At 33.9% G+C, this 72,089-nt stretch overlaps 4 protein-coding genes, 1 long non-coding RNA gene and 1 other non-coding gene across 7 annotated transcripts in view; 5 read left to right on the top strand and 1 right to left on the bottom strand.

The window, feature by feature from the left end:
• The window catches only part of LOC128286842 (uncharacterized), a 4,449-nt gene extending 760 nt beyond the window's left edge, over nt 1-3,689 (top strand). Inside the window, exons 3-4 of the mRNA XM_053024588.1 lie at nt 1-208; nt 529-3,689. The exon at nt 1-208 is cut by the window's left edge and continues 38 nt beyond it. Of these exons, the coding sequence (XP_052880548.1) occupies nt 1-208; nt 529-963 (643 nt within the window). The 3' untranslated portion in view covers nt 964-3,689. The remainder of the gene's footprint in view (nt 209-528) is intronic.
• Nucleotides 3,690-12,773: 9,084 nt separating this feature from the next.
• On the top strand, nt 12,774-18,992 carry LOC128286723 (uncharacterized). Of its 2 annotated transcripts, none has more exons than XR_008277363.1 (5): nt 12,774-13,484; nt 13,759-13,875; nt 13,952-14,075; nt 14,191-14,291; nt 18,506-18,992. It is a non-coding gene; the product is annotated as an uncharacterized LOC128286723 (long non-coding RNA). The 2 variants fall into 2 exon arrangements; XR_008277362.1 differs by having other exon boundaries at nt 14,191-14,300.
• LOC108462655 (agamous-like MADS-box protein AGL80) lies at nt 17,006-17,572 on the top strand. The gene has a single exon (XM_017762579.2). It carries the CDS (start codon nt 17,006-17,008, stop codon nt 17,504-17,506), a length of 501 nt encoding a protein of 166 aa, XP_017618068.2. The 3' UTR covers nt 17,507-17,572.
• A 4,460-nt stretch (nt 18,993-23,452) lies between the features above and the next one.
• LOC108461993 (uncharacterized) lies at nt 23,453-32,543 on the top strand. The gene is made up of 5 exons (XM_053023841.1): nt 23,453-23,683; nt 23,870-23,995; nt 24,101-24,138; nt 31,414-31,502; nt 32,255-32,543. The coding sequence occupies exons 1-4, from the start codon at nt 23,569-23,571 to the stop codon at nt 31,459-31,461; spliced, it is 327 nt and encodes a 108-aa protein (XP_052879801.1). The 5' UTR covers nt 23,453-23,568; the 3' UTR covers nt 31,462-31,502; nt 32,255-32,543.
• Nucleotides 32,544-38,639: 6,096 nt separating this feature from the next.
• Nucleotides 38,640-38,746, bottom strand: LOC128287015 (small nucleolar RNA R71). The gene has a single exon (XR_008277715.1). It is a non-coding gene; the product is annotated as a small nucleolar RNA R71 (small nucleolar RNA).
• A 31,239-nt stretch (nt 38,747-69,985) lies between these two features.
• LOC108462656 (heavy metal-associated isoprenylated plant protein 32) lies at nt 69,986-70,453 on the top strand. Its single transcript, XM_017762580.1, has one exon. The coding sequence runs from the start codon at nt 69,986-69,988 to the stop codon at nt 70,451-70,453; it is 468 nt and encodes a 155-aa protein (XP_017618069.1).
• The last annotated feature ends 1,636 nt before the right edge of the window (nt 70,454-72,089 follow it).

Below are 72,089 nucleotides of genomic sequence, written 5' to 3'. Positions count from 1 at the left end.
TAAAAAGGAGTCCTATTACCAGTTAATTGGATTTCTACCAGATTTTAAGTTCAATCATAAGAAAGCTCCTCCGTCTGCTCTTGCTGTTTCCTCTGATGGCTCTTCCCTTCCTCCTCAGAGCGCTCCTACCTTCACTCCTCAACAATATTCACAGATCCTGGAGTTGCTGAATAAGAGTCAAGTTCCTGTTGCACCTGCTGTGAATTGTGTAGGTATACCTTCTATGTCTTGTTCAATTGATCGTAATTTTTTCTGGATTTTGAACACTAATGCAACTAATCATATATGTTTTGATTCTAAGAGTTTGATTTTGCCTATTGCTTACCCTCCTAACTCCCGTTTTGTTCAGCTTCCAAATGGTAAACGTTCTCCTATTACTCATTCTAGTTCTTTTATTTTATCTCATCATATTACCCTTACTGATGTTCTTTGTGTTCCACCTTTCATTACAATCTTATTTCTGTTTCCAAATTGGCTCACGATTTGCATTGTGCAGTCGTTTTTTACCCTGATTTCTGCTTTCTGCAGGATCTCTCCAATGGCAGGATGAAGGAGATTGGTAGACACTCGAATGGCCTTTACTTATTTGAGTCTTCTTCTTCTCTGGTTAGGTCATTTGGCTCTCCTTTGTCTTTGTCCACCTCATTTTTACCTGCTTCTACTTCTTGTATGACATCTATTGTACCTAAAATTCTATTATGGCATGCAAGATTAGGGCATATGCCCATGCACAAGTTACATCGTTTGCCTTTCTTTAATACTTTGACACTTAATAAACGCTTTACTTGTTCTATATGTCCCATGGCGAGATTATCTAAACTGTCTTTTCCTATTAGTACTTCTAGGGCAGAGACTTCGTTTAGTCTGATCCATCTTGATGTTTGGGGCCCTTATAGGATGCCTACTCATAGTGGTCATCATTTTTTCTTAACCATTGTTGATGATCACACTAGAATGACCTAAGTGTACTTACTGAAGCTTAAATCTGATGTTATTTTAGCTCTTAAACAGTTTTTTTAATGATCAAAACATAATTTTTTGCTGTTATTAAAATCGTCAGGAGTGATAATGGTTCCAAATTTTTTAACTCCACTTGTTCGTCTTATTTTCAGTCCTTAAGGATAATTCATCAAAGTTCATATATTGATACCCCTCAGCAAAATGGCATTACTGAGCGTCAGCATAAGCATCTCTTAGAAATTGCTCTCGCTTTACGTTTTCAATCGAATGTTCCAACCAAATTTTGAGGTGATTGTATTTTGGCTGCTTGTTACATCATCAATCGCCTTACTTCCTCTATTTTATCTTGACAAACACCATTTTAACTGCTTTATAAAAAACTCCAGATTTTTCTCACTTTCGTGTTTTTGGCTGCCTTTATTTTGCAGTAAAACCTTATTATTCTAATAAATTTTCTTCCAAATCACTTCTTTCAGTTTTTATGGGTTATTCTTCTTCTCAAAAGGGTTATATTTTGTTTTGTTTAGAGTCTAAAAAGTTTTTTGTCAGCCGTAATGTTAAATTTGTTGAAGATGTTTTTCCTTTTCGGTCCCCTCCTGATGAATTTCCTGTTTTGTTTCCCCGTACTCCTGAAATATTAGATTTCGATTTTCTCATTATTCCTTTTCCTACTTCTATTCATTCCTCTCCCATCAATCATTCTCTAAGTACCCCTTCCACTATTCCAACTTCAGTTTCGGCTTCGGTAAGTACATCTCCCCCTTCAAACTCTCCTGCTCTGCCCGTTGTTGAACCTAGGCGATCTAGCCGAACCATTAGGCCTCCTTCTTGGTTACAAGGTTACATTCATCCCTACTAATCTACTTCATCCGTATGTGTTTTTTCTACTTATACTTCTTATTCGCGTTTTCCTTTACATACTCATGCTTTTGTTTCTTCTCTTGCCAACATCACTGAGCCTATTTCCTATTTTGAGGCTCGAAAGTCTCCCCACTGGATTCAAGCCATGCGAGAGGAAATTCAGGCCTTAGAATCTAATCATACATGGATTGTTGTTCCTTTGCCTCCGGGAAAAATTCCTATCGGCTGTAAATGGGTGTTTAAGGTTAAACTTCGAGCTTCTGGTGAAATTGAGAGATATAAAGCTCGTTTGGTTGCAAAAGGGTATAATCAAAAAGCGGGGATTGATTACTTGGAAACTTTTTCTCCTATTGCTAAAATGGTCATTGTTCGAACCATTTTAGCGCTTGATGCTTCTTTCAGTTGGCCGCTTTATCAAATGGATGTCTCTAATGCCTTTCTTCAAGGCGATCTTTCTGAGGAGATCTATATGACTTTACCTGAAGGTTTTCGCAGCCAGTGGGAGCATATGGTGTGTCGGCTGTAAAAATCATTATATGGATTGAAACAGGCATCTAGGCAATGGAATGCCAAGCCTACTGATGCTCTTATTTTGGCTGGTTTTGAGCAAAGTAAGCATGACTATTCTTTTTTCATTAAAAAGAAAGAGGGCAAGATGGTTATTTTACTGGTGTATGTTGATGATCTTCTTATCACTGGAAATAACATGGACATGATTGCTGACTTGAAAGGGATTCTGAACCGGAATTTTAAGATGAAGGATTTAGGAGAATTAAGATACTTTCTTGGGATTGAAATTTTAAGGTCTCCAGAAGGCATTTTGCTAAATCAGCTAAAGTATGCACAAGAACTCATCCAAGACACTGGTCTAAGTGACGCAAAGGTTGCTCTTACACCACTTGAGCAGAATCAAAAACTAACAACAGTAGAATTTGATGAAGTCACTCAGCAGCATTAAAAAGATAAGTTGTTAGAAGATAAAACAGTTTATCAGAAACTCATTGGAAGATTGATCTATTTAACCTATACAAGACCAGACATCACATTTGCTGTTACTCATCTTAGTCAGTTTATGCAAAATCCAAAACAATCGCATATAGAAACAACATTGAGAGTAGTGAGATATATAAAGAGGGATCCAGGGCTTGGAATTTTTTTGAAGGCTAACAATAAACACCAATTGGTGGCATATTGTGATTCAGATTGGGCTTCTTTTCCAATGTCAAGACGATCCGTTTCAGGTTTTTGTGTGCAGTTAGGAGACTCACTTATCCCCTGGAAATCGAAGAAACAGTGTACTGTATCTAAGTCTTCTGCTGAAGCAGAATACTGAAGTATGGCAGCTATAACATCAGAACTGGTTTGGATTTCAGATTTGTTTAGAGAACTGGATATAGGTGTAACTGAACCAGTGAGATTGTTTTGTGACAATAAAGCAGCCTTTCAAATAACAGCAAACCCTGTGTATCATGAGAGGACTAAGCACATAGAGATTGATTGTCATTTTGTAAGAGAAAAAAATACAAGGAGGGCTTATAGCTACTGAATATGAATCAACAGCAGAACAATTAGCCGATGCTATGACGAAAACCTTGGGGTCACAATAGCATAGTCATTTGATTTCCAAGTTGGGGTTAAAAAGTATTTTTATACCTCCAACTTAAGGGGGAGTGTAGAAAGAGTTGTAGGTTGTTGAAGCAGTTAGAGTAGTTAGTTTCTTTTATTATGAATCAGTTATACATGAGTTGTATAAATTCATTAGTAATTGTAATTTTATATGAGATATACAGATGAATTTTACAAAACCATATTAATGTTTGTTTTATGAGTTCAGATTAGTACTGAAGTATTTGGTTTTCTATTACAAAGAGACTGTTGCTACCTATACCTCCTTTTTACCCAGAGTTTGATTGTGCTTAAATCAACATTCTATAATAACAACAATTTCAATTGAGTTAAAGTTTAATCAACATAATTGAAGAAATTTATAAAATGGTTTTGTTAATATATTGATAAAAAAACAAGATAGATTGTTTAGTAATTAAAAGATAAGATAAAGATAGTAACAATGTATTTAAATGTTTCTGTTACAGTTCAAATTTGTTAATCGATTCACTAAGCTATTTATCGAAAAATCTATTACAATTGACCCTTTTTTTTTATCTTTTATGATTCTTGTTGCTAGAATAATTTATAATAAATGAGCGAAACTCATCAAATAAAATCTCTTACCTTAGACTTAATGTGAGTGAGTTTGAAATTAAATGCCAACCAACAAGAACATGTTTAGATTGACCATATTGTTAGAGAATGTATGGTTGCAAAGGAGAGTTGGCTTTTTCCTCGTCAAACTTTCATAATTAACTTGAGAATAATTGTAAGTCTAATGCAAGTTGAACTCGAAGTTTCCATGAGGGTTTTTTTTTTTTTTGGTAATAAGGTATTCATAGTTAATAGTATTGATTAATCCTCTCATTATATATGTTCTCCAAAATTATTATACAATTGATTGTGCTACGTGATTTATTCTCATAAATGTATTTTATTCTATATATTTCTGTATTATGGGATTTGTGAATGTGTAGAAATAATAAGATTTTATGTGGCTTCGATATGTCAGCAGTATAGGTGCCTGTTCAGGTTAAAAATATTGCACTTGTTATTTGTAGGGCCTTGCATAGTGTCGTCAACCAAATAGTCAGAGGGCCAAGGTTGGGCAATTGGTCTAAGTCAAACATTGGAACTTAGGGATGACAATTTGGATTGTGAATTGGATATTTGACTTGAATTTGTGGATTCAGATAATGTTAAGATATTTCAGATGTTTAAATTACTATTCGTTTTAGATATGGAGTAGTGCAAATAGACTCTTTCGTATATCCATTATCAGAATCCACATTCGTATATCCATTATCGGAATCCACATTCCTACACTTTATATTTAGATTCAGATATATGCGAACATTGGATCCGAATCTACTAATTACAAAATCAATGCTTCCAACAAGGTTTGAATACAAAAACCATGTTTTTAAGTATCAATATTTACCTTAAACATTGGTTATACTTTACACAAATTAATAAATTTCATATAAAATATAATAAATTAAATTTTAAAATTAAATTTTAAAAGAAAATTATTAGAAAAAATTCTTCTTTAACATATTATTCTCTAAAATCAAATTTAGTTTATCTTGAATTATATCCTTTTGCATGCCTAACCAAACAATAAGATGGAATCATAAAATCCCTATATTTGTGTTATCCCTTTATTATTTGATCAATTAAATTATTTTAAACAAAAAATTAATTAATATTTATATAATTAAAATAAATATGAATTTACTTTATAGTGTGAGATATAACTATAGTTAGTACATATCATATTAAAAAATAATATACATACACATTTAACTTCATATAATATATCAATTGTTATATATAAGTAAATTACGAATAGTGAATGGTTCATTGATTCCTGCATACGCTTTTGTTTCATCTTCCCTAGCTAAAATCGAACTGTCGATCCATTTTGATTTCTTCACATTCAACAAGACAAATTCATCACAACAGGCCTTTTTGGTTCTTGGCTTCTTAGGTGCAACACCTTCCTTTTCGCAACTTATTCGAAATAGCTTGAAAATGGGTTTAGACATGTCGACCAATCTTATTTCTCTTGTTTCAGTTTTGAAAAGGTGGAATAAAAAAGTGTATAGGCATATTGCTACAAGGAAGCACTCGCTTCCTCGTCGTATTAAGAATGTCCAAGCTGCTCTGGATCATAAGTGCTCAAAGTTTCTCTTGGAACTTGAGATGGATCTGGGTTTTGAATATGACAAAGTTCTTGATTAAGAGGAGTTATCTTAGCTACAAAAATTTAGGATGGATTGGATTCATCAAGGAGACAAATACTAAGTTCTTTCATAAAAAAACTCTCTCAAGGCGTAAATTTAACAGAATCTCTACTTTAAAGATCGATGGTGCTTGGTGCTATAATGATAAGGTCCTCCAAAGAGAAACTATTAATTTTTTAGTATTCTTTGATGAACCAAAATCGGATCAGAATTGGACCAAACTTACTGTTTTGATTGCCCCAAACTCAACTATCTTAAATTTTATTTTGACATTTGTGACACAAATGGTATATATCACTGAAAATGAAATATGTAACTGAAAGCCAAATATATTAACCCTAATCATGCTTATGCATTTAATGTCTACATTAAAATTACACCTATTATGGTAATGAATTTGGTATCTTTACTCTATTTTAAACATATGTATTCTCCTTTCCTTTTTAGGTCAACATTAATATATGTCCAGCGAGGACAAGTGGGGCATCCCTTCTTCTCTACAAGCCTCTAATATCCAAGTTTGGCGCATTTGCCAAGGTATTCTGGGCCAATTCCTTTTGGCTGTGATGTTGGGTCTGCAGGTGGTTCACTTCGTGGACTTGGGCTGGTTACTAAAGAGAACTATGTAGTAAGGCCGGATGCTCCAAGTGGCCCTATCACAAATCATGTACAAGTCAGTCTGCCGTGGAAGCTTGGACCGAATGTTGGACCGAGTGGTGCCTCGGTTCCTTGGCTCACAAAACCTCGGGTTCGGGTTTACTCTGGTTCTGATCCGTGTATTGGTCTTCCTCGGGTTGGTGATATTAATGCTTCTGATTATTCTGATGCATCTGGGTCTAATGTTAATACTACTCAAGTAGGTTCCAATTATGTTGGTGGTGATTCGTATCTTCCGATGCCGATTGGTACCTCGTCTTGGTACCCTGACTCAGGTGCTAGTCATCATGTCTGTCGTGACCCGATGGCTCTCCGTGATACTACTCCGTATTCAGGTACGTCTTCTCTCTTAATGGGGGATAGAACTCTTGCTAAAATTGTTTCGATTGGTTCTAGAAATTTCTCTACTCTGCTTAAGCTACTCCGTTTATCTAACGTGCTGTGTGTGCCAAGTATACGAAAGAATCTGTTATTAGTGTCCCAATTTGCTAAGGATAACGAGGTGTTTTTTTAATTTCATCCAACATATTGTGTAATAAAGGACATCAAGACCAAGGAAACTTTGCTGAAGGGATACATTCGTGATGGCTTGTATCATTTTCCGGTGTCTGCTGTGGATCCGTTTGTTGCTCATACAAAGCTGCAAAATAAACCTGTGGACTGCCCTGTGTTTACTCTGTGGCATAGTCGACTTGGTCACCCTTCTGGTACTGTTGTTCGTAGTGTTTTACAAAATTGTAATATTACTTTCAATAAGTCTTGTGTTGATGGTATATGCCCTGCTTGTCAAAAAGGAAAGTCACATAAGTTGCCCTTTTCTGTTTCAACTACTGTGTATCAACCTTTTGAGTTAGTGGTTTCTGATCTGTGGGGACCAGGGGCAGTTGCCTGTGAGAATAAGTGGTACTATGTGACATTTGTTGATGTTTGCACTAGATTTACATGGTTATATTTTCTTACTCAAAAGTCTCAGGCTCTAGAGTGTTTTACACGGTTTTAGCAGTTGATTAAAACACAGTTTGGTAAGACCGTTAAACAATTTCAGAGTGACTGGGGTAGGAAGTACCGAGCCTTCACTCGTGTTTTAGCGTCTCAAAGAATTGTTCATCGGTTGACGTGCCCCTATACCTCCTAGCAGAATGGCGTTGCTGAGCGCAAGCATCGCCATATTGTTGAAATGGGCCTTACCCTTTTAGCTCAAGTAGATCTATCTATGAGATATTGGGGGTATGCTTTTTATTGTGCGGTTCATTTAATCAATCGTCTTCCTACTCCGGTACTACAAGGAAAGTCTCCTTTTCAAGCTCTATATGGCCAGGATCCTACCTATGACCATTTACGTGTTTTTGGGTGTTGTTGTTATCCTTATTTACGACCGTTTGCGTCACATAAATTGGAGTTTCGGTCTCAACCATCCATATTTTTAGGCTATAGTACTCAGCATAAGGGCTATCAGTGTCTTCTGCCTAATGGTAAGATAGTTGTTTCTCGCCATGTCGTGTTTGATGAAACTAAGTTTTTGTCCTCCAAGGATCCTTGCACAACCCTCGGTCTGAATCCTAGCGTGACTGTTTCCACCACTGTTCCTCTTGTTCGAGGGATCTTGTCTCACCCAATGGTACCTATTGCTGATTCCCCGACTCTGCCGTCTGCGTCATCACCAGCGGTTCTCAGTAACGATTCTGAGTCACTTTTTATGCCTCTTATTCCTGCTGAGCCTATTGCTCCTGGGGATGGTTCTATTGAGTCTCAAGCTCCTAGTGATGGCTCTACTGCATTTTGTGGTTCACATGATGTCTTGAATAGCACCAATACTCATCCAATGGTAACTAGGGCTAAGGCAAGTATCTTTAAACCTCAAGCTTTATTAGTCGAGGCTATGGAACCATCCACAATTGAGGAAGCCCTGTCGTCCGCTGAGTGGCGCGCTGCTGCCCAGGCAGAGTATGAGGCCCTTATACGGAATTCCACTTAGGATCTGATTCCTTTTCCTCCGGGTCACAAAGTCATTGGATGCAAATGGCTTTTCAAGATTAAGCGAAATCCTGATGGTACTATTGCCAGACGGAAGGATAGATTGGTAGCTAAGGGGTGCTCTCAGGTTCTTGGTTTTGATTTCAAAGAAACATTTAGCCCCATCGTTAAACCGGCAACTATTCGTGTTATTCTATCTGTTGCGGTTTCAAGAGGATGGCCCTTACGTCAGGTAGATGTGAACAATGCCTTCTTGAATGGAGATATAGACACTGAGGTGTTTATGCATCAACCTCTAGGATATGTTCAAACTGACTTGGATTGCAAGCAGCTAGTGTGTCGCCTGAAGAAAGCACTTTATGGCCTTCGGCAGGCCCCTCGCGCCTGGTTTGACAAACTGAAGTGTTTTATTGTGTCCATTGGGTTTGTTTCTTCCCGATCTGATGCTTCGCTGTTTGTTCGGGCCCAGTCTGAGTCCATCCTTTATGTTCTAGTTTATGTCGATGGCATCATTATCACTGGCAGCTCATCTACTACTATTGATTGGTTTGTTCGATTACTGCATGAGGAGTTCTCGCTCAAAGATATAGGTGATCTCCATTTTTTTCTTGGGATTGAAGTCACCCGGTCTTCCACTGGAAGTTTACATCTTTGTCAAGTAAAATACATTCGTGATATCCTTGCGCGTGCATCTATGGCAACAGTAAAGAGTGTCACCACTCCCATGGTCAACTCCTTAGCCATGTCTAAAGCCGATGGAGAGTGTTTAGTGGATCCAACTGAATTTCGGAGTCTTGCAGGAGCTCTGCAATATGTTGTCCTTACTCGTCCTGATATAGCATACGCTGTGAACAGGATCTGTCAATTTATGCACAACCCTACTAGTCTGCACATAACTGCTTTGAAACGAATTTTACGGTATCTATGCGGTACTATTAATTTTGGAATCGTCATTCAGCCGACTGATCGTTTATCCCTGATTGCCTATGCGGATGCAAACTGGGGGTTGGACTTCGATGATCGTCGTTCCACTTCAGGATTCTATGTTTATTTTGGGCTGCTCCTGTGTCTTGGGGATCTAAAAATCAGCAAGTGGTTTCCCGTTCTACGGCCGAAGCAGAATACAGGAGTCTTGCCACCGCCAACAGTGAAGTTATGTGGTTGCTTTCACTACTTCAGGAACTATATCTCAAGTCCACTGATACTCCTACTATTTGGTGTGACATTCAGGTCTTTATTCTTTATTACGGCCAATCCTGTGCTCCATTCCAAGTTTAAGCATGTTGAGCTTGACTTATTTTTTGTCCGTGAGAAAGTTGCGGATGGGTCCATTTTTGTGAGTGAAGTTCCCGCTTGTGACCAAGCTGCCGATATTTTCACGAAACCGTTATCTGCAACGTTGTTTTCGCGGTTTCGCAAGTTTCTCCGGGTCTTCTCAGTTGGAGAGTTGGATGAATGTAAAGGACCAGTTAGTTAGATTATTAGCTGTTAGTCTGTTGATTAGCTGTTTAGCTGTTGAATATTGTTAAGCTGTTAAGAGCAGTTGAGGAAGTCTATATAAAAGGATTTCAAGTGAGCATGTAATCAAGCAAGTTTCATAAATCAAAGAAGAGCAGTTTCTTTTATTTTTTACCTGGTTTCTAATATGGACCAAATATTTACAATCAGTTACCCTTTGAATTCGAATATTTTATGTGGTTATCTTCTTTGTAATAATCGAAATATATCATTTCCCCCATTTCAGATTTCTGTGGAGAGATTGTTGATGCAGACTTATTTGCAGAAAAATAACTTTTTTTTTGAACTAGAAAGAAAAAATATAGTACTGTTTTGTTTTATGAGTTTAGACTAGTACTGAACTATTTGGTTTTCTGATACAAAGAGACTGTTTTTACGCATACTTTCTTTTCCACCTAGACTTTAACTTAGTGTGAAATATAATTTAAATAGATATTATAATTAATATGAATTCACGTAGAGATATAATTATAGTTAGTAAATGTCATACTAAAAATAATATACATACACATTTAATTTCATATAATATATCAATTGTTATATATAAGTAAATTACGAATGTATAATAATTATTATACAATTATGATGTTATAATGTACTTTCTTTTATTAAAGATATACAACCTAGATTTTAAATATGTAATTAATTTTATGGTAAATTGTAATATATATAATTAACATTATCTAATTTTAATTAAGGCTTAATTAACATAATTGAAGAAATTTAAAAACGATTTTGTTAATATATTGATAAAAAAACAAGATAGACGGTTACATAAAAATTCAAACTAATAATTAAAAGATTAGATAAAGAAAATATCAATGTATTTAAATGTTTTTGTTACGGTTTGATTTATGGATCAATTCATTGAACAATTTATTGAAAAATCTTATTGAAAAATCTATTAAGATTAAAGGTTTTTTTCTTCTTTTGTGATTCTTGTTGTGAGAATAACCTATAATAAATGAGCAAAACTCGTCAAATGAAATATCTTACCTTAAATTTAATAGAGTGAGTTTGAAATTAAATTAAATTATTATTTTATTTTATTATGGCAATCAACCTCTTGATAGATTGAATACAAATCAAATAGGAGTTAACAAGAACATCTTTTTATGCATCTTGTAGTTTTGGAGGTAATCTACTTTAGTGGATTGACCATGTTGTTAGAGAATGCATGGTTGCAAAAAAGATTTGGCTTTCTTCTCATCAAACTTCCATGAATGTTTTTAGAATAATCGTAAGTCTAATAGCATATTGAACTCCAGGTTGCCATGAGGATTCTATTATTATTATTTTGGTAATACGGTATTCATTGTTGATAATAGTGATTAATTCACTTATTGCATATACTCTCCGAAAAAGTAAACAATTGATCGTGAAATGTGATTTTTTCTCATAAATGGTTCTATCCTATTTACTTCTTTATTATGGGGTTTGTGAAAGTATAGAACTAAAAAAATTTTTCGTGACTCTAGTATGTCAGCAGCACACATGCTATTCATGTTAAAAATTTTGCACTTGATATTTGTAAAGCCTTATATAGTGGGGTCAACCAAATAGTCAGAGGGCCAAGGTTGGTCAGTTGGTCTAAGTCAAATACTGAAACTTAGGGATGTGAATTTGGATTGTGGGTGGTATATTTGACTTGAATTTTATGGATTCAGATATTGCAATTTCAGATAATATTTAGATATTTTAGACACAAAAATTACTATTTGTTTCAAATTTGGGGCAGATGCATATAAACTCCTTCATCAATCCATTATAGGTATCTACATTCCTATACTTGCAAATTTAGATTCAGATATCCACGAATATTTGATTTGAATCTACTAGTTGCAAAATAAATGCTTCCAACAAAGTTTGAACACAAAAGTCATGTTTTAACTATCAATATTTACCTTAAACATTGGTTATACTTTACACAAATTAATAAATGTCATGAAAAATATAATAAATTATAATTTTAAAATTAAATATAATAATTAAATATAAAAATATTATAAAAATCTCTTCTTTAACATATTATTCTCTAAAATCAAATTTAATTTATCTTGCATTATATTCTTTTGCATCACTAAATCGACCAAATAATGAGATTGGAATCATAAAATCCCTATATTTTCGTTTATTCCTTTATTTTTTGGTCAATTCAATTTGTTAAATTACTTTAAAAAATAATTTATATAATTATATTAATATTATAATTAATATGAATTTACTTTATAGTGTGAGATATAATTATAGTTCATATACATATACATTTAACTTCATATAATATATCAATAGTTATATATAAGTAAATTACGAATAGTGAGTGGTTCTGTTCATTCCTAAACACAACTTTATTTCATCTTCTCCGGTTGAAATCGAACCATCGACCCATTTTGATTTCTTCACATTCGACAAGGCAAATTTGTCACAACAGTCCTTTTGGTTCTTGGCTTCTTGAGTGCAACACCTTCCTTTTCCCAACTTATTCGAGATAGCTTGAAAATGAGTTTAGTCTATTCTGAAAAAGTGGAATAAGGGCATATTGCTACAAGGAAGCATTCACACTCATATCCACTATATATAAGAGTTGTTTTGAAATATAAAGGTTGATCCCACCTCTAACTATCGAAATACCATTTAGACAATACATTGAAATTCAATGGATCAGTAAAGCATATAGGTTTGATGGTCTGGAAGCTTGAGGGTAACCCACATGAATCTTGATGCCTTTGTAGAGGCTACTTTTACCTAATAGCTTGTATCTCTTTGTAAATATTATTATTTTTAAATAATCACTGGATATATTCAATACAGAGCCAAAAACAAAGCCAAAAAAACAAATAAAACAAAACTCAAAGAAACAAACCCGAAAAAACAAAAATAGAAAAACCAAAATAACGAAAGTCCAAATGAAAACAACAAAAGCCAAAACAAATAAAAAAAAGGCCCAATATCAGATCTAGCAAAACGTCAAAAGGGAGCTCTAGAGTCTTCCAACTCCAGCTGTACACCAATAAAAGAACCCCTCTTGAAAACAACGAAAACACCTGGGAAAAACAACATAGTAGAAACTTTAATTAGCCATCAAATCCAACCCCTTTCAGAAACCTTTTCATTTACCCCAATGCACTTTAGAGATAATATCCAATTTGAATGCTACCAGCAAATTCAAAAAACACTCCCACCAACCTCTTCATTTCCTCTCCCTCTTGACTCTCTCGCCTCCTCCGTCCACCTCCAATCTTCAGCCATTTCCTCCGCAACACCAGAAGGGACCATATTCAACAGATAAGTAGTTTCCCCTTTCTTAATTCCTTCAGATGCTAGTAAATGGGCTACCTTGTTTGGCTTCTTGTTGGTAAAAAGAAAACCACATAAACTGAATCTTAAACTCAGTTTCAGAGAATTGTTGATATACGCTAAAATCTCAGATCTGTCCTTGCAGCTTCCGAATTACTGACCGAGAATCGCCTTCAATCTCTACCTCTCTCAAACCTAGTTGAAAACCAAGATTCAGTGCCTGGAAACACGCCACTGTTTTCGCTGCAAGACAGACGGTATGTTCTTGTTCATTACAGTTTTTGAACAAATGATCCCAGCTTTATCGTTTCAAATCACTAACCCACCGGAGCAACCCATCTGTACACACACACCCTTCTTCAGGTACAGAACTATGTAAACCATTAAGTTCCTTTAAATAGTTTTTCACAAAAACAGTAACTTGTGCACCTGATTTTAATTTCCCTTCGAGATGTCCAAATTGCCCACAATGCACATGCTATCATTCTACAGTTTGCCATAGATTTGGTCTCAAAAGAATTGTTTAACCAATCTCTGAAATTTGAGTTTTCATCTGAAATAGACCAAAAAATATTTAACTGCTCTTATGTCTCCTTTGTAAAAGGGCAATCACGAAATAGATATTCCCTTGTCTCAGCTCCAGTTTGACACCGCCGACAAGTAGGAGAAGCTAGCATTCTTCGATAGTGAAGATTACTAAAAGTAGGCAGATAGTTACACAAGAGTCACCAAACTGAAATTTTAATTTTAGAAGGTAGATCCAGCTTCTACAATTTCTTGTAAATTTGTTTATAATCTGCATGTATTTGATTATGTCTGTCATGTAAAAGAATTTTGTGACCACTACGAACCGGGTACTCCCCTGACAACTCACCTCGCCAAATGAGAGAATCTTCATGCATGAACAAAGAAAGAGGAATACAAAGAATCCTTTCTGCAACTTGCTCCAGAAAGGTACTAAAAACCAAATTAGATTTCCATTTTCTAGAATTAGCATCAATTAGATCTGCAACTTTTATGAACTGTGGATTACTATTCATATTTTAGACTTTGACCTCGTCATTTCCAGGAATCCAAACATCGTTCCAAATAGAAACATTCTGACCATCCCCGAGCCTCCAGCCCAGTCCCTTCAAAAGGAGGCCTGTCGCACCCCAAAGGCTCTGCCAGGTAAAAGAGGTAAATTTTCCAGTCTAGAGTTTAAGAAATCAGAATCTTTAAAATATTTGGCTTTCAAAGTACGCTTTAGTAAAGAAGTAGGATTACATAACAAATGCCAACCCTGTTTGGCCAATAAAGCAATATTAAAAGAACTCAGATGACACAAACCCATACCACCTTCTTCCTTAAGCGCACATAAGGACTTCCAATTACACTAATACATTCCTCGCTTGCCATGATTATTCTTCCACCAAAAATGAACCCAATATGTTTTCCAACTCTAAGCAAAGAGATTTTGGTGAAAGGAAACAAGCCATCGTATAAGTGGGGATAGCTTGTAAAATCGCCTTAATAAAGACTTCTCGACCTTTTTGTGAAATATGCCTGATACTCTAGTTATTGATTTTCTACTTCAGTCGATCTTTCAAAGCCATTTTTTTTTACGACCCATCCAATTTGGAAGCCCAAGATATCTTTCTAGGTTTGTCGAACAATGAACATTGAGAGCCTGAAAAACATGATTCTTGTCATCATCCTTCACATTAGTACTGAAAAACAGTGAATTTTTCATAATTAACATATTGCCTTGAGCAAGACTCTTACTCCATGAGAATATTCTTCAGCACATTTATTTCTTGATTCGATACTTTTCCAAACAAAATACAATCGTCAACAAACATTAGGTGGGTAAGAGGTGGGGTAGACCTACAAACTTTAGCACCCTAAATTCTCTTTTCTTGACCTGTCAATCTTATTAGCGCAGACAGTCCTTTACAAAACAAAAAAAAGATATGGGCTTAAAGGATACCCTTGGCACAAACCCCTAGAGGGCTTAAAACTTGATCCCTCTTCCCCATTAATCAAAATGGAATATTGGACAAAATTCACACAGCGGATAATAAGTTTAATAAAATGTTCATCAAAACCCATTTTTGACATCTTTCCTTTTATAAAAGGCCACTCCACTCTATCGTAGGCCTTAATCATATCAAGTTTTAAAGCCATGAGGCTCTTTCTCCCAGATCTTTTATTCTTAAACAAGTGAAGTACCTCATATGCTAAAAGTACATTGTTAGTAATGAGTCTACCAGATATGAAAGCGCTCTGTGAATCATCAATACATTCATGCAAAGCTTTTTGAAGTCGATTAGCAATAGTTTTTGCAATTGTCTTATAAATAACTGTGCATAAACTGATAAGGCGAAAATTTTTTAAATTAATAGGATTAGCCATTTTGGGGATCATCACCAATTGGGTTTTGTTAATATCCTCCAAAGGTTTGCCATTATTAAGAATATCTAAAAAAAAACCACTAACATCCTTATCAAAAATATGCCAGTACTTTTGGTAAAAGATAGCCGAAAAACCATCAACACTCGAGGCTTTTGTAGGCTCGATTCCTTTCAGTGCCTTAATAATTTCATCCTCCTTGTAAGTGGCCATCAAGCTTTGATTCATATTGTCTGATACACACGAATGGACTCCAGAAAGAATGTGCTCCAAGTCGCCAATTCCTTTAGATTTAAAAAGACCAGAAAAATACTAATGAGCAATGCTCTTCACCTCCTTGCCATTCGTAGCAAGAGATCCATCACTTCTTTGTAAACTCCGGATTCGATTGACTTGCCTTCTTTAAGAAATAAATTTATGGAAAAACGAAGTATTCTTGTCCCCTATTTTCAACCAATTCTCTTCCTTGTCCAACTCCATATTTAAGTGAAGTTTGACTTTGACAATCTCACCCAAATTCTTCTCCGATTTTTCATCACAATTCAACTCCTCTAGTCTCCTAGTCAAATGTTACACTTCCCTCCTTATTTTATTTTTAATTTTGTTCCCCTAAACTTGCAATCCATTAGCAAGAATTCTCATGCGAATTAGAAAGAAACCAAAACTACATTTCCATAACTTTCTTATCTCATCCTCACACGTTTCCTCCAAAACCCACCAGGCTTCAAATCGAAACCTAAAAGATCTTCTACCCCTCCTTTCATCCTCTGTTTCCATGAGTAATGGACAATGATCCAAGAAAGAATTAGAAGATGCTTTAAAGAATACTTTTGGAAAAGTTGAGACCAAGAATCAGTGGCCACCCCTATATCAATTCTTTCCCTAATATTCTGGTACATAGTTCTGCCTCTTTCCCACGTGAACCAAGCTCCTGAAAAATCAATATCCTCTTATTGACAATCTTTCAAAGTTTTACGGAAAGCCTCTATCTGAGCCTCCTCCCTTAATAAGCCACTCCGTTTTTCATGAGCATAAAGAATATCATTGAAGTCCCCACTCACCAACCATGGAAGTGAATATTTTCTCTCTAAACTACTAAGTAACTCCTGAGTCTCCGATTTATTCTTGACTTCCGGAGCCCTCAAAAACCCGGTAAAACGCCAACGAGAAATTTATTTCGACCTTTGTGACACAAATGGTATATATTTTTGAATTATGAAATATATAACTGAAAGCGAAATATATGAACCCTAAACATACTTATGCATTTAATGTCTACATTAAAATTGCAGCTATTATGGTAATGAATTTGGTATCATAACTAGAATTTGAACACCTATCTTCTCATTTCCTTTTTAGGTCAACGTTAATGTGTCCAGCGAAGACAAGTGGGGCATCCCTTCTTCATTACAAGCCTCTAATATCTAGATATAAGCACACATTGTGAAGGTAATATGTAATCAAATACATAGAAAATAAGCCTTCAATTCTCCATGTCTAGAAAGAAAATAAAGCTTGCTTACATTACCAATGATTTAGCAAGGAAAACTACCTACAAGAAAAGAACCAAGGGTCTAGTGAAGAAGGTGCCTGAACTCACTACCCTTTGTGGGATTGAAGCTTGTGCTATTATCTACGCTCCTGATTTCGACTCTCAACTAGAGGTGGTTGTCCCACGCGAGTGTATGACGCTTGCTGTGCCAAGTTCAAGAAGTTGCCCTGTTGAAACAAAACAATTGATGGTTAACCAAGAGAGTTTCCTTGAGCAAAGCTTAGCCAAAGCTACTCAACATCTTAGGAAATTGTGTAAGGAAAATCGACAGAAGGAGTTGAAAACTACCATGTTCCAAAGCCTGAAAGGAAAATGGATATTACATAGTTTGAATTTGATAGATTTGAAAGAGCTGGGTCTGTTGGTTAAGCAAAACTTGAAGGAAATTGACAATAGGGTTCGTGTGCTTACTAAAGCGCGTTGTTCCTCAGGATGTTATTGACAGCGCTATCTGGTTTTAGCGCCATCTTTGTCTTGGGATATATAAGATTATCAACTTCAATCGAAACTTAACAGATTTTTTACCCCTCTTTTCATCTTCTGTTTCCATAAGTAATGGACAATGGTCCAAGAAAGAATGTGGAAGATGCGCTAAAGAATACTTTTGAAAAAGTTGAAACCAAGAATCAGTGGCCACCCCTCTATCAATTCTTTTCCTAATATTCTAGTCCATAGTTCTGCCTCTTTCTCACGTGAACCAAGCACCAAAAAAACCAATATTCTCCAACTGACAATCTTCCAAAGTTCTACGAAAAGCCTTCATCCGAGCCTCTTCCCTTAGCAAGCCGCCCTATTTTTCATGAGCATAAAGAATATCGTTGAAGTCCCCACCCACCAACTAGGGAAGTGAATTATTTCTCCCTAAACTATTAACTCCTAAGTCTCCAATTTATTCCTAACCTCTGGAGCCCCAAAAACCCGGTAAAATGCCAACGAGAAGTTTATTTCGACCTTTGTGACACAAATGGTATATATCACTGAAATATGAAATATATAACTGAAAGCCAGATATATGAACTTTAAACATACTTATGCATTTAATGTTGACATTAAAATTGCAGCTATTATGGTAATGAATTTGGTATCATAACTGGAATTTGAACACCTATCTTCTCATTTCATTTTTAGGCCAACATTAATATGTGTTTAGTAAGGATAAGTGGGGCATCCCTTCTTCTCTACAAGCCTCTAATATCCATACATAAGCACACACACTGTGAGGGTAACATGTAATCAAATGCATAGAAAATAAATCTTCAATTATCCATGTCTAGAAAGAAAATAAAGCTTGCCTACATTACCAATGATTTAGCAAGGAAAACTACTTGCAAGAAAAGAACCAAGGGTCTAGTGAAGAAGGTGCATGAACTCACTACCCTTTATGGGATTGAAGCTTGTACTATTATGTAGTCTCCTGATTTCAACTCCCAACCTGAGGTAGGGTCGTCCCACGTGAGTGCCCGACGCTTGCTGTCCAAGTTCAAGAAGCTGCCCCTGTCGAAACAAAACAATTGATGGTTAACCAAGAGAGTTTCTTTGAGCAAAGCTTTAGCCAAAGCTACTCAACATCTTAGGAAACTGCGTAAGGAAAATTGACAGAAGGAGTTGAAAACTGCCATGTTCCAAAGCCTCAATGGAAAAGAGATATTGCAGAGTTTGAATTCGATGGATTTGAAAGAGCTGGGTTTGTTGATTAAGCAAAACTTAAAGGAAATTGACGAGAGGGTTCGTGTGCCTACTAAAGTGTCTTGTTCTTAAGGATGTTATTGACAGTGCTCTCTGGTTTTAGTGTCATATTTGTAATAATCGAAAAATATCATTTCCCCCATTTTAGATTTCTATGGAGTCATTTTTTTATGAAGGCTTATCTGCAGAAAAATCACATTTTTTTTGAACTAGAAAGAAAAAACATATTAATGTTTGTTTTATGAGTTTAGATTAGTACTGAACTATTCAATTTTCTGATACAAAGAGACCCATACATACTTTCTTTCCACTGAGAGTTTAAATACGCTTAAATCAACATTTTCTTAGTTATTATAATAACAACAATTTCAATTAAGTTAAAAGTTTAATCAACATGAAGATATTTAAAAAATAGTTTTGTTAATATATTGATAAAAAAATAAGATTTTTTTTCATTCCTTATGACTGAAAATTGTGATGGCTCTTGCTTGTCGAAAGCAGATCGAAATACTAAAAACTTACGTTTTAAAGAAATTGAAGGAAATGAAGGTATGGATATGGTCGTTGACCTATTCCCTGTACCAACATTTTCTTGGAAGGACAAATTTTAAGGGATCTCTTGAGCATAACAATGTTTTTACTGATTCATATAGGGTGTTTAAGGAGGATTTTGACCTCTTAGATAGAGACATTACGAGATCCATGGTTAATGGAGTCCCGTCGTGTAATGACTCAAAATTCACGGGCATCGAAAAAGTACATTAACAGGCCTCCGTCTTAGTAAATTGAGTTTGAAATAATTACTAGAAATATTTATGAGTTTAGCGATGTGTTTAGTTAAGTTTAAATTAGGTGAATTTAGCTTAATTAAGAGTAATTAGAAAAAATGACTAAATTGAATAAAGGATGAAAGTTAAATTGTAGATTAAAAGAAAAGGAAGAGGACCAAAATGGAAATTATGCCATTTGTCTTAAGTGAGGCGGCATAAGCATAAAAATTTGAGATTTTTATGTGTTAAAATATATATTAAATTATTATTATTAAAAGTAAAGTAAATAAAAAGAAAATAAAGGAAAGAAATAAAAGAATAAAAAGAAGGAAGGAAACAGAATAGCAGGAAATGAAACAGAAAGGAAACAGAGGAGAAAGAAAGAAAGAAAAGAAAAAGGAAAAATAGGGTTTAAAGGTTCCAAATTAATTTGGTAAGTTAATTTAGTTCATTTTCTTATGATTTTTGAGTTTTTGGAATCTTAGAGAAAAATAGTACTTGTTTTAAATAAAAATTTTAAAAGTCATTAGATTTCTAAGTTTGGTTCATGTTGAATAAAATGATGGAATTGAGGGTTTATTTGATAAAAATTTTGATAGGAATTGAATAAATGATTGAATCGTAAACTAAGTTATAAGTTTTGAGTTTTAGGGATTAAATGGAAATAAATTTGAAATTATGAAAATATGCTGAAAATTTAATAGTTAAGTATGAGTTTGGACAAAATTTAAATAGAAATAAAGTATGAATTAAGATAAAAAGTAAGTGAATTTAGTTAGGATAAAATTGAAATTAAAGTAAATCAACATTTTGTACTAAGACTATTTTGGACAGCAGCAGTAGTCTTAGTTTGAAAAATCACCAAAAATTATATAAATTAAATTATAGGATGAATAAAATATGAAATTAAATCTTATTGAGTCTAGTTTCTTATAGAAGAAATGATATAAGCAATTGAATTGTAAATTAAGAGATATAATGAATTTTGTGAGACAAGGTCAGAATAAATTCGGATTCCCCTATTCTGAATTTGAAAAATCACAAAAAATTGAAGAAAAATAATTAGAGGCTTAAAGTTATATGTTTAAAATCTTTAATGGGTCTATTTTCAGGAGAAATCAACGGGAATAATATCCGAGTTCTGTACTGTGATATAATTAATTTCTAGTGAAGAATGGTCGGAATTATTTGACAGCAGAATAGGGGCAACTTTAAAGAATAAATTGTACTTATTGGCTTAACTAAAAATTTTAAAAATTTTATGGTAAGAAGATATGTGAGTCTAGTTTCAGGGAAAATTAGTGGATCTTAATTTGGAGTTTCCTAGCTTAAGATATAAATGATTTAGTAATGACTCAAGTAGACAGCTTTGAATGAACATATAAGTAAATAGTGGAATTATGTGTATAAAAATGGTTAATTTTGCATGTTTAGGCTCATGGATTAAATTGAATTGTGTTATATTGATGATTATAAATTATTATTATTTTCGTAATTAACAAAGAATCCAAGACATCGGCGCACAAAGGAGAAAGCTATCGTGGATTAAAACGAGAAATTTACGGTTTGTATTACTATAATTCAAATTTCTTTTTATTAAATGTTTTATATCAATTCTATATTTAATAAGTGAATTATAAGGTAAGTATTGATATTTGAGTTGAATGAGAATTGAATTGAATGGTGAATGTGTATGTATAATTGAATTGTAAATTGATTTGAATGTGAAAATTTTAATTGAAAAGTAATCTTGGAATGGAAATGAAAGTGAATTGAGAATTGAGAATTGAAATACCCTATTAAACTAGTCGGATATAATTGGCATGCCATAGGATCTGGAAGTGTACAGGAATTTGCCGGCTTTACTGATCAGGCACTTTGTGTCGTATTTCAGGCACCTCGTGTGTCGTTTTAGGCACTTTATGTGTCGTATATTGATCAGGTACTACATACCGTTTTAGATATAATGTGCTGTACTGGTTTATTGGGTTGGAATTCGTGTATCCGTCAAAGTCCGAATTTGTCAATAAGGTGAATATCTAAGATGATAAATTTAAAATAAATTGATTGATTATATTATTGAAATATTGAAAGAAACGAAAAAATTGAATAGTGGATTGAAATTGAGATTGAAAATGAAAAGCATGAACTTAATGTTCATGTAGTGATTGAAATTGTTACATGTAATATGTGATGGAAACTGAAGAATAGATAAAAATTGTATCGTTATTATTAATTAATGAAAGTTTAAGAATGAATTGATATTTGTGAAATTAGATAGTTACATGTTTGGTAATTAAAATTATTTATTGCTATTATAATTTAAATTATGGCAATACCACTGAGTACGGAATACTCAATAATGCGGTTGTTTCGTCTTGCAGTTAATAGGAGTCTAGTATCTCGGTCCAGCATTTGAACGATCCCGACTCTAGCAAATTTTGGGTGATGTTTTCTTTCTTAATTGAAAGTGGCATGTACTAGGTGTATAAGTTATATAGTTATACGTGTAAAGTTGGTTATAAGAATGGTATACCATATTTTGTTATTCGTTTGATAAAATGGTAAATATTATACTATATAATTTGGATTAATATTATGAATGTTTAGTTATTAAATGACTATGTTAATGAATTGATTATGATTTAGATATATGTAGGTTTAAATTGTTTTTGATTGTGCCATTAGTTTTGAATTAGTTGGTTTTTGGTTTGAATTTGCAGGGGGTTTTATGTAAAAATTAAGAAGAGATGCTGTCGAAAGTTTTGTAAAAATAAAAAAAAATAAATAAAAAAAATCTCTGAATACTCGAACAAGTCCCGTTCCATTCCACTATAGGGACATAATTCTTCAATTATACTATGAATGTTATAATAATTGTAAAATATTCATAAGTTGTCCGATATATCTGGTAATGCCTCGTAGCCCTATTTCGGTGACGGTTTGGGGTTAGGGAGTGTTACACGTTGATTGTATTCTTTGACTGAGTTCAATAGCTTTTGGTTAAAGAGATGGTTACCATGGTGGTTGTTAAGCTTTTTGGGAGAAATATTAGCTACACCACCCTACACAACAAGATTTAAAATTTATGGTGACCGTCCATACCATGGTTGCTTTTTATTGAAATACATAAGTAACGATGACATTGAAAAAGTTCTTACCCAAGGGCCATGGGTCATATTCGAACAATATTTAATTGTCTAGCCGTGGACAGTGGACTTTAGTTCCTTCTAACCTTTTCAAAATATTGTCATTACATGGATTAGACTACTTGGTTTATTGGGGTTCCTATGTAAGAAGATCTTAGAAGAGATTGGTGGTTTAATTGATCAAGTGACAAAGACAGATTACAACATAGACAGTAGATTGAGGGGGCAATTTGCTCGAATGACGGTTTTCCTTAACCTTGACAAACTTTTGCTTCCGCATATTCTGGTAAATGAAACAATACGAGTTAAATATGAGGCTTTGCCTTTGGTTTGTTTTGGTTGCAACAGGTATGGTCACTTGAAGACCCTGTACCCTTACTCAGAGAGTTTGGGGGTTCAACTAATGGAGAAGGAGGTGACACTGGTCGAAAGTGCCAAAGGGAAAGAAGAAGAGACATTCGGGCCATGGATGGTGGTTGATAGAAAATCACAAAGACTTCAATGATAAATGGTTTAAGAAAAAAATTTTGATTTTAATACTTTAAGTAGTGTGGGGAGTGGGTCGACTAAGAAAGACAAGATGCCGAAACCAACAGCAGGCGCAATTGGTGGGTAACACAATAAAGTAATAGGTAAAGCTGGAAACGCTAAATAGGGATATGGGCTAAATTGTGTTGTTGTATTATTGGGCTTGGGTAACCCTCTTGTGGGAGCATCGTCTAGATTACATACAAGAAATTTTGGGTCGCGTAAGATAGCCCAAAGTTGAAGCTAAAAAGGGTCACGATTTTAAGGCTGCTGCAGCCACTCCACGCTTGAGGGGTCCATCGATTGGCGTTAGTGTTGGACCTGATTTGAGCAACGTTGTGCCTTATCTAAATGGTCTTCTAATTAATAAAATGGGATCCAAAATTCCTACTGGTTCGAATCAAAATGGAAAAATTCATTTAGCAGCCGAATCAACAGCTATCAATTTTGATAATTCCAACAATGTTGTTCCATCCATGGAAGTTGGTAAGGTTTCGAATTGCCTTTTTAGCAACCTGTTTGTCACAAACTCACATATAAATCCTAATTTTGAGGGTTCGTTAAGCTCGAGGTGCCTATTAATAATGGTTTGCTAGACACAGTTAAACACTCTGCCATCACTCTTAAGGATTATTCGGATCTGAATATTATTAATTGCGATGGTGGTAGTAGTCTTGGAGAATTGGGAGAAAGAGGTCCAGGTTTTAAGGGGATCGGGGTCCAAAGGAATGTCTATCAAAAGCGAAAGAAATCTCAACAGAACCATCAAGGGTCATGGTGGTCATTTCAAAGTTGCTGGTAATTCTCAAGTCCCTCTAGCAGATGCGATTATCATCCATGGTTGAATTGATTAATGACCAAATTGGGACGAATTGCGATACTGATGCAATGTGTGTTATTAAGGATATCCAGAAGGAACCAAAAATCCCAAAGTAGTGGAGGTATGGTTTTCTAATCTCTTTTCATATAAATTTATGAATTTAACTATTTTTCATGGAATTGTCAAGGGTGCGAATAGAAAATTTCCTTGTATTTTTCATGAATACAACCATGAGCACAACCAGATATTCTGAGGTTATTAGAAACTAGAGTTAGTCAAAGTAAAGTAGACTTGGTCATTGTTAAATTGGGTTTTGAGTTTTCTCATTGTGTAGAAGTTATTGGATTTTTTGGAGGCATTTGTATTGGTTGAAAGAATTCAGTAAAAGTTGAAATTGTTTGAACTCATCCTTAATTTGTCTTGGTTCAAGTCTATACTCTTCAAGTGGCTTACCTTATTTTTTATCACCTTTGTCTATGGGAATCCTAATAGATATAAGAGAAGAAATCTTTGGGATGATTTAAATACGGCTATTCTTAATATGTTTACCCTTTAAATGGCAATCAGAGACTTTAACGCTATTCTTTTCCCTAGTGAAAAGAAAGGTGGGCGACATACTAGGAAGAAGTGTTCTTTTTTAGGGGGATTTTATGGATTCTAATGATTTGAATGATTTGGGTTTTCGTGGTCCCTCTTTCACTTGGCTTAGAGGCAAGATCCATGAATGTCTCGATAGGGTTATTGGTAATAATGTGTAGCTTATTGCATTTCCTCATGGTTTGGTAAGTCATCTCTCGCTAATCAAGTCTGACCATAGGCCTTTACTCCTTATTCTGATACTTGAGGCCAACTTACCCAAAGGTAGATCATTCAGATTTGTTGCTAGACGGGTTGAACACCCAAACTTTTTGGAGTTTGTTAAGGATAATTGGGGATTTAAGGGAAACATGACTACTTCCTTTGATCAATTTACCTCCAATATTAATCATTGGAACAAATCAGTAAATGGTCATATTAGAAATCGTAAAAGACATCTAGTACAAAAATTATCTTATATTTAGAGGCAGATGGACCGAACAAATTTTGATTTGTTGAAACAATTAGAAATAGAGGTTCGTGAAGACTTGGAGAATGTTTTATATCATGAAGAGCTCATTTGGTGACAAAAAACAAGGTTTGATTGGCATTTTTTTGGAGACCAAAATACAAAATTCTTCTACAAGCATACACTCTAGAGGAGAAAACAGATCACTACTCTAAAAAATGATAATGGAGAGTAGGTTTTGGATGAGGAGTCCCTTTGGTCTGAAGTTATTTCATTTTTTCAAAAACTTTATAATAAGATATTAAGTATTACAGGGAGACTTTCTTCTAGTTTTTTTTCCTATTTTGGGGTTTGATGATGCTCAACTCTTGCGAAAAGAGGTCACTAATGAGGAGATTAAAAAATACCTATTTGATATGGCTTCTTTAAGGGCACCTGGTAATGATAGGTTCCATGTCTTATTCTTCCAGAATCAATAGGACCAAATTGGTAGTACAGTTTGTAACTAGGTTAAGATGGTTTTTGTTGGGAAAGCTATTGATCCGAATTTGAATGATACTTTAATTGTTTTCATACCAAAGGTTCATAATCTTGAAAATTTTTCCCAGTTTAGGCCCATAAGTTTATGCAGTGTTCTTTATAAACTGGTGATGAAAGTTATCGCCAACCGATTTAAAGTTGTCTTTCCAAGGATAATTTTACAAGAGCAAGCTGGTTTTGTAACAAGTAGGAATGTCACAAATAATGTTCTTATAGCTCAAGAGATAATACATTCCATGAAAAGCAAGCAAAAGAACATGAACTAGATGGCCATAAAGAACGATCTCGAGAAGGCATATGACTAATCGCCTCTGGACGTACCAACGTCCAGAGTAAAAATATTACACAAAAGATATGTGAAAGGTCAAAAAGAGAAGAGTTTAATAAACTATCCTAAAAACATAAAAGGAAATTAAACAAACGGAAGGTAAGAAATTAAATAAGGATATATATATATATATATATATATATATATATATCAAATCTGGGCATGTGTGATCAGCTCGTTTTGGTAATTCTAATCGTCTGCCGTCTCGAGCTTTTCTTGTTCAATCAACTAGTCAATATCTCAGCAAGATCTTTCGATACATCCACTGAAATACTGAGTCAATAGGGACTACTTATCTTCCGACCTCACAATCTAAACTGGTTCATTGTTAAGATGTTCAAGGATAGGTCATACCAATTTTGGATTAATTCCACCTTGATCACTTCTTAGGGTTGTCAAGCTTAGGGTTTAGGTTCTTCCTCTCCTGAACAGCTAATTCGTTATGAAATCCCTACAAAACAGTTAATTATTCATACCTCCACTCACTAATCTCCCACAGGAAGATTAGTTTCTCATGGATCTAATAAACAATATTAACTTGAATAATAAACATAAAGAACAATTTCGAGAATAAAGTTTAGAATAAACATGATTATATTAAATTAAAGCATAGAATGCTCACAGAGTTTGAGCATAGTTTCAAAATATGATTTCTTCTTGAAAATAAATAACAAGAATGGAAATAATTTTTAAACCCTAGAAGAAAAGAAAACTAAAATCTAAAACTAAAGAGAAAATTATCCAAAGGGAAAGGTGTCCATAACATGTGTTAGTTGAGCCTATTCACAGACTTGGGATAGTCATCGTCCTTAACCATAGGTCAGTTGACCTTCCCGAGTTTAAAGTTGAATTGTGCGGGCTAAAACGCCCCTGGCTTGTATTAATTTCTTGTACAGAGGCGACGTCGCGACATACCAGGTCTTGTGTCGCGACATCGAGGGCAGTATGCTGAACTTTTGGGTGTCTTCAGGGGTATGTTGCTACATCCTCAGGCTAGATCTAATCATTTAATTCTACTAACCCAATTTTCAGGATGTGAAAACTTTCATTCTCTAAAAAGAATTTCATTCTCATAAGTTACTTGAACCAAACAGCTAAGGATTGTGACGTTTCATCACATCCTCGAATTCCCAAGTAGACTCCTTCGTTTTTTGGTTACGCCACAAAACTTTAACAATTCATTTTTCAATGATACTAGAAACGGTGATTTCGGAATTTAGTATTTCAATGATCAAGTCAGTAAATATTATTTAATAATTTTAAATAATATTTACTAGTTATTATAGTTTTTTTATTGAATTTTAATCAGATAATTTTTGTTAATTGGTCCGTTAGTCAAGGTACAAGTGGTGCGTATCGAAAATTAGTGGATTTAGAAAATGAGGTATTGGGGCATCGTTTTCATAAACCAAGCTCATAAATATTAGTGTTGAATTTTCTAAAAAGCTATTATATAAGTGAATTAAAATTTGGTTCAAGACCTTTGACGTTTAGGTGGTTAATTAAAGAAAATGACTAAATTGTAAAAGATGTAAAACTTGATCACTATTAAATTTTATTAATTAAATGACTTATTTAGTACATGTGAGAGGACTTATATAGTAATTAGACCATAAAGGATTGACATGGACAATTAATGCTTTATTTTTACTTTAATTATATGATAATATTATAATAAATTAAAATTAAAAGTTAATAATACATGAAAATAAGGTAAACCCCACCATCATCTTTATTCTCTTTCACTTTCAAACTAAAAACTCCATAGATGAAAGCTTGGAGCATGCGGTTAATTTGGATGCTTGCATGTAAGTCCTTAGGCTATCCGTTTTTCATAAGTTTTATGTTTTTGAAATTGTTGCAACTAGGTCGAACTAACATGTATCTCTATTTTCAAAACTGTAAAAACTTTTTAAAATTACCATTGATAATTTTTGCATGTTCTTTGTAACGACATGTTTTCAGTTATGTCGAGAGTAAAGGCTCCAAGACCACAATTCCGGCTAATGAGTTAATATTTTTAATTAATTAGTATTTATATAGTATTATATATGTCGTATAAAAGTTTGGTGGTACAATTTTAAGGTTTAAGTAGCTAATTAAGTAAAAAGGGCTAAAGTGTAAAAATACAAAAGTTGAAGTTTATTAGTAAATAAATTAATAATTATAAAAAGAAAGTTCAATGGACTTGGGAGATAATAAAACCAATTCCCAAGATAGTGGAGGTGTATGAGTGGTTTTGTTGTAAATTTAGTATTTTTAAATTGTTAAAATAGTAATTAAGTTAAACTAAAAGAAAGAAAATAAAAATAAAATAAAGGATTATCATTCTTTTCTTTTGTTCCTTCACCGTAAGAAAGAAGAAAGACACCATTGTAGAAGGATTAAAGCTTTAGGGTTGCTATTTGTGCATGCATATTAGTGAATTAGGCCCCGTTGTTTATAAATTTGGTATTTTTGTAATTATTGAAGCCTAACCAACTTAATCTAGAGATTTATTTGTTAAATCACGGAATGTACCACCCTCTACCCTATCTGTCATCGGAACAGGGTACGAGGCATTACCGGAACTTATCGAATCATTATTAATTAGGGGAAGAAGTAAAACAAAGTAAACATGTAATATTTAATAAATTCGTATGACATGGTAATTAACTTATCGCTTCTCTATATTTAACATAATAATGCAAAACATAATTATTCGAATTGATCATGAGCCCTAATTCCTATTTTCATCACATTGTTAGTCATATAATTCATATAAATATAAAGAAATATATATGGGCTGAACTTTCATTAAATTTCTCATATGCATATAATTTTACACATCATTTATTCATATAACTTATAACAATCATATCTATGTATTTTAAATACGCTTTCATAACAATTTGTCTTGATTTCAAACTATCTTACATTAGAGCTTTACTCATCAAATCATTTGAAATACTATCTTTATACAAATAGTACACTTGAGTTGCACAATTCTATAATTATGAACGAACACATTTATAAAATATATTTCATGTTCATATATCATAGTCTCATGTCTCCATATATCAAATATATAACCATCATTTTCTTGTGTTTTAGATAAATACATGTAACCATACATAAGCATGCCATTCACTATTTCTTCCTATCTATCACAATTTCAAATGACAGATTCATGTGAATGAGTTCAATAATAACCATGAAAATACTTACCACATTCTTTCACACATGTTCCACTTATAACATATTTTTTTTTATATTTGGCTTGACATTTACTAAGTAATATCGGATATTCATTTATTATGCAATATCAAATATTCAAATTATTCTTTAACATTTATAACTTTTAATTCAAACATGAATTTATAACATTTTTTATTTTAATAAAGTTTAACATTTACCAAATATAATGGAGCATGTGATCAATTTATGCATAAGTCACTCACATATTTTCCTCCTCCTACTCTCCATTCGACATCCTTAATGTATATAACACACTTATAAGTAACATTATCTATAATTTCACTATTTACTTATATTTATATTCGAAAGCTGTCCATCCGTGTCATAGTCACAAAATTATTTTTAACTTGAGCCATGGAGCTCTAAATTAAGATCCGCTAATTGTCCCAGAAACTAGACTTACATATCTTCTTACCATAAAATTTTCAGAATTTTTGGTTTAGCCAATAAGTACAGATTATTCTTTAAAGTCACCCCTATTCTGCTGTTCTGACCCTTCTTCACTAAAAACTAATTATCTCCTCGTACGAGATTCGAATAATGTTCCTGTTTGTTTCTCTTGAAAATAGTTTCATTCAGGATTCGAAACATATAAATTTAAGCCCTTAATTATTTTTTTCAATTTTTTATTATTTTTCAAATTTAGAACAGTGGGAACCTGAAATCATTATGACCTTATCTTACAAAATTTATTATATCTTATGATTTACAATTCCATTGTTTACATCGTTTTTTCTATAAGAAACTAGACTCAATAAGCTTTAATTTCATATTTTATTCATCCTCTCATTCGATTTCTACAATTTTGGTGATTTTTCAAAGTTAGACTACTACTGCTGTCAAAAACAGTTTTAATGCAAAATGTTGATTTCCATTTTACCCCAAATTTCACATTCATACAATTCAGTCCTTACTCAATCAACCCCTCAATTGAGCTAATTTTTCTCAATTAATACATTATTCTATCATTTTAAACTACTTCATAACCCCTGAAAGTCAGAACTTTAGCACTAGACCTTAATTCCAAATTCTTTCATAATTAGGTCCTAAAATCAATTTCCATCAATTTCACTTGATAAAATCATCATATATCAAAATTAAAGCTTCAATTATATTCATTCATCATATGCTTCTAGTACTCATCCATAGAAACTTTAAAAATTAGCCATGGAATCAAAAAATAATGACATAGTAAATTGGACCCAATTGCAAAAGTCCAAAATTTTAGAAATTTCAAGGAGAAAGCAAGAATTAAACTTACATGAAGCTAGAGTGTGAAAACCAGCTTGAACCCTCGTCCATGGCTATTTTTAAGCTGATGAAAATGAAGAAAAAATGAAGAGAATTCTAGATATTCCAATTTGGTCCCATTTTTATTTAGCTAATTTTGGTAATTTTCTAATTTTGCCCTTATTTCACCCATTTCCTGATTTTTTCTTAGCCATTGCCGCCCAAAATATCTCCTTTGGGTTTATTTTCACTTTAGGTCCTTCCTCATTTGATAATTGAGCTATTTAATCCTTCTAGTAACTTTTACATCTTTTTCAATTTAGTCCTTTTTATTTAATTAATCACCCAAACGGTAAAATTTTTTAACGAAATTTTAATACAAACTTATTGAAACTCTTTAAATATTTATAAAAATATTTATGGCTCGGTTTGTAACACCGAGATCTCAATACTTTTTTTTCTAAATTTTTTGACCAAACAAATCTTTATAAAACACAATTTACTATTTCAAAAACTTCTAAAAGCTATATTTGGTTCATAAGTATTAAATAATATAATCTACGAGTTTATTTTTTGGATTTGGTGGTTTCAAACCACTATTTCTGACATCGCTGAAATTTGGGCTATTACATGGAAAGTTAGGGACTTTTTTTTTTTAATGTAATAGCCTTTGAATTGGAGGGGGATGAGTTCACAAGTTTTATGGTTTAAATTAGTTATTTTGTATGGGAATTCTTGCTAGTTCTAAATTTTAGGATTTGAATGTTATAAAGTTGAAAAATGTAAGGGCTAAATTGTAAATTTTAGTTGTTTTGGAGTTATATAAAGCTCTTGAAGTGTTCGGCTGATAGAATTAAAAATTTATAGTATATAATTTGATATTTTTGATAATGAAGATTAAATTGTACTCAAGATAAAAGTTTTTAGGTAATTATGTAATTATTGTTGAAGAGATGATTATATGATTTTAGAGGTTAAAATATTTAATTGGGAATGATTGAATTTGTTGAATTCAGATCAAGAAAAGAACCAATCAGGAACTAACCGAGGAAAAACCAAAGTAACGGAGTAATCGTTGGTCTCGTGTGGAATTGATTTTATCAAGGTAAGTTCGTAGTCCTTGAACTTGAACTCTATTTTATTTATTCTAACTAATTTAATTGTTACATTGTTATTTAATTATAATCTTATACGTAATTTGGTTATTCCAATTGAATTGGGAATTATGGAATTGTATATATATATATGATCTTGGAATACAATCAAATATTTATTTATAGTTATTTGTTGCAAATGATTGAATTATGAAACAAGGAATTATGTATTTTGTAATTATGTATGTGACTGTCAGTTTATTCGATTAACGATGGGCTTAAATCTTTGTTGATTTATTCGATTAGTACAAGGCACATCTACTGTCGGTTTATCCGACTAGCACTGGGCATAAATCTTTGTCAGTTTATTCGACTAGTGCTGGGCACACATTTGACATTGTCAGTTTATCCGACTAGCGTTGGGCACAAAACATTTTTGGTTTATCCAGCTAGTGCAAGGCACACCTATCGTCGGTTTATCCAACTAGCACTAGGTGAAAAACTTGGTTACGGTTTATCCCTCAAGTACCAGGTGCCAATAACAGGTTGGTCGATATTGATGATATTAAATCAATCCCTTGAAGATGGTTGGTAAATGAGAGATAGCTTGAATTGTATATGAAATATTCATGATGAACTTATGGCGCACTATATGGTATAACTATTACATGTTAGATATTTTGAATTGATGGATTATTAAAAACATATGTATTTCTTTGAATTAATGAAATTATTCATTATTTGATTATCTTTTTGTGTGCAGGTTAGGTATCTATATTTTTTACTATCGACTCAACATCCAATGACAATCCCAAACTCAATGTTGGTGGCATATTTCTTTTTGTGTCTTGGCATGTACCTAGGATGATAATGTTTTTAGTTATATTTTTTTGGTTTATAGATTAATCTAGTGAATGCTACATATATGGAAAGTGTCATGTAAACTTTGAATGATGTTTATTTTAAGGTAAATTCTTGTATATAAGTGCTTTTTGTTGCATATGTAATTATTATCTATAATAGTGATCCTAATGAAATGGTTGATTTTTGTATGCATGTTTTTGAATTGTTTGAGTTGAAATCTTAATGCTAGGTTTAGATTATGATGTGTGTAGTGGTAACTTGATATGATTCAATATGAGTTTCTTGAGCTTAAATAAAAAACATTTGGTATAATACTTGTGACATGAGAACATAGCCTTGCTTTAGATTGATTTGGTGTTTGAATTGAGGTGCCATTCGAGGCACATTGGTTAGATATTTGGATGTTTTCATAGGTGAAATTATAGCCTCTTTCTTCATGGATGAACTTAGCATGAAATGAATTTGTTAAGGATGAGTTTTACAACTTTTGAAAAAAAGTATAGAGATTTGGCATTTGCTATCGATACTTGACCATATGAACAGTTTTTAAAACAGACAGAATGTCAAAATGATATCAATTTTTATTTGAGTATCAATATTTTGTTAAAAATATCGATACCATGAAATAAATATCGATACCCTTGTTTTCCCAAGATAACAGAATTAAATTTTGGTGTCGATTTTCAATAAGGTATCGATACCAACTGTAGATTTGAAAATAAATCTTTTAACTCTAAAATTTTTCACTTCAGTCCTTTTCCATGAATAAATCTCCCAAACAAGTACTTATAGATTTTAAATTTTCATTATGCTTTGATTTGATGATTAATGATTGAGAACTTATTTTGTAAAGTGTAATTATAATTATAAAATAATTATGGAGTTTGTTGTAGCACTCTATTACTCAGGTCCGACGATCGGGCCGGGTAAAGGGTGTTACATTTTTTTTATTAAATTTAAGATTTTGAAGATTGGAAATGTTTTAGGACTATTTTGTTAAGTGAATTTTGTTAATTTTGAGTGTGGGGACTAAAATGTGAATATGTTAAAATTGATATGAAATTTCTATAATGAATGTAGAGGGCTTTAAATGAATGAAGATAAATTCAGATAACATGTTTTTGGCTAAATTGTGATAAATGTCTAAGAATGGATAATTGAGTTAAATTATTATATAGATCAAGAAATGGATTAATCGGTCAATAAACGTGGAAAAAGGAAAATTTGCTTAAAATTTCATGGTGTCGTATTCGTTGTTGATTTTATTAGGTAAGTTTCGTATGAGATTTAAATTGTTAATGACTTGTTTGATAGTTAATTGTTGTAATATAATAATTGTTGGCATCGAAAGAACTATAGTGTAAAATACAATGTACATGGTTAATACGAATAGTGATATGATATGAAATGGTTATGAAATATTAATCGGTTAAAGTTACAAATATATGGTTATTTGATATATGTACAAAAATTCCCAAAAGAATGGAAAGATTAAATACGTGATACAAGGCCCTTGTGAACTTAGTGAATAACTAGGATACAATGACATATTATTAGGGTTTTTAATAGTAGGTACTGTGTACCAGTGGTGGATATCTTACTGATGGATAAGATCTTGCATATATTGCGGATTTTGCACAGCTAGTGTGAGTAATATCATGTACCGGTTAATGTCCCGATTTACTAGATACCTTATCAATGGCTAAGATCCTGCATATATTGTGGATTCTTCATAACTAGTGTGAGCAGCATCGGATAACGGTTAATGTATCGATTTATTGGATATCTTGCCGATGGATAAGATTCTGCTTGTGTTGCATATTCTTCACAGCTCCTGTCAGTAGCATCGTGTAACGGTTAATGTCTCGATTTACTGGATACCTTAAATGCTCGAGTAATGGCTTTAAGTCCAACTCAGGGGGTTTGATGATGGATGGTACCATTTTTACCAAATTTGGTGTAATTTGATCCATTTTTTCCTACTTTGTCTCCACCAATCCAGTTGGGTTACCATATGATTATTCTCTTGTTTTGCATTATCTCCTTCTTCCTCTGTTTTGTAGCCTATTAATTCTTGCATGCTAGACTCTAATTGGTTACATTCTTATTTTTTACTTCTTACGGCTTCCAATTCTAGGTTTTTTATTTCATGAATTTCCTTCCAGACAAATTCATTAATGTTGGATTTTTCCAAGATTTCCATTACCTTCTCCTGAGTTTCAGTCCAAATACTTCCCCCAGTCATAATATCAAATTTTCATTTATTTTGACTATCCAAGCTGTAATAGAAATGTTGAATCTGAACTGCAAAATGTATGCCTCCGCTACTTAATACCTTAGTCATCAACAACGCTCGACAAAGAAATAGTTGCACAATATCGACCCAGGTAGTAATAGTGTTCGAAGGGAGTGTTTCTAACCATATTTTTGCCCTTCCCTCTAACGCAAATGGAATCAGCAACAATTTCATAGTTTCTGATGGAATTCTTGCATAGCTAACAGTGTTGCATATATAGTTAAATTTCCTCAAAAATGTTATGGGATCTTCATTAGTGTAATAAAAAAATCTGACATTACAAGTAATTCAGGTTAATAAAGTCAAGTTTAGTTCAAAATGTGTACTATGAATAATAGGTTGAGATATGCTAGGTTGCAACCAAGTTGTATCGAATAAAGCCCCTAGGGCCTACATATTGTTAAAGTGATATACTATTAGAACAAACTGTATCTACAATGTAACAATTTCCTAATTACTCTTTAAAATGCAAAAATTAAAATCAATCTAGTGACATTGCCTCCCTAGCAATGGTGCTAACAAATTGACCACCTCTGAATCTACCAATGTCTAGAGTGTAAATACTACAATAAAATAAAGAAATACGAAATGGTTTCCGTAAGTATACGGGTCGAGTTGTAATACATATTTTACAACAAAGTAAGTGAATACTTCGAGAATAGTACCCAAGGAGGCGAGTACTAAATCAATCTTAACCTGAACACTTAAAGGTCTAATTAATACTTTAAATCAGTTATAATGTGATAGTAAAATAAAAGTTACTTTTTAGGGTTTTTAAATTAATAAAATAAAATAACATAAAAGAATTAAAATTGCAAGAGATATAGAGAAATAAAGTGAATTAAACCTAAAGATAAGTGATTAGCTCGCTTCAGCAATCTCAATCAATTTTCGTCTCGGGTTCTTTATCAATCAACTAGTTGCTTGAAAGAAACAACAATGAATTAAACCTAAATGGTAGAATTAATCATAGGGAATAGACTGAAATAGAGAGTTTAAGAAAATCCTGATTGATATTAACTATAAGAGCGAATCCACAACAATTGATCTCTTTTATGAATCAGAACTCTTGAAAGAAACAAAGAGAAAATAAACTAAAACAATGAAAGTCTAAAGAAAGCAAGAAAACAAAACTTAAACCTAAAAAGAGAATTTAAGGTAATAGGATGATCCCCATAATGTGTGCCAAAAGGGTCTATTTATAGCCTTCAGGTAGCCGTCGTCCTTAACCCTAGGTTAGCTGACGTTCTCGAAATTTAAGCTCAATGTGATGACCAAAATACCTTTGCTTCCTATTTTATTCTCTTCACAGAGTTGATGTCGCGACACACCAAGACCTGTGTCGCTACATAGCAACTAGTCTACTCCTCTCCAACCGTCTTCAAGGTTATGTCGCGACATTAAAGGCTATGTCACGACATTCAAGGCAGTTTCCTACTTTCTCCATTATGTTTTCTATGTTGCAACATCGTATCTCCCATGTTGAGACGTAGCATCCAGTATAGGTCTAAAATGTATTTTAATGGTCTCCTGTACACTCACAAAGTACGTTAGTTCTCCTTTAGGTCTCATTCGGCCCTTAAGATCAATAAAAGACTCAATGTGCACATTTTATTGGATGTAAGTAAAACAAAAGAAACTTACTTAAAACATAATGAAAATGCTTGTATTCGATATCCTTAAATGTGAAGGCTAGTTGAATCTATTACACGAATTACAGTAAATCAGTTTTTCTCGAAGTAAGTATGACAGCTGTGTTTACCTACAATGTCTTGATGATGGTTTTTTTTTATATATTTCATGTTAATGATATGTTGATTGCGACTAAGAATCCATTTAAAATTAATCATCTTAAAACCATGCTTAACTCTAAGTTCGAGATAAAGAATTTAGGTGCAGTAAAGAAAATTTTGGGGATGCAAATTTTGAGAGATAGACATTCCGAGAAATTATTTTTATCGTAACAAAGGTACATCATGAAAATACTTGAGCAATTTAGGATGTAAAATTCAAAGCCGATAAGTATTCATTTATCTACTGATAAACCATAAAAGAAACACATTTTAATCCCATATTTAGCATTTTTTTTGGATGGTTTATCATATAATTTAGTGAATTAGATACTCCTAATCCCTTAATTTCATGTTTTATACTCAGGAGAGCATAGAGGAATAAAAGGAGCATAAAACGGGCTAAAAATAGACAAAACGAGCTATTTGAAGGACCCACACGGCCAAGACAAATTCCACACAGGTGTAGCACTCACACGGGTTGGCCACCTGCCCATGTAGCAGCCCGTGTTGATATCGCTCCCTGTTTCTTAAATTCGCAAAAAAGCCAAATTTGAGGGTTTCTGAGCAGTCTAAAGTCTTTATAAACACACTAAAAGAGGACCTAAGAGGACACACAGGGCAGAGAGAAGAAAATACTCGAAGAGACACCATTGAAGTCATCTCGGAAGCAGGATCTCCTCCAAGACTGAAGTTCTCCCTTCAATTTCTTCCAAAGTTTTTGGGTTTTCTTTATGCTTTGTGGTTTTTCTATTTTTGAGATGTTTCCCCCCATTAGTATGAACTAAATTCCCTAGATACCTAGGGAAGATGAAACCTAAGATGGATCTTATTATTTAATATTCTAAATTTAATGATAAATACTTGTTCTTGTTCTTTATTATGTGTTATTAATTCTTGCTTTAATATTTTTAGGATATTATTCCAAGTTTGATGTGCTTATTCAATGGAGCAAAAGTCCTGTTAAGAGAAGATCTAGCAAAATTAAGCGGAGTTGCATGCAATCCTAGAAATAGGACAACATAAATCTGCATGATTATAGTCAAATCTAATAGGGGAATCCAAATCGAGTAATGCAACAATAGGGGCTTTAATTAGAAAGAGATTTCAGTTAATCAACCTAGAGTCATTGTTCTTAATCTCGAAAGAGATATTAACATAATTTAGGGATTCCTACGGATCAATACAAGTGAATAAATCGTTTAATTCAGAGTAAAAATATTAAGTGAAGTCTAGGTGGATTCTTCCTTGGGTATTGCCCTCATTATTGGTTTATTCGTTTATTTCCTTCACTCTTTGTCGCGTTAAGTAGTTAATTAGTTAGTTAATTTTAGATTAAAATAAATCCCTTATATTTTAGGTTAAATAATAGAAAGGAAGTTAATACTAGTACTTTTAGTCCTTGTGGATATGATACTCGGACTCACTATAACTAATACGACCATTCGATAGGTGCGCTTGCCTTAGTCGTGATCGTAGTCTAGTTTAGTGGTTCATAAAATGATCATCAAGTTTTTGACGTGTTGCGGATATTTAGATATTAGGAACGCTTGATTTTATTACTTTAGCCATTTTATTTTTATTGCAATTTATTTTTGTTTTTATTTTAATTTACTAATTTTTCTTTTATTTGCTTCTCGTAGGTTTCTATAGTTTATGACTAGAAGGAATCCATCGGACCATTATTATTCGATAGTGAAATTGAAAGTACAACTCGTAGAAATCGTAGAGAAATAAGGCACTCGATACCAATACTACGAGGAGATGGATAAAAATCGAATAATCTGCTACCTCCGTGGTTGTCGCAATTCACGTAAATCGAATCCTGCTACTCGTACTATGTACGATTATGCTAAGCCCAATCTTACTGAGGCTGAATCGAGTATTGTTCGACCTATCATCACTGCAAACAATTTTGAACTAAAGCCAAATACAATTCAGACGATCCAACAGTTTATTCAGTTCGATGGTTTGCAAGATGAGGATCCAAAACTCATTTGGCCAACTTTCTAGAATATTGCGACACTTTCATGATCAATGGCATTTCTGACGACGCCATTCGCCTAAGGCTATTTCCCTTCTCGCTAGGAAATAAGGCTAAGTAGTGGTTGAACTACCTACCGCGAGGTTCAATCACTACTTGGGAACAGATGACCGAGAAGTTTCTACTAAAGTACTTTCCATCGGCTAAGATAACCAAATTGAGGAACAATATCTCTTCCTTTGTGCAGATGGATTTAGAGACTTTATACGATGCATGGGAGAGGTATAAGGAATTACAATGAAGGTGTCCTCACTATGGGTTACCTTTATGGATGCAGGTTCAAACTTTCCACAACGGTTTGAACCCCTCAACTAGAAAAATGGTTGATGCAGCTGCCAGTGGAACAATAAATAACAAAACATCTGATGAGGCTTATGAGTTTATAGAGGAGATGTCACTGAATAACTATCAGTGGCAAGTTATGAGAACAAAGCCAACGAAATCAGCTGGTGTTTTCAACCTAGATGCAGTCACCATGCTATCAAACCAGGTAGAAATCTTGAATAAAAAGATTGACGATCTATGTGGTTCTACGCAGGTACATCCAGTGATGCAGTGTGACACGAGTGGATGTGGAATGGCCAATTCAGAATATTTACCCTCCGACCCTAGCATGGAGAATGAGCAAATAAATTATATGGGTAATAATCCTCGACCTCAAAATAATCATTACAGTAACACTTACAATGAAGGTTGGAGGAACCATCCAAATTTCTATAGGAAGGCCAAGGAAATCAGAGACCACCACCCCCTCCAAGCTTCTAACAACAACCTTACTACCAAGAGAAAAATCCAAACCTTGAAGAGATGATGACGAAGTTTATTTCAGTGGTGAAAACCTATTTCCAAAACACTGAAGCTGCACTTTAAAATCAACAAGCATCAATTCAAGGGCTTGAGAATCAAATAGGACACCTGGCTAAGATGATTTCAGAGAGACCACAAGGGAGCCTGCCTAGTAACACCGAACCCAACCCAAAATAGCACGTGAAAGCAGTTACCCTAAGGAGTGAGAAAGTGTTAACTGAATCTGAAAAGAAGCTGCCACAAGAAGCTGCTAGGAAAGAGGATGTTGAGGTAAAACTCGAAATAAGTGAAAAACCGATGCTGAGGGAATATAAACCACCAATCCCTTATCCAGCAAAGTTGAAGAAAGACCGCATGGATGCACAATTCAGTAAATTTCTTGAACTTTTTAAAAAGTTACATATTAACTTACCTTTGTTGAAGCTATTTCGTAGATACCTACATATGAAAAATTTTTGAAGGAGCTTCTAACAAATAAAAGGAAGTTTGAAGAGTTATCTACAGTAGAACTCAACGATGAGTGCTCAGCCATACTCCAAAATAAACTACCAACCAAACTGAAAGATCTAGGAAGTTTTACTATTCCCTGCTTAATTGGTAGTTTAAATGTTGAGAAGGCACTAGCTGATTTAGGCGCTAGTATTAATTTGATGCCTTACAAAATGTTCAAGCAACTTGGCCTTGGGGAACCAAAACCTTCTAGGATGAGTATCCAACTAGCTGATAGATCTGTTAAGTATCCTAAGGGCATTATTGAAGATATACTCGTAAAAGTAGATAAATTCATATTCCCTATTGATTTTGTTATGCTTGACATGGATGAGGATGCTGAAGTGCCTTTAATTTTAGGTCGTCCATTTTTAGCCACTACTAGGGCTGTTATTGACGTGGGTGACGGTAAACTTATGCTTAGGGTAGGTGACGAAGAAATTATCTTTAAGATTTATGATGCCATGAGATTTTCTAGAGAACAAGATGACTCCTGCTATTTTATTGATTCTATTGATCATGTTACTCAAGATTCTTTATAGGAAATCGTTCATAAAGACACGTTGGAACTATGTCTTGCCCAAGAAGAGGAGGTAAATGACGATGATGTTGCGTTAGGTAAGACAAAAACTGAATTAAACCCTAATGAGTCTTCACTGAGACAGAAGAGCTATGAAGGTATTGAGGTAAACAATGAATTAAAATTAAAACCCTCTGTTGAAAAACCTCCTAAATTGGAATTGAAGCAATTACCAAATCACCTAGAATATGCATTTTTTGGAAATAATTTCATATTACCAGTGATTATTATTTCAGATTTATAGCTAACCAAAAATGACGAGTTACTGCAAGTGTTGAAGGAGCATCAAAGGGCTATAGCTTGGAAGATTTCTGACATAAGAGGGATTAGTCCTTCTTTTTGCACACATGAAATTTTAATGAAAGACGAATATAAACCTTGTGTGCAAGCTCAAAGACTACTGAATCCTAACATGAAAGAAGTCATAAAAGCTGAGGTAATTAAATTTTAGATGCTGGAGTTAGTTATCCTATTTCTGGCAGTTCTTGGGTGAGTCCTGTGTAGGTTGTCCCTAAGAAATGAGGCATGACTATTGTGGCTAATAAGAAGAAGGAATTGATCCCAACATGAACAGTCATGGGATGGAGAGTTTGCATTGACTATAGGAAGTTGAACGATGCCACGAGAAAAGATCACTTTCCCTTACCATTCATTGATCAGTTGTTGGAAAGATTATCTGGGCATATGTATTATTGCTTTCTAGATGGACTCTCTGGTTACTTCCAAATCCAAATAGCTCCTGAGGACCAAGAGAAAACGACATTTACATGTCCATACGGTATCTTTGCTTATCGACGAATGCCTTTTGGATTGAGTAATGCTCTTGTTACTTTTCAGCAATGCATGTTGGTCATTTTTTATGAACTTGTAGAAGACATTATGGAGGTATTTATGGATGAATTCTCGGTATTTGGTAACTCTTTCCATATTTGACTTAAAAATTTAAAACGAGTTCTAATGAGATGTGAGGAAACGAACCTTGTACTGAATTGGGAAAAATGTCACTTCATGGTTCGTGAAGGGATTGCGTTAGGCCGCAAAATTTCTAGTAAAGGGATCGAGGTTGACAAGGCAAAAATTGAAACTATTGAGAAATTACCTTTCCCTAGTTCAGTTAAGGTTATTCGAAGCTTTTTAGGACATGCTGGATTTTATAAAAGATTTATTAAGGATTTTTCTAAAATAGATAAGCCTTTAACGAATTTACTATAAAAAGATGTGCCTTTCGATTTCAATCAGGAATGTTTAGAAGCATTTAATACTCTGAAAGATAAATTAATTAATGCTCCGATTGTAGTTGCACCTGATTGGAATTTACCCTTTGAACTAATGTGTGATGCGAGTGATTTTGCAGTAGGTGCAGTTCTTGGATAGTGAAGAGACAAGCATTTTCAACTGATCTATTATGCTGGCAAGGCATTGACAGCCGCACAAGAAAATTATATAACGACTGAGAAAGAATTATTGGCTGTGGTTTTTGCATTCGATAAATTTAGACCATATTTAATATTATCTAAAGTTGTCGTATTCACTGACCATTCAGCTCTTCTATATCTCCTTACTAAATTAGATGCAAAACCTCGACTAATAAGACGGATTTTATTATTACAGGAATTTGATTTAGAAATTCAAGATAAAAAGGGAGCAGAAAATCTTGCAGCAGATCATCTGTCCAGATTAGAAAACCCACATCTTAAGGAGCTTGATGAACATGAGATAAATGTCTCGTTTCCTGAAGAACAACTCCTGGTTATAACTGACTCTGAAAGCCCTTGGTTTGCAGATATTGCAAATTATCTAGTTGCTAACATCATTCCAAAAAGGTTGACACATCATCAAAAGAAGCAATTCTTCACCGATGTGAAAATTTATTTTTGGGAGGATCATTTTCTTTTTTGTGTATGTGCAGATCAAGTAATTCGAAGTTGTGTTACAAAATCAAAAGCGAGTAAGATCTTGGAACACTGACACTCAGGCCCAACAGGAGAACATTACAGTGGAACAAGGACAGCCCATAAAGCGCTCGAATCAGGTTTTTATTGGCCCACACTATTCAAAGATGCTAATAGGTATGCTACTTCTTGTGATAAATGCCAGAGAACAGGTAATATCTCTAAGCGTGATGAAATGCCTCAAACATATATGCTCTCATGTGAAATATTTGATATTTGGGGTATCAATTTTATGGGCCCATTCCCTAGTTCGTATGGCAATAAATACATCCTAGTAGCAGTCGATTATATGTCGAAATGGGTAAAAGCTCAAGCTTTCCTACTAATGATGCTAGAGTGGTAGTCAGATTTCGCAAGAAGCACTTTTCTCGATTCGGAACAACTAGAGCAATTATTAGTGATAGGGGTACACTTTTTTGTAATTCTCAATTTGATAAAGTACTTAAGAAATATGGAGTGCATCATAGGATAGCTACCCCTTATCACCCTCAAACCAGTGGACAAGTCGAAGTCGCCAATCGAGAACTTAAACAAATCCTAGAGAAAATCGTAGAATCAAACAGGAAGAATAGGGCAACAAAAGTAGATGACGCTTTCTGGGCCTATAGGACCGCTTTTAAAACTCCTACAGGAACCTCTCCTTACAAACTTGTTTATGGGAAAAGTTGTCATCTACCATTCGAATTAGAGCATAGAGCATTTTGGGCTATAAAATTCCTAAACTTTGATCTCCAACTCGTAGGTGAGAAGAGATTGATGCAGCTAAACGAGTTAGATGAATGGCGAGCAAACACTTATGAGAAGTCGCGATTATACAAAGAAGTGACAAAGCGACGCCACGATGCTCGTTTAAAGCAGCCCAAATAATTCGAAGTTGGAGATCTTATCCTCTTGTATAATTCAAGGCTAAAATTGTTTCTCGAAAAACTGAAGTCAAGATGGTCAGGTCCATTCGTAGTGCAAACTGTTTTCCTATATAGTACGATAGAGGTAACTCACCCAGAATTTGGCACAATCAAGGTAAACGGTCATCAACTTAAAATTTATAATGGTGAGGGTTTCAAAAACGATAGAAAGGAGCTTCAGCTCCTCGAAGCTTTGTAACCATGAGCACAAGGTAAGGCTAGCTTAGACTTTAAATAAGTGCTTCTCGGGAGGCAATCCGAGTACTAACCCTATTAATTTTCTTATTTTTACTTCATATTATGCAGGTTTTTTTATCCACACAGCATGGACACACGGGCGTGTCCTAGGTTGTGTGGCTTAACATGGGGCAACAATGACATACACGACCGTGCGATATGGCCATGTGACCCACATGACCTGGACACATGGGCCTGTCTATGGCCGTGTGGACTTTGGGACATAGTTTTTAAATTACAAGAAAATTGACAGAGAGGTACATGGCCTGGTGACATGGTCGTGTAACCCACACAACATAGACACACGGACATGTCCTAGGCCGTGTAAGCCCTGAAGCTTAAATCCCCAAAAATCAACAGAGACACATGCTTAAAAGAGGCCACACGGGCGTGCGACATGGACGTGTATATCACACTACCTAGGCACACGGGCGTGTCCTAGGCTGTATGAAAACTGGAGCCAAATTTTTTGAATTAAAAACAAGTCAGAGGCCTCCACGGGATAGGCACACAGCCGTGTGTTCGGACACATGGGTGTGTGGGAGACCACACGGGCATGGAAGAAGCGAATAACGTAGAACACGGTCGTGCGATATGGCTGTGTGAGACACACGGCCTGGACACACGGACGTGTTCAAAGTCGTGTGACGAATGGGCTATCATTTTCCTTAACGAACACGAGTTGGGTGTTGAGCCACACGGCCACGACCGTGTCCAATTTAGACCCCCCAAATCCTAACCTTTTCACACACAAACCCTCATCTTTCCCTCCTTTCCAAACCCTAACAAACCCCAACCCCACGCGCCCCCTCACCCTGAATTCCCTTCCCCTCTCCCTAGATGGACCGTCCGTCCGACCAACATCCTCAATACTTTAGGTGACCGCTCGACGATATTTGGTTTCGTCCATCTTCTTTACTTTCCTGACGTTATTTTATTCTCTTATATTTTGTTTTATTTTTTTTTAATTTTCTTTTATTCTTGTCATGCCTCTGTTGATTATTATTCTTAATTTATTAGTTTTGGATTAAATTACTATATTTCATTGGTACTTTTTTGTTTCTTATTTTCACTATTATTTTCCTTTATTAGGACTATTATTGAATTTTTCTTCAGTAGTCATTTTGCCATGATGCTTCTAGTCATTCATTCTTTCCATTGCTGATTATAGTTTCTTTTGGTAGTTTTATGGAGTCGGAGCGTTTTCTTTATTTCCTTATTAGGTACATTGGGTTGTCTTGTTAGTTTGGTTGCTATTTTCTTTTCCTATTTTTTTGGCTACTTAGATTCATATGTTTTTAGTTTAGATTCACATACTATTAATTTTTGCATTTTTGGGTATTAGTGCATTTAGGACTGAATTATTCATCTCAGTTATCATACTAGTCTTTCACCTCATATTCCCACATTATTCACATGTTTACTCATAGGTTTCTCGATATTTTCTATTTGTGATATTGGTGTTCCTATTTTACTGATATTGGAATGTTTTACTTTTGCAGATACACTATAACAAACACACGTGGCAAGACAAAAGTCGCTGTCCCTGCTTTGAAAAAGCGGAAAGGACTCAGTGGGACCTCCTCATCGAGCTTATCTACCGAGGCTTGCTACCCTTATCTTCAATTTTCAGCAGGCCCTCAAGAAGAATTGTACCAGCTTTATCGAGTACGAACCATCGGTGTGGATCGTTGCATTGATTGGGAAGCGCTAGAGCAAGTCCGTTTGGCTGATGATGTGCGCGCGATTATTGTTACAGCTCTGTGAGGTAGGCTCTTCACCATCATCAAGCCCACCTACTCGGAACTGACCCTAGAATTTGGCACCACATTCTTGGTCTAGCAGATCATGTCCGTCCATGACGAGCCCGGCACCATCACCTTTCGCCTTAGCGGGCTGGTGCGACACATGAGTGTCCTAGAGTTCGGTGCTGCTTTGGGACTTTACACAGAGGAGTTCATGAGCGCCGAGGACTTTTTCCACCTTCATCGACATATTCATTACTCGTCCTCACGATGTTGGGTTGAGCTCACAGGTAGCCTGACTAACTATGATGCGAGTCGCTCGCATGCGACGGACCTCTCTCCGGTCCTACGGTATATTCACGCCCTCCTAGCTCACACTTTGGCAGGTCGGTGAGAGAGCACCAGAGTGGTTAGTACTTATGGCGCCTATTTCCTGTGGAGCATAACTACTGGACATGTGTTTGATTTAGCATATTTCATTGCACTTGTGTGCCGTAATCAGACTGAACACCATAAGAAGGGCCCCATCTTTCCCGGCCCTTACGTGACTCGTCTCACTCGACACTTCGTTTTACTCAACATACTGTAGCAATCCTCAACACTTACTCTAGTCGGTCAGATGTCCCCTCAAGGCATTTCGAGCATGATACATATGAGGATGATAGAGCGGAGACCTGGAATAGACCCTCCTCAGTACAGACTAGTCCAATCTGACATTCAGCATGACTTAGAGGACTTCACTGATGATGTTCCTCCCTATCACGAGGACCTACCACAGCCTCCACCATCGAGTCACTTACATGTTCCCTCCACTGCTAGCTCTCAAGGAGTGTCCTATAAAGAGTTCATGAGTTTCCGTCAGTACTGTACTGAGCAGTTTGATAGTTTTGATGCAACTTTACAGCAGATCTGTCAGCATTTACATATTACTCCTCCAGCGCCGACGACGTACGCATCTGATGATGAGGACCATTGAGTCAATTTATCTTTATGTTTATTTTTATTTTTTATTTTTCCTTTTATGTTTATTTTGCTTTTCCTATTTTGAATTTTATGGTTGTTTTTTAACGAGTAACCCTTTAATCTTCTTTAGCATTGTGTTTATTTTCTTATCAGTTGCTCAGAATTTTGCGCCACCCCTACATTTATCTACAATTTCGCTTTTCACTATTCTGGGAAATTCATCCACCATTTAGGGCAGTTTCAATTATCTCCCTATCTTATCATATTTTATTTCTATTATGATTTATATTTATTTGTACATTGAGGACAATGTACATCTTAAGTGTGGGGAGGTCATTCATATGATTATTTGAAAATCCCTAAATTATGCCTTGTGTTTAAGTAATTTTCTCATATTACTTTTAGAATGAACTCTTATTAATTTATGATTTTCATTGATATATTTTAGATTAAATTGATAGATACTTGTTCATTGATGGTTTAAACTTTAAGATACTAAAGAATCAAGTATGCCAAGTCTATTTTTCAGAATTAAAAAGTCTTTAGGATGTTTCCCTAAATTAAGATATTACCTTGAAATTTGAAAATTTGCAAGATTGACATCAAAATCCATAATTGTTGTGAGATTTTGATCCTGTAGAGCATACAATTTTTTGTGCCCACTTTATTATTGGTTATGAGTGTGTCAATATTGAATTGTTATTCTAGAACTTGCTTCGATTATACATGTCAAGACCACACCTTTGATTTGATATACTGAGATGATAAAGGCATCTAGGTTTTAACTCACTTACCCCACAAAAAGTCTACCTTCACAAATTAACCTTTAGTGAACCCCTTTGAGCCTAACAAACCATTTCTTAATTTATCTTTAATATTAAACCATACATCAGACTTTTTGATTCATTTTTTATTGACTCCCTTTTTGTCGAGATTTGATTTGGTTAAATGCCTAACTATGTTCTTTTATTTTAGTTGTATAATTTTATCTTATTATTCATTCATACATCAAAAAAAAGTTGAAAAAAATATACATACATGTTGATTATTACTAGTTTTTTTTTGTCTTGAGCTTAAGTAATTAATTTCATTAATTTCAAATTCGAGAAGAAGCTCATGTTTTTCTTTAATAAATTTGATTGATGTAATTATTTAGTGTTAGTTTATTTTTCTAGTTAGGTAATTTATCAATTCGATCTTCTAACTTTCTTTTTTAGCCTTTATCCACACCTTTAACCCAAGCTCCGTTACAGGCCATTAAAGACCTTTTGATTTGTGTATCACATCATTTTAGAGTGGTGGAGATTTGATTTTTATGCAAGCTTATGGTAATAACTTTTCATGTTTGACTCTTGAGTGCTTAATTTTTTAACCTTAAACACTTTGAGTGATTTGAGTGAATCTTTAGTGAGGATGTCAATTCTTGTTAATTTTTGAATTAAAGGTAATTATTTAGATAAGGAGAAATACCTATGTTTTCATGCTTTAAATGTTAGACTTGGATTTCTTATGCATTTAGTGCTCTTTTAGTTGAATTATCAATGTCTGATTATTTGTGAAATTATGATAAAACAGTATTGATGAGAATTATGAATTAAGGAAGTTTAATTTTAATTGTGAGTTGAGGATTTTGCTTGAGGACAAGAAAATGCTTAAGTGTGGGGATATTTGATAAACCATAAAAATAACACATTTTAATTCCATACTTAGCATATTTTTTTGGATGGTTTATCATATAATTTAGTGAATTAGATGCTCACTCAAAAGAGCATAGGGGAACAAAATGAGCATAAAACGGGCCAAAAACGGACAAAACAGGCTGATTGAAGGACCCATACGGCCAAGACAAATTCCACACGGGTGTAGCACATGTCCGTGTAAGCCACACGGGCTGACCACACGCCCATGTGGCAGCTTGTGTCAATATCGCTCCCTATTTCCCAAATACAATTAAAAAGCCAAATTTGAAGGCTTCTGAGCATTCTAAAGTCTTTATAAACACACTAGAAGAGGACCTAAGAGGACACACAATGCAGAAAGAAGAAAATACTCGAAGAGACACCATTGAAGTCATCTCGGAAGCAGGATCTCCTCCAAGACTGAAGTTCTCCCTTCAATTTCTTCCAAAGTTTTTGGGTTTTCTTTATGCTTTGTGGTTTTTCTATTTTCGATATGTTTCCCCCCATTAGTATGAACTAAATTCCCTAGATACCTAGGGAAGATGAAACCTAAGATGGATCTTATTATTTAATATTCTAAATTTAATGATAAATACTTGTTCTTGTTCTTTATTATGTGTTATTAATTCTTGCTTTAATATTTTTAGGATATTATTCCAAGTTTGATGTGCTTATTCAGTGGAGCAAAAGTCCCTGTTTAAGAGAAGATCTAGCAAAATTAAGCGGAGTTGCATGCAATCCTAGAAATAGGACAACATAAATCTGCATGATTATAGTCAAATCTAATAGGGGAATCCAAATCGAGTAATGCAACAATAGGGGCTTTAATTAGAAAGAGATTTCAGTTAATCAACCTAGAGTCATTGTTCTTAATCTCGAAAGAGATATTAACATAATTTAGGGATTCCTACGGATCAATACAAGTGAATAAATAGTTTAATTCAGAGTAAAAATATTAAGTGAAGTCTAGGTGGATTCTTCCTTGGGTATTGCCCTCATTATTGGTTTATTCGTTTATTTCCTTCACTCTTTGTCGCGTTAAGTAGTTAATTAGTTAGTTAATTTTAGATTAAAATAAATCCCTTATATTTTAGGTTAAATAATAGAAAGGAAGTTAATACTAGTACTTTTAGTCCTTGTGGATATGATACTCTGGACTCACTATAACTAATACGACCATTCGATAGGTGCGCTTGCCTTAGTCGTGATCGTAGTCTAGTTTAGTGGTTCATAAAATGATCATCAAGTTTTTGACGCTGTTGCCAGAGATTTAGATATTAGGAACGCTTGATTTTATTACTTTAGCCATTTTTATTTTTATTGCAATTTATTTTTGTTTTTATTTTAATTTACTAATTTTTCTTTTATTTGCTTCTCGTAGGTTTCTATAGTTTATGACTAGAAGGAATCCATCAGGACCATTATTATTCGATAGTGAAATTGAAAGTACAACTCGTAGAAATCGTAGAGAAATAAGGCACTCCGATACCAATACTACTGAGGAGATGGATAAAAATCGGAATAATCTGCTACCTCCCGTGGTTGTCGCAATTCCTGTAAATCAGAATCCTGCTACTCGTACTATGTACGATTATGCTAAGCCCAATCTTACTGAGGCTGAATCGAGTATTGTTCGACCTATCATCACTGCAAACAATTTTGAACTAAAGCCAAATACAATTCAGACGATCCAACAGTTTATTCAGTTCGATGGTTTGCAAGATGAGGATCCAAAACTCATTTGGCCAACTTTCTAGAATATTGCGACACTTTCATGATCAATGGCATTTCAGTTAATAAATTTGCCGGATTAGAGTCAAATCTAATAAGGGAATCCAAATCGAGTAATACGACAATAGGGGTTTTTATTAGAAAGAGATTTCAGTTAATCAACCTAGAGTCAGTTGTTCTTAGTCTCGAAAGAGAAATTAACATAATTTAGGGATTCCTATGGATCAAGAGAAGTGAATAGATCGTTTAATTCAGAGTCAGAATATTAACTGAAGTCTAGGTGGATTCTTCCTTGGGTATTGTCCTCATTATTGGTTTATTCATTTATTTCCTTCACTCTCTGTCGCGTTAAGTAGTTAATTAGTTAGTTAATTTTAGATTAAAATAAATCCCTTATATTTTAGGTTAAATAATAGAAAGGAAGTTAATACTAGTACTTTTAGTCTTTTTGGATACAATACTCTGGACTCACCGTAACTAATATTACCATTCGATAGGTGCGCTTGCCTTAGTCATGATCGTAGTCTAGTTTAGTGGTTCATAAAACGATCATCATCTACACACATTAAACTCTTAATTTCATATTCCCCAGAGAATGAAGAATATGAAAGGTACATGTCAAAAGTACCTTACTCAAGCACAGTCAGAAGTTTGATGTATCCAATGGTATGCACTCATCCTAATATTTTACATATTGTTAGTGTTGTTAGTAGATACATGGCCAATCCTGATAAGTTACACTGGCATGCAATTAAGTGGATTTTCAAATATTTACGAGTTACTTCTAACATGTGCTTAGAGTTCAGAAAAAGCCCAAAGGGCTTAGTCAGATATTTTCATTCAAATTATGTAGGAGACTTAGATCGAAGAAGGTCTCTAATAGGTTACCTATTTGTTTTTGGGAATTGTTCCATTAGTTGGAAAGCTACACTTCAAGATATAGTGGTTTTGTTGACTACTGAAGCAAAATACATGGCAATTACTGAAGCAGTAAAGGAAGCAATTTGGTTAGAGGCCCTATTTAGTGAACTGTTAAGTGAAAAAAAGGGCAATTATCGTATATTGTGATAATCAAAGTGTCATACGTCTCACCAAAGATCAAATGCATCATGAAAGAATGAAGCACATAAACATTCGTTATCAGTTTTTCGAGAAGTGATCATTCAAGAGGACATTCAGATTTTCAAAAATGGCACAGAACACAATACGACCGACATGTTGACAAAGAGCCTTCTAGTTTCAAAGTTTGAACATTGCTTAGACTTGGTAAGTATCAAATGGTGATCAAATTATGCCCATAATAGGGCTTGGCAAGAGAGTTAAGCCAAATATGAGTCAAGGTGGAGATTTATGGAGTCATGCATCACATTTTCGACCAAACTGTGTGTGACGTTGTAACGAGGAAGTGTTCTTCATCATGATGAGTAGACAACATCACGATGAGAAGAAAGCCCTCATCTTGACACACAATCCTCTTTCATCTGGACGATACAATGCCACGTCACGACGTGGCGACGTGCACTTCAAGTTTTTTCAACTTTTCTTCTTCTAGTTAAACTTTATTTTTAGTTTTCCACTTAAACTCTGATTAACCTGGAGTTATTCTAGTCAGATATGCTACAAATTTCAGCATATAAATAGGCCTTAGTTACTCTAGATTTTACACAACATAAAAATTTAGATTGAGAGAATTCTATTATTTGCTTTGAAGGGTTTTGTTTTTAAGGCTTTGGGTTTTTTCTTTAATTATCTTCATATTTTGTACTCCTCTTTGTTATAGTGAAATCTCCTTTTGCCCATGGTTTTTTATCCTCTTTTGAGGAGTTTTTTCATATAAAATTTGTGTGTTCAATCTTTTCGGTTTTAGTTTTTTTACTTGTTTGTTGATAACACGAATTAATTCCCTACACAATCTGTAGAGCATCCTTTGATGAGGCAAGGTAATAGCTTTTGTAATAGCCTATTTTTTCAATGGTTTCAGGACCACAAATTCGATGAGTGGGTTCGTAAATATTATTATTTAATATTACGAGTTAAATATAATATTATATTAAATTTTAATCTGATATTTTTTACTAATTAAACAAATAGTAAAGTTTAAGAGGGTTGTCCCTAAAGTTAAGTGGTTTTAGAAAATAAGGTATCAGGACCTCATTTCAATAAACCGAGCCCATAAATATTTTTACGAAATAGGCGTATTGAAATTTGATCTAAAAATTGTAACCTTTAGATAGTTAATTTAGTAAAAAAGACTAAATCGTAAAATCTGCAAAAGTTAATCACTATTAGTTTATTTCTGCTAAATGGTTATGAAATCATTATGAAAGGGTTTTAAAATGTAATTTAACCATAATATATATAGGTGGACGGTTTATGTATTGAATTAAATAATTATATGTTAAACTTTATAATGTAAAACGTTAATTAACAAAGTAATAATAGATAAAATTAAAGGTAATTAGTCATCATCTCCTCCATTTCTTTTCTTCAATGGAAATGTAACGCCCCCACACCCGAGACCGTCACCGGAGTCGAGTATGAGGTGTTACTAAGCTTAGTTTAACATTTTTAGAACTTTGAATTATTTGTTTCTCACAAGAAAAATCATATCTCGAGTTACAAAACTCGAAATTAAGATCTGTAAATTTTCCCTGAATCTAGACTCATAAAAATATCTACTAATTTTTTTCTAGAATTTTTGGTTGGGCCAATTAGTACAGTTTATTAGTTAAAGTTACCCCTGTTTCAAGACTCGATTGGTCTGACCTCTGTTTACTACGAACCACATTTCTCTCTGTACAAAATTCATATGACTATGAGGTTTGTTTATACTAAAACTAGACTAAATAAGGATTCTGAGGATATAAAATACACCACCTAATTATATCCTTACAATTTATGGTGAATTTCTAAAGTAGGAACAGGGATTCAGAAACTGCTATGACTCTGTTTCACTAAAATTAAAATATCTTCTAACATATACTTCCTTTACTTGTTTCATTTGTTTCATGTGAAACTAGACATAATAAGCTTCAATTTGATATGTATTTCACCACCAAATTAAATTTCTATGATTTTAGTAAATTTTCAAACTCGCGTTAGTATTGCTGCGGTATTCTGTTTATGGTAAATTTCATCCTTTTATGAGTTTTATGCACTAAGTATCTTAATAGTTTTCCTTAACATCAAACATAATCTAAACTAACCATTTTCATAATTTATCATTATCAAGCATTTCCTCAACCATTTCACAACCATACCATAAGATCATTTACACAAAATGGGTATATTGCTATACATGCCATACTTAAATTTACAAGCCATTTACCAAAAATCTTCGGATAGTGTGGTGAGCCTTCGACCTATCCCGACTCTGAGCTGGCTTGTCCAAAACTACAATGAGTAAGAAGGAGGAGTAAGCATAAATGCTTAGTAAGTTCATATGCAAATAATAAGTAACATAACAAACAGTTATACCACCAACATTAGCATACATCACTAAAACACATATCACATTTTAATCATTCTTCATCATCTTATTACTTTATCATGGTTGTATCAATACTCAACCCGAGGGTTAAATACATACCTGTCCAAAATATCCATTTCATATCACTTACCAATACGTCTCTTTACATCTCAAATTTTCCTCCATTTGAGTAGAACTTTACCGTTGAACACATCGAATATAATTCGGATACATGGATAACTTGCACATAAGTGCCATATATGCAATCAAGCAATCATGTAACCCGCCGTAAGTGAACTCGGACTCAACTCAACGAGCTCAGGCGTTCGCATCCATAAGTGAACTCGGACTCAACTCAACGAGTTCGGATGCCTAGTTACATCTCACGAACTCGGACTCAACTCAACGAGTTCGGACATTCGCATCCATAAGTGAACTCGAGACTCAACTCAACGAGTTCGGATGCTCAACCATCCTAGTGACATGTCATTTGTATCCTAATCTATTCCTAAGGTTCAAACGGGCTTTTTCCTCGAACACTTATCCTTGCCGCCTTCCGTAGAATGCCAAATCAATACTCGGTAACAATTATATTTAACAAGTAGTTCACATAATTTACATATTATTTGAAATTAACCACAAAGCATACATTTCATAATAAAATTCAGCATAACACATAATTAATATCAATAACTTAAAAATAACAATTATGCTACATTATTTACACATGAACTTACCTTGGTACCAAAATACAAAGATTTTGCAATTTAGTCCACAATCTTTTCTTTTCCTCGATTGAGGTCGATTCCACGTCTTTCTTGATCTAAAATAACACATTTAGCTTATTTAATACTCACATTATCAAATTAATCCTCAACTCAAATTTTGGAAAAATTACAATTTTACCCCTAAACTTTTGCATATTTACATTTTTGCCCCTAGGCTCGGGATTAAACTTTATTCCTTATTCTTATGTTTTACAACATGCTGATCACTTTTCTCTTCTATGGCAACATCAAATTCTCACTCTAACATGTACTTATGACTATTAGGTATTTTTACCGATTAAGCCCTTTTGCTCGTTTTTGCTTAAAATCGAGTAGTACAAGTTGTCTAACATAATTTAAAACTTTATATTCTATCATAAAACATCAAAATACACAAATTTCACCTATGGGTATTTTTCCAAATATAAACCTTAGGTTAAATTATTGCTAACATAAGCTTTATCGAGTTAGGGATCTCAAAACGTAAAAATCATTAAAAGCGGGCTTGGAATCACTTACTATGGAGCTTGGAAGCTTGAAACAAACCCTAGCTATGGAGAACCCTTGAAATTTCGGCCTAATGAAGAAGATGGACAAAAATTGGCTTTTAATTTTGTTTTTAATTCATTTTAATAACTAAATAACCAAAATACCCTTACTACTAAACTTTCCATAAATTCCTTCCATGTCCTAATTTTGTCCATGAACTTAAAATTGGTAAAATTGCTATTTAAGACCTCCTCATTAATATTCCAAAACAATTTCATACTAAAAACTTCTAGAATGCAAGTTTTGCAACTTATTCGATTTAGTCCCTACTTTCAATTTAAGCACTTTAGGCATAGAATTTCATCACGAAATTTTCACACAATCATGCAATCATATCATAAACATCAAAATCATTGTAAAATAATTATTTCTATCTCAGATTTGTGGTCACAAAACCACTATTCCGATTAAGCCCTAATTTAGGATATTACAACTCTCCCCCCCTTTTAAAGATTTTCGTCCTCGAAAATCTTACCGGTAAACAGGTGTGGGTATTGGTTTCTCATAGTTTCTTCAGTTTCCCATGTAGTCTCTTCTACCCCATGCTTTTGCCACAACACTTTCACAAGTGCAACACTTTTATTTCTTAGTTGTTTGACTTCTCGAGCTAAAATCTTAATCGGTTCTTCTTCATAAGTCATATCAGGTCGTAGTTCAATTTCTGTCGGTGAAATTATATGTGAAGGATCTGAACGATACCGATGTAACATAGATACGTGAAACACATCATGAATCTTTTCTAATTCGGGTGGTAAAGCTAGCCGATATGCTACCGGTCCAACTTTTTCAATTATTTCATACGGTCCAATAAAACACGGACTTAACTTGCCCTTTTGTCCAAATCTAAGGACTTTCTTCCATGGAGACACTTTCAAAAATACCTTATCACCAACTTGAAACTCAATGTCCTTTCGCTTTAGGTCTCGCATAAGATTTCATCTATCCAAGAAGCGACTTTCAAACAATCTCGAATTATCTTCACTTTTCTTCGCTTTTATTAAATCAACTCCATAAATCTGATTTTCCTTGAGTTCAGTCCAATACAAAGGCGTTCGACACTTGCGACCATACAATGCTTCATAAGGTGCCATTTTCAAGCTCGTCGATAGCTATTGTTGTAAGCAAATTCTACCAACGGCAAATATCTTTCCCAACTTCCTTGAAATTCCAATACACAACATCCGAGCATGTCTTCAAGAATCAATTACTCTCTCGATTGTCCATCGGTTTGTGGATGAAAAGCAAGATCGAAATTTAACTCGTACCTAACGCGTCTTGCAACTTTTGCCAAAACCGCGAGGTAAACCTTGGATCTCTATCTGAAATAATCGATAATGGTATTCCGTAAATCTAACAATTTCTTTAATATACGATTCAGCCAACTTGTTAAGAGAATAATTAAATGCGCATCGGGATAAAATGAGCCGACTTAGTTAATCATCAACTATTACCCGATGGCATCTTTCTTTCCGGAGTCAATGGCAATCTGAAACAAAATCCATAGTAATCCGATCCCATTTCCATTCAGAACCATAATAGGTCGGAGTAATCTTGAAGGTACTTGGTGTTCACTTTCACCTATTGACAAATTAAGCATTTGGACACAAACTCGATATATCTCTTTTCATTCCATTCCACCAATACATTTTCTTCAAGTCATTATACATTTTCGTACTACCCGGATGAATCGAGAAATAACCACTATGTGCTTCCTGAGGATCTTTTGAATCAATTCCTCATTCTTCGTACACAAATCCGATCTTTAAACATTAAGCACCCATCGAACCAATTCGAAATCGATCCGTGTCGCCTTCACACTTTTTTCTTTTGGCTAGCAAATCTTGATCATTTTTCCGAGTTTCAAATCTCTTGTAAAACATTGGTTTTGCTCTTAACTCGCTAGAATCGAACCATCATTTGACACTTTCAACCGAGTGTTCATAACTCTCAAAGCAAACAACAACTTTCGCTCAAAGCATCAAGAACCACATTCGCTTTTCTGGATGATAATCAATAACAAGCTCGTAATCTTTCAACAACTCCAACCATCTTCGTTGTCTCAAATTCAAGTCTTTTGTGACATCAAGTACTTAAGACTTTTGTGGTCGGTATATACCGACATTTTTCACCATACAAATAATGTCGCCAAATTTTCAAAGCAAACACCACCGCATCCAATTCCAAATCGTGAGTAGGATAATTCCTCTCATTAGGTTTTAAGCGCCTCAAGCATATGCCACCACTTTTCCTTCTTGCATGAGCACACACCCCAAACCATTTAGAGAAGCATCACTATACACCACAAATTCTTTACCCGATTCAGTCAGTACTAACACCGGTGCCTCTGTTAATAACTTTTTCAATTCTTCAAAACTCTGTTGACATTCTTCCGTCCATTCAAATTTAACATCCTTTCGAGTAATCTAGTTATAGGAGCAGCAATTATAGAAAATCCATTTACAAACCGCCGATAATACCCAGCTAGCCCCAAGAAACTTCTAACTTCGCCACGTTTTTGATGGTTTCAATCAACAATGGCTGAAATTTTACTAGGATCAACCCGTATACCATCACCGAAACAATATGACCCAAAAATCCAACTTCCTGAGCCAAAATTCACTTTTACTAAACTTAGCATACAAATGCTTATCTCTCAAAGTTTGAAAACTATCCTCAAATGCTCAAGATGTTCTACATCTCATCTTTTGAATAAATTAAAATATCATCTATAAACACCACAACAAATTTGTCCAAGTATGGCGAAATATGCGATTCATTAAATCCATAAACACAAGCAGAGCATTTGTCAATCCGAATGGCATAACTAAAATTCATAATGACCATACCTTGTTCTAAAAGTAGTTTTAGGTACATCCGACTCCTTTACCCGCAGCTTGGTAATACCCAGATCTCAAGTCAATCTTTGAAAACCATGTCGCTCCTTTTAGTGATCAAACAAATCATCAATTCTCGCAACGGATACTTGTTTTTGATTGTCACCTTGTTTAACTGCCGATAATCAACACATAATCTCATAGAACCATCCTTCTTTTCACAAATAACACGGAGCACCCCAAGGTGAAAAACTTCGGTCTCACAAAGCCTTTATCACCAACTCTTGCAATCTGCGACTTTAATTCTTTCAACTCTGTTGGTGCCATTCTATATGGAGCAATCGAGATCGGAGTGTTCCGGTATCAAATCAATACCAAATTCTACTTCCCCGATCGGAGGCAAACCCGCAATTCTTCCGAAATACGTCCGCAAATTCACACACAACCCAAGACCGATTCAACTTTCTTTTCAACTTCTTTTGTATTAATTACATACGCCAAATAAGCTTCATAACCCTTTCTCGGATATCTTTGAGCCGACATTGAAGAAATCACACTAGACAATGCCTCGATTTATCCGATTCAACCCGAGAGTTTCACCATTTCCACACTTTAATTCTATAACCTTTTCTTTGCAATTTACTATAGCATCATGCAATGTCAACCAATCCATACCCAAAATAACATCAAATTCATCAAACGGCAACAACATTAAGTCGGTAGGAAAGTAATGATCCCGAATCATTAAAGGACATTTCTTACATACTTTATCAACAATACACATTTGCCTAACGGATTCGACACTCTAATCATAAATTCAGATTCTCAACAGTATATTCATACTAGACACCAATTTCATGCACACATATGAATGAGTAGAACCGGATCAATCAAAGCAATAACATTAACATTATAGAGAGAAAATGTACCAGTAATCACATCGGTGAGGAAGCATCTTCACGCTTTAATAGCATAAGTTCTAACCGAGCCCTTCCTTCAGTCTAACCTGCATCCTCGCTACATTCTTACCGCTTGTTTCACTTCCAACTTTTCTGGATACCTTCCCTCGAGTCTGCACCACTAGCTTTACATTCTCAAATTTTTCTTTCTCGGCTCTCTGGGCGCCTCTAATAAAATGATCCGGAGAACCACATCGAAAACATTCATTTGCTCTGCACGGACCAAAATGATTTCTACCACACCACTGGCACTCGGGTTTAACAAATCTCGTATTTCCCACACTAGCCGCAGAAGTAGTCTGAGATTTAGGACCCACATTTCGCTTCTTAAAATTTCCATATGATTGCCCAGCTGAAACTTGGGAACGAGGATTCATATTTCTTGACTTTCCGGTTTCTTTGTGAGGGTGCATTACTCATTGGTCTTTTCTTCCAATTTCGTGTTTGATTCTACCTTTTCTTTTCCTTCAAGAAATTCTTCACCTTGCAAGCTCGATCGACAAGTACCACCATTTCTTTTAGTTCAAGGATCCCAACAAATACCTTAATGTCTTTGTTAAGCCCGTCTTCAAATCGTCGGCACATCTTGGCTTCAGAGGAACATATTCCCGGCATACTTACTTAATCGAACAAACTCTCTTTCATATTCGAGATCATCATATTACCTTGCTTCACTCAAGAAACTCTTTACATTTCGATCAATAAATCTTTCACTAATATATTTCTTCCAAACTCTTCTTGAAAGAATTCCCAGTGTTACCCTCTCTTTCGGTACCACCAAATCAAAGTCTTCCACCAATTATAGGTGAATCTCTCAACAAAGATGTAGCACATTTCAAACATTCTTCGTGTACAAGATAATTCATCAAATACCGGATAGAATTTTCAAGCCGAACTCGCTTTCTCGCATCATCATCAATATTTGCTCTAAATTCTTCACCCCTTGTTTACGAATTCTATCAACGGGGTTCTGTGAAATTTTATCATATCCACTCCTTGAGGCATTGGAGGCATAGGTTGAGGAATTGGGGAGGTGGGGAGGTCGTACATTTGGGTTCGTCTGAACGAACTCAAGGTACCATGCACTCATTATTTGGAGAAAGGCTTCCCGATCCCTTTCCCTCCTCCCGACCAACATGGGGGTGGGTTTTCATCGGCGCTGCTCCATCAGCGGAGTGGCGCATTACTCAGACTTCATCTCGCCACACTGGATCGGGATCCATTTACTATATAAAAAATTTCATTTAAAAGGTCAAGTCGTCACACTATCACAATTCATACATATGGCATGTATAGCAAAATCCGTACATACAACACGTAGTCCGAGAACCGACTAAATCTGCTCTGATACCACTAAATGCAACGCCCCCACACCCGAGACCGTCGCCGGAGTCGAGTATGAGGTGTTACTAAGCTTAGTTTAACATTTTTAGAACTTTGAATTATTTGTTTCTACATTCACAGCTTTTAAGCTACTTGCGTTACAGTCACAAGAAAAATCATATCTCGAGTTACAAAACTCAAAATTAAGATACGGAAATTTTCCCTGAATCTAGACTCATAAAACTATCTACTAATTTTTTTCTAGAATTTTTGGTTGGGCCAATTAGTACAGTTTATTAGTTAAAGTTACCCCTGTTTCAAGACTCGATTGGTCTGACCTCTGTTTACTACGAACCACATTTCTCTCTGTACAAAATTCATATGACTATGAGGTTTGTTTATACTAAAACTAGACTAAATAAGGATTCTGAGGATATAAAATACACCACCTAATTATATCCTTACAATTTATGGTGAATTTCTAAAGTAGGAACAGGGGATTCAGAAACTGCTATGACTCTGTTTCACTAAAATTAAAATATCTTCTAACATATACTTCCTTTACTTGTTTCATTTGTTTCATGTGAAACTAGACATAATAAGCTTCAATTTGATATGTATTTCACCACCAAATTAAATTTCTATGATTTTTAGTAAATTTTCAAACTCGCGTTAGTATTGCTGCGGTATTCTGTTTATGGTAAATTTCATCCTTTTATGAGTTTTATGCACTAAGTATCTTAATAGTTTTCCTTAACATCAAACATAATCTAAACTAACCATTTTCATAATTTATCATTATCAAGCATTTCCTCAACCATTTCACAACCATACCATAAGATCATTTACACAAAATGGGTATATTGCTATACATGCCATACTTAAATTTACAAGCCATTTACCAAAAATCTTCTGGATAGTGTGACTGAGCCTTCGACCTATCCCGACTCCTGAGTTGGCTTGTCCAAAACTACAATGAGTAAGAAGGAGGGAGTAAGCATAAATGCTTAGTAAGTTCATATGCAAATAATAAGTAACATAACAAACAGTTATACCAGTCAACATTAGCATACATCACTAAAACACATATCACATTTTTAATCATTCTTCATCATCTTATTACTTTATCATGGTTGTATCAATACTCAACCCGAGGGTTAAATACATACCTGTCCAAAATATCCATTTCATATCACTTACCAATACGTCTCTTTACATCTCAAATTTTCCTCCATTTGAGTAGAACTTTACCCGTTGAACACATCGAATATAATTCGGATACATGGATAACTTGCACATAAGTGCCATATATGCAATCAAGCAATCATGTAACCCGCCCGTAAGTGAACTCGGACTCAACTCAACGAGCTCGGGCGTTCGCATCCATAAGTGAACTCGGACTCAACTCAACGAGTTCGGATGCCTAGTTACATCTCACGAACTCGGACTCAACTCAACGAGTTCGGACATTCGCATCCATAAGTGAACTCGGACTCAACTCAACGAGTTCGGATGCTCAACCATCCTAGTGACATGTCACTTGTATCCTAATCTATTCCTAAGGTTCAAACGGGCTTTTTCTCGAACACTTATCCTTGCCGTCTTCCGTAGAATGCCAAAATCAATACTCTGTAACAATTATATTTAACAAGTAGTTCACATAATTTACATATTATTTGAAATTAACCACAAAGCATACATTTCATAATAAAATTCAGCATAACACATAATTAATATCAATAACTTAAAATAACAATTATGCTACATTATTTACACATGAACTTACCTTGGTACCAAAATACAAAGATTTTGCAATTTAGTCCACAATCTTTTCTTTTCCTCGATTGAGGTCGATTCCACGCCTTTCTTGATCTAAAATAACACATTTAGCTTATTTAATACTCACATTATCAAATTAATCCTTAACTCAAATTTTGGAAAAATTACAATTTTACCCCTAAACTTTTGCATATTTACATTTTTGCCCCTAGGCTCTGGATTAAACTTTATTCCTTATTCTTATGTTTTACAACATGCTGATCACTTTTCTCTTCTATGGCAACATCAAATTCTCACTCTAACATGTACTTATGACTATTAGGTATTTTTACCGATTAAGCCCTTTTGCTCGCTTTTTGCTTAAAATCGAGTAGTACAAGTTGTCTAACATAATTTAAAACTTTATATTCTATCATAAAACATCAAAATACACAAATTTCACCTATGGGTATTTTTCCAAATATAAACCCTAGGTTAAATTATTGCTAACATAAGCTTTATCGAGTTACGGGATCTCAAAACGTAAAATCATTAAAAACGGGCTTGGAATCACTTACTATGGAGCTTGGAAGCTTGAAACAAACCCTAGCTATGGAGAACCCTTGAAATTTCGGCCTAATGAAGAAGATGGACAAAATTGGCTTTTAATTTTGTTTTTAATTCATTTTAATAACTAAATGACCAAAATACCCTTACTACTAAACTTTCCAAAAATTCCTTCCATGTCCTAATTTTGTCCATGAACTTAAAATTGGTAAAATTGCTATTTAAGACCTCCTCATTAATATTCCAAAACAATTTCATACTAAAAACTTCTAGAATGCAAGTTTTGCAACTTATTCGATTTAGTCCCTACTTTCAATTTAAGCACTTTAGGCATAGAATTTCATCACGAAATTTTCACACAATCATGCAATCATATCATAAACATCAAAATCATTGTAAAATAATTATTTCTATCTCGGATTTGTGGTCACGAAACCACTATTCCGATTAAGCCCTAATTTAGGATATTACAGGAAACCCCATAGCTTCAGAAACCAAAGAATCAGCCAAGCTTTAATCTCCTTGTATGGTATGTGTAACACTCATTACCAGTATTCGTCGCTGGAATAGAGTACGCGACATTATCAGAGTTTACCAAATTAATTTTCTGTTATTACAAGTTGAATATTATTCATTTACCAAAACATGTCATAACGTCCTTTAGATAGGCCTCCAAAGCCCAAAACATACTTCGGGACCAAACCGGAATTAAATCGAAACCATAGGGAATTTTTCGCAAAATCTCCAAGTTTTTTTTTTAATTTTATAAGCTCAATATAACCTCTTTATAAATATCTAACATTCCCTACAATTTTAAAACCAAAATCAATCCAAACTAACCAATCCATTTCAACCAATTTGATACCAAATCATACTTCTATTATAATTATACCATTTAGCATATTCATCACTCTTTACTTTAATACATATTCATTAAACAAGTCTTAGCATTTATTTAATCATCAAACCATATACATGCCATATAAATCAAAAAGGAAATTTGCAAAAGCTACCGGAGATAATCTGGATAGTATGATCCTCAGTGTTGATCCTATCCTCCTTATATTTTCACGTCAATCTACAAGAGACATTGAATACACTCAAGTAAGCTTATAGAAGCTTAGTAAGTTCATAGGCATAAAACATAAATCTTACCAAACATTCATACACTTATACAATATACTCAATTATTAAGTTCACCTGTCAACCACAATCATTGGTGAGATCCCTTGTATAAACTTACTACCACTTATCCATTTACTTTAATTCTTTTAGGCCCATTTGTCACATACCATTCTTAATCAAATTAGGGAACGGTTACGAAAAATTGAGTACTTCACTTCCACTTTACCATAGTATAACTACAACCTTGCGTATGATTACTTATCATTTTCTGAAGCCATAGCCCTGCCACGGTCTTACACGGATCACATTTATCACTTGTCACTTGTCACTGATCAGATAAGTGTAGCTAAAGCTACCACTTGTCACTTGTCACTTGTCACTGATCAGATAAGTGTAGCTGAGGCTACCACTTATCACTTGTCACTTGTCACTGATCAGATAAGTGTAGCTGAGGCTACTACTTATCACTTGTCACTGATCAGAAGTACTCAAATCTGACGTTTCGCTCAATTATATTTATTCGATTTTTGCATTGTTATTTTATTCTCAAATCATCAATAAATATATCTTATCATATATTATATAATTCATAAAATTAATATTTAATCATTAAATTTCAGCCATATGAACTTACCTGGGTCGATTTGCAAAATTTGTGAAAGTTCAGGGATTAATCAGCTATTTTTTCTTTTCCTTGACTTGTTTCGGGTTCTCGATCTATTATTGTAAAATCATTCACTTATCAGTATTGACTTCACCTTCACTCTATTTCACATCCTTAATGTTTATAACCCGCTTATAAGTAACATTATCTATAATTTCACTATTTACTTATGTATATTCAATGTTGTCCATCCGTGTCATAGTCACTAAATTATTTGTATCTTGAACTACAGAACTCCAAATTAGGATATGCTAATTTTTTCGGAAACTAGACTCGCATATATTCTTAACATAAAATTTTTAGAATTTTTGATTTAGCCAATAAGTACATTTTATTCTTTAAAGTCACCACTGTTCTGCTGTATGACAGTTCGAACCCTTCTCCACTAAAAATTAATTATCTCCTTGTACGGAATTCGAATGACATTCCTGTTTGTTTCTCTTGAAAATAGACTCATTCAGGATTTTAAAAATATAAATTTAAGCCCCTAATTATTTTTATTCAATTTTTGATGATTTTTCAAATTCAGAATAGGGGAGACCGAAATCATTCTGACCTTGTCTCACAAAATTTATTATATCTCATGATTTACAATTCCATTACTTACACTGTTTCTTCTATATTCCGTTACTTACACTGTTTCTTCAATAAGAAACTAGACTCAAAAATATTTAATTTCATATTTTATTCATCCTCTAATTAGATTTCTGAAATTTTTGGTGATTTTTCAAATTTAAACTACTGCTGCTGTCCAAAACTGTTTTAGTGCAAAATGTTGATTTTCATTTGGCCCTAAATTTCACAGTTCACACAATTCAGCCCTTGCTCAATTAAGCTAATTTTTCTCAATTAATAATTTACCTAGACATTATAAGTTATTTCAAAACTATTGAAATTCAGAATTTTCACATAAAACCCTAACTTCAAACTCTTTTACAATTAGGTCCCAAACGTTCACTTTCTATTCAATTCTTTCAATAAAATCAGCATATAAACAATTTAAAGCTCTAATTCCATGCTAAATCATCATATACTTCCAGCACATATTCGTAGCAACTTTCAATTTCTTTCATAGAATCAAAAACTAATGAATTCAACAAGTGGACCTAGTTGTAAAAGTCACAAAAACACAAAAATATCAAGAAATAATCAAGAATTGAACTTACTTGCAGTAAAAATATGAAAAACCAGCTTAAGGAAACCCTTCTATGATATTTTTTCTGATGAGAATGCAGAAAAATAAAGAGAAATCTAGATAATTCCACTTTAGTCCTAGCTTTATTAAGTAAATTTTGCAATATTCTAATTTTGCCCTTAATTTTCCTTATTTTCTTGCTGATTTCATGCCCTTACCGTCCAGCCCAAATATACATTAGGTCTATTTTCCTTTTAAACCCTCTTTCTTTTATCATTTAAACTATTTAATCATTTTCTATAATTTTGCATTTGTTACAATTTAGTCCTTTTTGTTCAATTAACTATCGAAAATTTAAAATTTCTTGATGAAACTTTAATACTAACTTATTAACACTCCATAAATATTTATATTTATTGCTCGGTTTAAAATTTCCAAATTATTGATATCTCGTTTTCGATTCTAATTATTTTAATATTTATTTCTAGTACACTATTCACTATTTCAAAAATTTTCCTAACTTCAAATTTAACTTATACTCACTAAATTAATAATATTTTCTACTCATTTGTCGGATTTAGTGATCTTGAATCACTGTTCCGACACCACTAAAAATTTAGGCTATTACAGTATGAAATTTAAGCCACTTTTTAGTGACTTATTTATATCAATGTAGCTTAATCTAGTTAACCCAGTGACTAATTCGTAAAATTTTTAAATGTTTTGATTTATGCCTTTAATATAGGACTATTCGTAAAGTGATTTTAGTTAGTTTTAAGTTTAAGGATTAAATTGATAAAATAGTAAAATTATATGAAATTTTGTGAAAATTTGATAATTATGGGCTATATAGGGACTGTATAAAGTTTTTCTACATTGATTTGGTTAAATTGTGATAGATTTGAAAGTTTAGGGACTAAATTGAATGAAATGTAAAATTTTAGGATAAAATGTAAAATTTTAGGGTAAAATGTAAAATGTTGATTAATGGTTCAATTACATGAATTTTAGTATTTAAAATTATTCAAATTGGATAACTAAATTAAATTATTATATTTAGATCAAGAAATGAATCAATCAGACAATAATCGCGGGAAAGAAAAGTTAGCAGAGTAATCGTCAATGTTGTGTTTGTTGTCATTTTTGGATTAGGTAAGTTTGCATTAGATGTTCTCTTGTTTATTAATGTTGAAATCATAGTTGTATATAATTTTTGTGTATATGTGTTTAAATTAAACATGGTTGATAAAGGTAAGTTGTAAATGTGATCAAATCCTTGAATGGAAAATTACGGCTTTCTATTTGTTCAATTTGAAACATGTTATGCTATGGAAAGTTGGTATCAAATTAATCTTGGTATACGGTTAATATCATGAAAGGATCAAAGTATACAGGATAAGCTCGTGTGAACTTAGTGAATAGCTAGGATACAAATGACATGCCATTAGGGTGTAGCAAGCACTCTGTGCCAATTTTTATTTTAGCAGGCACTATTTGCCAGTGACCTCATTAGTAGATACTTTGTACCAGTGTTGTATTAGCAAGAACTCTGTGCCGATGTTATATTTAGCAAGTACTACGTATCGGTGATAGATATCGTACCGATGGTTTGAGATCCTGCATGTGTTGTGGGTTCTTTAAAGCTTGTGTGAGCAGCATTGTGTATCGGTTAATGTCCTTATGTTAGCTCATATGACCATTACCTTCAAGTGTATCCGAAGTTGATTTACTATTGTTCTCCGGGCAAAAAAGTTAACTATTGAAATGGAAATGAAATAAGATGATATGTTGAATTATATTTGGTTGATTATATCTTTGTATGTGAATCTTAACATGTTATGTATTGATGATGTGAACGATTTAGGTTTAATCATTTTGTTTAGTTGGAATGATGAGACAAGGCAAACGTTGGTTAGTTCTATGCTATAAATATAATTTGTAAATTAAATTGACAAGTATATGATGTTTTTGGTTTTAAGAACTTACTAAGCTTTACGTAAGCTTACTCTATTTGGTTTTCTTCCTTGTAGATTGTTGGACTTGTGCCGTCGGTTGGAACTTCATTAGAGATCACATTATCTGTCAACTTTTTCAGTAGCTATATGTTTATTTTGGCTGGTTATAAGTGGCATGTAAATAGGGGTTTGGTATACGCATGCTGGTGATCATCTAGTCATGTTTTGTGCCATTTGAATTATGAAATATGTGAAATGATGCAAATCCTTAATGGTATTTTGGTTGGATTGGTATTTGATGGCATAGGTGTGCTTGAAACTTAATGCATTGTTGGTTTGTTGAACTGGTACATACATGATAGGTTAATTGGAGAAAAACAATTGGTGATAATTTGGCATTAGAAGGCTTGGTATAAATGGTTGATTATAGCATATATTAGTTGGAAACTATTGGATGTTTGAATAAGTTTAATATCTTGATTATGTCTTGTTTTGGATGGTTGTTTTTTATGTTGAAATGTGTATCAATGAGGGCACATTGGTTAGGCACATAGGTTGGTTGATAATTGATATGTTCTGGCACAATTTGAATAGGTTTGAATGTTGGTTAATGTAGAGCTTAAAGCCTAAGTTTTGGTATGTGAAATAGCTTGTGTTTGAAGATATTTTTAAGCACACATAGCCTGTCTCACAATCTATCACACGGCCGTGTGCCCCACACGGTTGTATAACACGGTCGTGTGGTTCTTTTGTTTTTGGTACAAATTTGTCCACACGGTTGCAGTGAGTTACACAGCCTAGGGACACAGCCGTGTAACCCAAGTTTACACGGTCATAGAGAGTTACATAGTTTGGCCACACGACCATGTTTAGGAGCCACAAGGGCTGAGCCCTGTCACACGGTCGTGTGACCCCTGTTTACACTTTTTACTCAAAATTTTTTAGAAGTTTCATTTTAATCCAGAAGTGATCCTGGTCTATTTTAAATGTTCCATAAGCTCGATTGAAGTCCTGTTTGATCAAATAACATGGAAAATTATTTTAATTAAATGATGAAATGATCTATTTGGTTATTTATGAATGGTTAGTGAATAGTATTAACATTTTAAGGTTGTAATACCTTATAATTCAGGTTGAACATCCGGAACGGGTAGAGGGTGTTACAACTTCATGCTCCTCCTCCAAGTGAAAGCATTACTTTAATCCATTTTTCTAGGCATGATTTGATATCCGAGCTTAAACTAGTGCATCCATTGGTACAAGGATCACAATGACAGACAACGTTGATCATTGGAGTCTAACCATTGCCGAATGTCAGAAGGAATGCTATGTTTACAAAGTCGCAGTTGCTTGTTGCACATGTCCCAGCCAATGTGCCCTCGTTTCCATTTTGACCCTAGTAGATTACGATGCCACCGGCATCAATAACTGAAAGTAACATCATCAAAAGCACTAAGCCAGTGAGTGCAAGTGATATAGCAGACTTAATAGCCATCTTTTTTCTTTAGATGATCTCCAAAGTGCTTGATCAATTGTTTTTGGTGCATAAAGTGTTTATAGAACCATGTCTTTTTGCTAGAGTTGTGTGACCGGAATCCCATCACTTGTTAAAGAAATAAAATAGAGGCAAAATAAGGTGATCTATGAGGGCAAAGGACCGAGGGCTGAATCTGTATAAGACATGCTTCTTCTATTTGACATTGACCATAACAAGTTTGTTTAACCCTTAAATAGATGTAGTCGAACTCCTCTTGTATTGTTTATTTTTTCAACATAGTGAATTTCTCCTCTTCTACCTGTGGGTTTTCCCAATAAGTGTTTTTCACGTACAATCTATGTGTTCTTATTTTTCTTTTTTATTGCTTAACGATCATTCCTACTGCTATTATCGATGTTGATTATAACATCTTTTATACCTGGTAATGTACATAGACGAATGCCTACTTCCAATAATATATGGATAAATTTGATGGTTGTAGATTAACGCAGATGATAATTCATCAGAAGTTAAATGAAGGTTCAAAATCTTTGAATGACTGCTGAAATATGCATGACATGATTTGGTTTTTAGGTATTATTTTGCTATTTTGGTAGTTTATGATTAGGGGCGAAGCCAGAAAATTTTTTTAGGGGGGGCCAGATGAAATTTTAATTTTTTATAGTTTATATTTTTATAATTTATAAAGGATTAAATTGAATTTTTATAATTTTAGGGGGGCAAAGTGCAATTTTACCTTTACTAATTTAAAATTTTTAAAAAATTTCAAGAGCCTAAAATGAAATTTTCCATTTTAGGGGGGGCCGGACCCATGCCAGCCCCCTGGCTACGCCCCTATTTATGATTGTTTGTTTCCATGAAATGGTTGTTTGTGATGAGTGATGGATCCATTGAATTAATCTCCAGTATATGACTACTATTTTAGTGAGTTTATAGAAGGAAAGTTTCATATATATCATTATCAGTATATGATTGGACACTTTCAGACATGACAAAAGATAGAAACATTATAAAGTGTAAGAAGATGAAGCTAACATAGTGGTCATTAACTCATCATTTCTTGCATTGGATCATATAATTGTTTTGCCTTTTTATTGCCAACATGTTAATGGATGTAAGTTATGTAAATGACAGAAACGTAACTGTTTGTAACCTAAAATTAGTTGGGGAAAGAATACTTGAGTGAGTTCAAACGAGGAATCAGCTGAACAACTTCAATATCATGACTTATATATAAGATTATTTTAGCTTTATTTTTTTTGGAAAATAAATCTATTTACTGATTAGAATGGGTCGGTTCAAATTTTTTTTACCTAATCTGATTTTTTTATTTGACTAGAGTATCGAAAGTAACTTGTAATTTAGAACATAAATGATAATATTTTTATTTTATTTATTAAAATATAACTTATAATTTTAATTATAATATTTTTATTTGTTTATTTATTGAAAATTGATATTATGCTTTGTGAATATTTCTGGAAAAAGAAACTTGTATTAATGTAAATATTGTTATGCAAAAATAAAAACAATTTGTGAAATTTCTAACAAAAAGGCCAAAGGCCCAAAATAAATTCCATTAAACTGGGCTAAAACCTTAAAGAAAGGTTTTATTTTTAATTGCCTTTAATAGATATAGATGAAAATTTCTGGAATTCTTCTACGAGCAACTCATTAGCCACGTGTCAGTAACCCATTTCTTCTCAAAAAAACCCTAAACCCCTGACCCTCCCTACAAAACCCAGGGCCAAAATCTTACAGCATCAGTTTTCCGTTTTCATCTATCGAAAGCCTCCAAAATCTGAATCAATGGCAACAATAGCAGCTGCAGTTAGAAGAAATCTGCTAAAAAACAGCAAGTCCTTACCCCAGATTCTACGTGGCCAAATCATTGGTCGGTCCAATGTTACTGCAAATCTCAACAACTTAGCCAAAGATCATCAGGTTGTTGGATCATTGTTAGTTTCTAACCATAAGGTACATGCCCAAATGCCCATTTTAAATTTCCCTGAAATGGCTTCTGTTTTCGGGTCTTCGGGATGGCAGAGCCTGGTGGGGAAAAGTGTTAGTCATGGGATGGATGGTCTCGTTTTCGAGGCTCGTGGAAAGGGCGTGGTGCAGGACGATGATGATATGGATAACGAGTTTGATGATGATGACGATGATGAGTTTGATGATGATTTTGAAGGCGAGTTTGTAGATGATGAGTTTGACGACGGTGATGAGGATGCTGACGACGACGACGATGATGGTGGCAAGTACAAGGATAAGATTTAAGGATTTTGATTATGGCGATAAAACTTCATAAGAAAAAAAGAAAGAAAAATGCTATGTATTTTTAGTACTAGTATTTTACCATGTTATTTCTTCAATTTTGTTCTGGTTAAAACTTAAGGCTTAAGCCATGTCTATTATTTTCCTTGTGCTGGTAATGGTAAGAGATGCTAATCCAAATTCTACAAAAGGTTACAGTTTTAGAAGTGGTTGGATCCGAATTTTCATTTTCATGCCACTCTGTTCTGCTTTAGTTTGTGATTTGATCTTAAACATACTTAAACTGTTCATTAACGGCTTAAAAGATTGGGTGTTCTGTTTTTCAGTACATCCTTTCTTGAAACACAGCATGTAGTTAGTTTAAGTTCCAAGTTTTTTTTTTGGTTATGAATCCTGAAAAAATTGAGTAAATTTCTCAAAATTACCCCTTTTTTTTTAAAATTATTGAATTAGATCGATTTTTAGAAAAGATACGGGATTAGACCAAAAATATGAAAATGCTTTCAGTTAGAAGCTTTTTAAATAGATTTGTAGAAAAACACTTCGAGTTAAAAAGCGATTTTCTTTTAGTTTGATTTTAGGGTTAGAATTTTTATTTTTGTTAAAGTAGGGTTTTGTAGGTTTTAGTGATTTAGGAGTTTTTTTATATATTTTAAGTTTTTATATATTCTTTAAATTTTTATAATTTTTTGAGATGTAAAGTTAATAATTATTTAATTCAATATTTATAATAATCGTATATTCGAATTGTAAAATTTTATTCGATTCAAAATTGAAACTCGAACTGCTCAATTCTATTAACTTTTAACTTAATAATTTTTTTTTCGATTTTTTCAAATGCAATTGAGTTTTGATCAATTTTTTTTAAGGGAGGTTGAGGTTGATCAGATTTTTCAATGCATTTTTTTCGAACTTTCAGTGCATTTTTTTATGGGAGGCTGAAGTCGATCCAATTTCTTTAGAAATGTTATCCTGGAAATCTCGAGATATCTGATTTGTGAGTGAGAAATTGTAGGAGTTGAAAGTGGTAGAGGAAAAAGGCTCCACATAGGATGCATTTTCAGTGCACTGCCAGAAAAAGGTGTTAAAAGCGCGTCCTACGTGGAGCGTTTTTCCCTCTACCAAATTCAACGCATGCAAACTTCTCATTCACCTGGAAATTTTTTTGAATTAATTGCCACTCACCCCAGCTCTATAAAACGATGGCTTTCAGCATTGAGTGACATAAGGCAATTTCAAGCAAACAAAATTGCATGAAGAATTGGAAGAAGAGGAAGTTCGTAAGGCATTTCATAAAGCATAATTTGGAGTAACCATGCAATTGCATCAAGTAATGATCAGTTTTTGCTGTTTATATATAATTACAACACTATTTTTCTGCATAATGTTTTTGTTTCGAATATGTGGAATAAGTTATTTCGTTGAAAATAAGTGGATGAATTAATGTTATTATTTATTACAACAGTGAAGTCCATGACACCGAGAATGTGATCAGTTTTCTATCGGAAAACACAACACGGTTGGCTTTTAACTCAAACATACAACTATTAGAGTTGCGTGAAAGAATTAGGCAAAAAATTGTCGGATCCAACTAGATAAGAGTATCGTCATTGAAATATCGATTTTGTGCTTCAGTCGA

The sequence above is a fragment of the Gossypium arboreum genome, chromosome 13 (genome assembly GCF_025698485.1).
Source record: "Gossypium arboreum isolate Shixiya-1 chromosome 13, ASM2569848v2, whole genome shotgun sequence".
In the NCBI taxonomy this organism is placed as follows: domain Eukaryota; kingdom Viridiplantae; phylum Streptophyta; class Magnoliopsida; order Malvales; family Malvaceae; genus Gossypium; species Gossypium arboreum.
The sequence above is the reverse complement of the archived record's forward strand: the minus strand, read 5'-3'. Positions and strand labels throughout refer to the sequence as shown.

Excerpts from the sequence above, each read along its gene's own strand:
- LOC108462656 (XM_017762580.1), top strand. The coding sequence starts at position 69,986 with ATGGCAACAATAGCAGCTGCAGTTAGAAGAAATCTGCTAAAAAACAGC.
- LOC108462655 (XM_017762579.2), top strand. The coding sequence starts at position 17,006 with ATGTCTAGAAAGAAAATAAAGCTTGCTTACATTACCAATGATTTAGCA.
- LOC108461993 (XM_053023841.1), top strand. The coding sequence starts at position 23,569 with ATGGGATCCAAAATTCCTACTGGTTCGAATCAAAATGGAAAAATTCAT. Across the intron at positions 23,996-24,100 it reads TGGTCATTTCAAAGTTGCTG|GATATCCAGAAGGAACCAAA; the intron begins GTAATTCTCAAG and ends TGTGTTATTAAG. Across the intron at positions 24,139-31,413 it reads AAAATCCCAAAGTAGTGGAG|ATCAAGAAAAGAACCAATCA; the intron begins GTATGGTTTTCT and ends TGTTGAATTCAG.